We start from the raw sequence: 69963 nt of genomic DNA, 5'->3' as shown, positions 1-69963 counted from the left end.
CCAAGAGCTGAATGGAGAGCAGCTGCACAAGGCTCTTCTCCTGTTGGAAAGGAAGCAAAAGCCCTCACATCAGCTGCTCCAGGCCCCCCTGTGTACACGCCCCAAAGTCCATGGGGCACCACACCTGCGGGCAGCAGCCAGTGCCCGTGGCTGGTGGCACAGAGCCTTACGTGGTCAAAGAGTTGCCACAGCGCCTCAGCCATGTGCAGGGCAATAGGGCCGGATATTTTGAGGTCCTTGTGCGAGAGCAGAAAGCCCAGGACGACAAGGGTCATCTCAACGATGTCTTCCTTCACACGCCACAGCAGGTGCCCAAGGCTTTCTGTCAGGCTCCTCAGTCTTTTGCTCTGTGTGGAACACAAGGCTGGTGTCCAGCTGGGCAAGCCCACGCTGCTGCTGCAGGGCCCCGAGGCCGAAGGCCTGCCCCAGGGCACTCAGGCAGCTGAGCAGCGACGCACGAGAGCTGGCAGCAGCTGCCACAGGTGCCACAGCTGCCAAAGCCCAGGCAAGCCCAAGGGGCTGCTTTCCCCAGCCCCACGCTGCCAGCACAGCTTCAGCTGCTGCCTCCTTCTCACCATCCAGGGGTCTTTGCTGAGTCCCACGAGGCCTCTGAGCACCAGGCGACGCATCTGCGTGGACTTGTTCTGCAGGTGCCTTGGCATGATCTCCAGGATGTTTTCCCGGCATCCTTTCAATTGCAGGCACTCCAGGACCTGAAAGGCAGAGCAGTGGCAGGGGTGCCCGGCTGGCAGGAGCTGAGAAGTGCACAAGGCAGTTGTGCACCGTCCCAGGCAGCTGCAGCTGTGAGAGGGCAGAGAGGTGGGAGGCCGGGGGAGCGCCCGGCCGGGTGGCCCTGAAGCTTGGCCCTGAGCCAGGTGTGAGCCCAGTGCCTCCAGAGGCAGGGAGATGCAGATGGAGGGAGGACAGAGAGCTAGCTGCTTGACAGGTTGCCTGGCTGCAAGCAAAGGTCAGGAGGAGAAACTCACCGGCAGGGCAAAGACTCCTGTGTTGTCCCCATGGGAGGTGTACACAGCCTGCAGTGGCCAGGGGCTCAGCACTGCGCCGAGGATCTGCAGCGCCAGCTCCGCAGTCCCGCTCGAGGTCATGATGGCCCTCCACATGGCGGCGGCAGCTCTGCGGGGTCACAGCTCTGTCTCAGGGGCGTCTCGGCCACAGCACCATGGCCTGGGCAGCTGCAGGGGCCCGCTCTGGCCGTCAGCCCTGCTTGTGCCACTGCCCCTGGCTGGCAGCACCCAGCCAGCCCAGCTTGGTACAGGCCCCGAAAGGGCAGCGAGGGTACGTGGCAGCAGGCTCAGGGGCTGACATGGCAGCACGGGAAAACACAGGAGCCAGAGAGCCCTGCAAGTCTCTGCCTGTGTGGCCGTCAGCAGGGACAGGCTCTCCAGGGTGGCAGGGCCCGTCAACCCTAAGGCCTGAAGGCAGCTGGGGCTGCTCTACCTGTCACACGATGGGGCCCAACGCAAGAGAGTCATCAGCACGCTGCAGGGGTATTCCTTGGTCAGCTTCACAAGGGACTTGTCCAGCCTGTGCTCAGCAGACTCATTGGCCGTGAGCCAGCGGTGGATGAAGCTCACCATGCCTGGCACCTGCAGAAGGCCCAGGGAGACTTGGAGAGCTGCCAGAGCAGCCATTTGCCCAGCTTGCCCCGACAAGGGCTTCCCTTGCCACCACCTTGGGCTGGGCCTCAAAGGCTGAGGGAGCCCAGCAGAGGCAGCCTGAGGTGTCACACGATTTGTGGGGCAATCAAGGCCTGGCCACAGGCTGCTTACTTGTTTTGCATTGGAGACACCCTTGTCCACAAGCAAATCCAGCAGGCCAGCACTGGTGTCGGCACCCAAGAGGTGAAAGTGTGCCGAGAGTCCAGTGCCCACACCAGTGGTGTCTTCCTGGCCAAGGCACACGAGGAATTCACAGATCATCTGCAGGAGAAGGGCAGCAAGAGAGGGAGAGTCCATGGAGTGCTGCAAGCACGGTGCTGGGCTGCGCAGGGACAGCAGGCCCAGCGCAGGTGGGGGTGGCTGCAGGTACCTGCGCTGCCCTGCGGAAGCGGCCACGGGCAGGGTGCTGCTGTTGTGCGCGGTCCCTCCCTGCATCTGGTAAAGAGCGAGCGCAGCCAGAGCTGAGGGGCCACGGGAGAGGCCAGAGAACACAGCCCAGCCCTGCACTCCCCAGGCAGGTACAGCCCCGTGGGATGGCCCGGGGATGGAGCCCAGCTGCCAGGGGGTCCAGCCCCAGCCTCTCTTCTGCCCTATCCATGGGTGGGTGGGATGGGGCGGGATGGGGCAAGGTTGGCTCTAGGCACCAGCCCTTCTGGCCCAGCTCTGCCACTCACCTTCGTGCAGCAGCTGGAAGTGCTCCAGCTCCTGAGGCTGCTGTGCTGAGGTAGCTGCAGCCTCCTCCTCCTTCAGCCCGGCCAGCACAATTGGGGGTTTCTGCTCCATGTCACTCTTTGGAGTTGGGACTGTTGGCAGGAGAGATGCTTCAGCAAAGCTCCATAGCAGCAAGTGCTGCAATTGTGCCTTGAAGGCACCTCCAAGAGAGAAGCCTTGGCAAGGCTACAGGACAGCAAGTCTTGCAGTCTCTCCTGGAGGCCACCGGCCACAGGGATGCCTTTGGAAATGCTCGGGCTCACCAAGTCGTGCAGCCTGGCCTCGAGGTCACCTGCACAGGGAACGCCTTGCAAGAGCTGCGGCTCAGCGAGGAACGAGTTGCCTGTGTGGGGGCTCCTCACAGCGCTGCTCTGTCCCGTGCTGTCCCACTGCGTGCACCAAGCACTGTGGCGTGGCCGTGTCAACGCCAGCACCTATGTGCCGACGCGTCACAAAGGGTCACGGTTCTATGCTCCGTGCCCACGTGTCACAAAGAGCGCTAGGACACACCCTGCCCTGGGGACACGCCCAGCCCACCCAAACTGCCCCAGCTTGCAAAGAAGTTCTTTTCAGGCTAGAACTACATCAACAAAGGACCGTGAACAAAAAGAAGAAAGCTTGTTTATGTTGCAAAGTGTGAGCAAGTGAAAAACTGACCCTTCCTATTGTACAGAAACTAGAGAGCTGACTCCTTCTTATGAACAAGTAGAAGGCTTTCAAAAAAGTCAGAAAAAGCAGGGCAACGCCAAGGGCAACTTTAGGAATGGCTCAAACAACAAAGCACATGCTCCTCTGCTCTGCCTGCTCAGGGCAGCAGAAGGAGCCCCCAGGGCTGCTGGTGCAGCTGCAGCAGGAAGGGCACAAGGACCTTCCAGAGATGCTGCCACGGCCTCTTTGGGCCATGTGCCGGGGGTGGGTGGCCCTCATACACACAGGGCTGTGACACAGACACGAGGGCGTGTGCCCCAGGGCACCAATGCTGCTCTGAGCCCTGGGGCCAGGGAGCACGGACATCAAGAGGCGTGGCAGAGTCCCTGCCAAAGCAGAGCTGCCACCCCCCAAGCCCTGCCAGTGCTGGTGCCCCTGTCCTGCCACACACACCTGTGCCCCTGGGGACTTCTCTGCCACACGGCAGCCAAAGCCAACTTGGTGCACTCGGGCCTGTGCTCCTTTCTGCACGAGCACCTGCAGCAATTGGTGGCAACACTCGGTGTGTGTCACATGTTGCTCCTTCCTGGAAGGATTTTGGCGTGGCACTGCTCATCTGCAGCGCAAACCCACCAGCCACGCTTGGCTTCCACAGGACAAGGAGATTCTTACAGAGATAGTGTTTCCTTCTGTTCCAAGTTTTCCTTCTGATACAAGTTTCCTTCTGTTCTTCTGCCTGTTTTTCTTGCTTTCTGCACAGAAACATCAGCCCGGTGTCTGATGCCCAGTGCTGTGGCTGCTGCCAGGCTGGCTGTGGCCAGCAGCTCATGTCCAAACACAAGCGGGTGCCTGCGGGGCAAGGGAATGGACAGGCACGAGCAGCGATCTTCCCTGGCAAAGGTGGCAGGAAGGTGGGCAGGTGCAGAAGATGGGGAGAACTCTGGCATGAGAGAACCTGCTGTGTGTCTCTGATGATGGTGCCAGCAGCGTGAAGGAACAGCCAAGACAAGTGCTGGAAGCAGACATCTCCTGCCACTTGCTGCTGCACCAAGGGCATGGAACACACTTGTTCGCACGGCTCCACAAGGCTTGATCCAGGAACAAGAGAGGGCCTGCATTGGTAGGGAATGGCCTTCAACAAGACCAGAGCAGAATGGTCGTATGAGCAGAGCCTCAGCTTGTGACCTGGGCCATGTGTTCAGCAGACACCAGAGTGCTTCCTTCCCTCCGTCCCTGAACCTCAGCCACACGAGTGCTGCTTTTCTTCAGCATCTGCTGCTTGTCCCTTTGTTCTCAGCAAGTCTAGGGTTTAGAGGCTCCTAGGGCTTTTGTTTCAGGTGTCTGACTGGAGGAGAGTGTCAGCTGCTGCAGCTCAGGCCTTGTGTGCCACCGCAGTAAGGATGGCAGCAATGCTGCTGCCTTGGGCCACACAAGTGTGGAAGGTGAGTCTGCCTTCAAGCACAGCCATTGAAGACACTCAAGGGGACAGGCTGCAGCCAAAGCTGCCAAACGTTGCTGTGAGGCTGGCAAGTGCCGAGAAAGCCATGGTGACCGCTTTTTCTGACACCTTCTGCCAACCTGTGTAAAATGGTGCCCATAGCATGCCCTCTTTTGGCATCATCTCAGCTGCTGTGGATGCCTTGCTGAGGAGGCACAGCCTTCTGGCTCCTGTTGTTGCCATGCACACTCTGGTGCTTTTTCTCTGGTATCCAGAGCCACGTGGACAGCAGCGACTCGGCAGGCCAGCTCAGTGAGACGTTGCCCTTGCCATGGTGGCAGCAGCTGTGTGGGCCCTGAGCTCTGTGCCAGGGGCCTCTGGGCCACACAGCACCGGGGCCTGGGCAGCTGTGGGGAGCCCGGCTGAGCAGCAGCCCTGCCTCTGCCCACTGGCCCTGGCCAGCAGCAGCCAGTGGCCGTGCCCCAGCAGGGCCTGCTTGCCCTCCTTGTCCCTAGCCAAAGCAGCCTGGGCACCTCGGGGATGTCCCCACCGTCCCGCTGAGGCTCAGCCTCCAAGCCTTCTGCCGCAGGCATGAGAGGTGCGTCGGGGAAGCGCCAGAGCAGCCGTGTGGCAGGAAGAATGTGGCAGTCTGGGGGCTGTTCATGGCTTCTGCCACCCAATTGCTCAGGCCTTCCCACCAGCCCATCCAAGTGCAGTCCTCCTGTCCCGGCATAGCCTCCCGCCACCCAGCACCACGTGCATCCCCCTCGCGCCTTCCCACTGCCTCCTCCTGTCAGCCCTTGGCAGCCCCGCATCCCCTCGTGGCCTCCCTCTGTCCTGTCCCCTCCAGGCCTCCCCCAGGCCTGCCTGGCTGCTGAAGGAGCTCCAGAGGAGCCCGATCAAGAGGCAGCCAAGAGCCCTCAGCAACCCAGCCAGCAACACACGGCCACGACACAGATGGCGCTTCCAGGCTGGCACAGGGCTGGTGGCCATCTGCAGGGACCCCTCTCACGGATCCCTGCTGCAGGGTCGGCCTCTGCCCACCCGCTCTGCCGCAAGCCTTAAGGCTTCAGCACAAGCACCAAAGGCCAAGGGCTTTTTGGACGCTTTCCCTTCCACACCGCATGCTTGGGCACCTTGCTGAGCACAAGCACCCTTTTTCCTCCCTTCCCTGTGCGTCTGAAAACTCTGGGCACCAAAAGAAAACTCCTGCATCTCTGTGTGTGACAACAACAATTTAACAATCCTAACACAGAAGAATTGAACAATCTGAACATTGAACAATTTAACAATCCTAACAATATAACAATTTTGCAATATAAAAATATATCAAAATAACAATATAATAATAGAACAATAAACCAATAAACAAATTAAAAAAACCAGTAGAGCAATAGAAAAAAAGAACAATAGAACAACAATATAACACTATAACAATACAACACTATAACAGTATAACATTATAACACTATAACACAATACTATAACACTATAACAGTATAACAGTATAACACTATACCAGTATAACAGTATAACTGTATAACAATATAACAATATAACACTATAACAGTATAAGAGTATACCTGTATAACAATATAACAATATAACAAGATAACACTATAGCACTATAACACTATAACACTATAACTATATAAAAATATAAGACTATAACAGTATAACAGTATAACAATATAACAGTATAACAATATAACAATGTAAGTGGTGTGAAGGAAGAGCTGTCAGAGGTGTTCCCGGCAGGTGCAGGTGGCTCCAGCAGATGCAGCCTCCCGCATCAGTTGTGCAGTGAGCTGCAGCAGGAGAAGCAGGCACAGAGGGAAGGCCATGACCTCCAGAGGTGCTGGTGTTGATTTTGCATCCTCTGGAGTTAGGAGGAGGGAATGTTGTGCACAGCTAAGAGGATGTGGAATGTTTGAAGTGCCAGGCATGAGATGGCAGGGCTGGGGTCCTGTGCCATGTCCTGAAGGGCTGGAAGAGAGAGAAACAGAGCCACAATGAGAGCCTGCATCTGGGGGCGCCTGGGGAGACCCTCCTGACACGTCCATCCCACCCAGGACCTTCCTGACACATCCATGCCACCCAGCCTTGCCATGGCCTGGAGGAAGCAGGAGACAACAAGGAGCAGCTGCAAGGTGATCACAGCATGCCCTCCAACAAGAATCAGCTGGCCACCAATCTCCCACAGGCCCCTGAACTGTGTCAAGTGCTGTGAACGGGGAGCAGAGCCCTCGGCAGGCGGGGCAGGGGCCGCAGCTGCCAGCGGCAGCCCCTGCTGGTCTCACTCACCCCGCCAGATGATGTGGAGCTCTTGGTGCTGCTGCTGCTGAGTCAGGTACCTGCCGGCCATGCCTGCAAAGACAGAGCGTGTCTGGGCCCCAGCGGCACAGCTGCCCCACCACGGGCGCTGCCAGCGCTGTGGCCACACGGCCTCCTGGCCCGGCAGGGCTCGGCCGGGCCCTGCCGCATGCTGCCGCCCAGGGGCGGGCACGGCTGCGGGAGGGCGGCAGCAGCCCCGAGGGCAGGCGGGGCTCCACGGCGCCGCGCCCGGAGCCTGCTGCAGGGGCAGCGAGCGGGGCTGGGGCCCAGCTGCCCCCGGCGGGCCGGGGAAGGAAGGCTCGTGCCTCACCGATGAACCTGACGGCCGCCTCTCGCAGGGGCTCCTGTGGGCTGCTCACATACGACACGGCCAGGTGCAGGTGGTCCGGCACTCGGCTCCTGTGCTCTGCCAGCTGCAGAGAGCGGCACAAGGGCAGGGTTGGCGCGGGCTGTGGCCCTTGTGTGGGTGCCCACGGAGCCCTGCGCTGCTTGCCCTGCCCGCACGGCCCTGAGGCCCGGGCAGCAGCCGCTGGCGCCGGGCTGTGGAGGGTGCAGAGGGCCCGGGCAGCGGCGCTGCTGCCCCGCAGCAGAGCCCAGCCGGGCCGGGGCTCCATCAGCACCCGGCTTGGGGCCACAGGAGCCTGGCCAAGAGCCTGCACAGCCCAGGCAAAGGAGCGGCGTGTGGGGCACAGGCCAGTGCCGCTGGCTGCAGCACCAGCCAGGGGCCACCGCTGCCAGCCCCGCAGACCGGGCATCGTGGGCTTCTCCAGGCTGGGGCTGGGGCTGGGGCTTGCGGGCTGTCCTTACCAGGCACTCGGCAAACCTCCACATCTGATCTGTCTTCAGCAGGTGCTTGAGATCCCTCCTGTTCAGGAATCTCACAGCAGCAAGCAGCGTTTGCCGAGAGGCCTGCAGGGCAGCAGAGAGGCAGCGATGGCACCGCAGCCCGGGCCACAGGACCTGCATCCCTGTGCCAAGGCCAGCAGGAGGCTGGAGCCCGTCAGGTGCCAGGCTGCTGGGGGAGAGTCGAGCCCCCTCCCACGGGGACACAGCGCCCACGAGTCCTCACCTTTGCCACAGGCCCGTTCTCATCATGGCAATGGAAAAAGAGTGGCAGCAGGCTCTGGCTCACAGGCCTCTTCAGGGCCTTCTTTCCCTTTGCCGCTACCAGCTTCATCACCTCCTCCAAGAGCTGAATGGAGAGCAGCTGCACAAGGCTCTTCTCCTGTTGGAAAGGAAGCAAAAGCCCTCACATCAGCTGCTCCAGGCCCCCCTGTGTACACGCCCCAAAGTCCATGGGGCACCACACCTGCGGGCAGCAGCCAGTGCCCGTGGCTGGTGGCACAGAGCCTTACGTGGTCAAAGAGTTGCCACAGCGCCTCAGCCATGTGCAGGGCAATAGGGCCGGATATTTTGAGGTCCTTGTGCGAGAGCAGAAAGCCCAGGACGACAAGGGTCATCTCAACGATGTCTTCCTTCACACGCCACAGCAGGTGCCCAAGGCTTTCTGTCAGGCTCCTCAGTCTTTTGCTCTGTGTGGAACACAAGGCTGGTGTCCAGCTGGGCAAGCCCACGCTGCTGCTGCAGGGCCCCGAGGCCGAAGGCCTGCCCCAGGGCACTCAGGCAGCTGAGCAGCGACGCACGAGAGCTGGCAGCAGCTGCCACAGGTGCCACAGCTGCCAAAGCCCAGGCAAGCCCAAGGGGCTGCTTTCCCCAGCCCCACGCTGCCAGCACAGCTTCAGCTGCTGCCTCCTTCTCACCATCCAGGGGTCTTTGCTGAGTCCCACGAGGCCTCTGAGCACCAGGCGACGCATCTGCGTGGACTTGTTCTGCAGGTGCCTTGGCATGATCTCCAGGATGTTTTCCCGGCATCCTTTCAATTGCAGGCACTCCAGGACCTGAAAGGCAGAGCAGTGGCAGGGGTGCCCGGCTGGCAGGAGCTGAGAAGTGCACAAGGCAGTTGTGCACCGTCCCAGGCAGCTGCAGCTGTGAGAGGGCAGAGAGGTGGGAGGCCGGGGGAGCGCCCGGCCGGGTGGCCCTGAAGCTTGGCCCTGAGCCAGGTGTGAGCCCAGTGCCTCCAGAGGCAGGGAGATGCAGATGGAGGGAGGACAGAGAGCTAGCTGCTTGACAGGTTGCCTGGCTGCAAGCAAAGGTCAGGAGGAGAAACTCACCGGCAGGGCAAAGACTCCTGTGTTGTCCCCATGGGAGGTGTACACAGCCTGCAGTGGCCAGGGGCTCAGCACTGCGCCGAGGATCTGCAGCGCCAGCTCCGCAGTCCCGCTCGAGGTCATGATGGCCCTCCACATGGCGGCGGCAGCTCTGCGGGGTCACAGCTCTGTCTCAGGGGCGTCTCGGCCACAGCACCATGGCCTGGGCAGCTGCAGGGGCCCGCTCTGGCCGTCAGCCCTGCTTGTGCCACTGCCCCTGGCTGGCAGCACCCAGCCAGCCCAGCTTGGTACAGGCCCCGAAAGGGCAGCGAGGGAGCGTGGCAGCAGGCTCAGGGGCTGACATGGCAGCACGGGAAAACACAGGAGCCAGAGAGCCCTGCAAGTCTCTGCCTGTGTGGCCGTCAGCAGGGACAGGCTCTCCAGGGTGGCAGGGCCCGTCAACCCTAAGGCCTGAAGGCAGCTGGGGCTGCTCTACCTGTCACACGATGGGGCCCAACGCAAGAGAGTCATCAGCACGCTGCAGGGGTATTCCTTGGTCAGCTTCACAAGGGACTTGTCCAGCCTGTGCTCAGCAGACTCATTGGCCGTGAGCCAGCGGTGGATGAAGCTCACCATGCCTGGCACCTGCAGAAGGCCCAGGGAGACTTGGAGAGCTGCCAGAGCAGCCATTTGCCCAGCTTGCCCCGACAAGGGCTTCCCTTGCCACCACCTTGGGCTGGGCCTCAAAGGCTGAGGGAGCCCAGCAGAGGCAGCCTGAGGTGTCACACGATTTGTGGGGCAATCAAGGCCTGGCCACAGGCTGCTTACTTGTTTTGCATTGGAGACACCCTTGTCCACAAGCAAATCCAGCAGGCCAGCACTGGTGTCGGCACCCAAGAGGTGAAAGTGTGCCGAGAGCCCAGTGCCCACACCAGTGGTGTCTTCCTGGCCAAGGCACACGAGGAATTCACAGATCATCTGCAGGAGAAGGGCAGCAAGAGAGGGAGAGTCCATGGAGTGCTGCAAGCACGGTGCTGGGCTGGGCAGGGACAGCAGGCCCAGCGCAGGTGGGGGTGGCTGCAGGTACCTGCGCTGCTCTGCGGAAGCGGCCACGGGCAGGGTGCTGCTGTTGTGCGCGGTCCCTCCCTGCATCTGGTAAAGAGCGAGCACAGCCAGAGCTGAGGGGCCACGGCAGAGGCCAGAGAACACAGCCCAGCCCTGCACTCCCCAGGCAGGGACAGCCCCGTGGGATGGCCCGGGGATGGAGCCCAGCTGCCAGGGGGTCCAGCCCCAGCCTCTCTTCTGCCCTATCCATGGGTGGGTGGGATGGGGCGGGATGGGGCAAGGTTGGCTCTAGGCACCAGCCCTTCTGGCCCAGCTCTGCCACTCACCTTCGTGCAGCAGCTGGAAGTGCTCCAGCTCCTGAGGCTGCTGTGCTGAGGTAGCTGCAGCCTCCTCCTCCTTCAGCCCGGCCAGCACAATGGGGGGTTTCTGCTCCATGTCACTCTTTGGAGTTGGGACTGTTGGCAGGAGAGATGCTTCAGCAAAGCTCCATAGCAGCAAGTGCTGCAATTGTGCCTTGAAGGCACCTCCAAGAGAGAAGCCTTGGCAAGGCTACAGGACAGCAAGTCTTGCAGTCTCTCCTGGAGGCCACCGGCCACAGGGATGCCTTTGGAAATGCTCGGGCTCACCAAGTCGTGCAGCCTGGCCTCGAGGTCACCTGCACAGGGAACGCCTTGCAAGAGCTGCGGCTCAGCGAGGAACGAGTTGCCTGTGTGGGGGCTCCTCGCAGCGCTGCTCTGTCCCGTGCTGTCCCACTGCGTGCACCAAGCACTGTGGCGTGGCCGTGTCAACGCCAGCACCTATGTGCCGACGCGTCACAAAGGGTCACGGTTCTACGCTCCGTGCCCACGTGTCACAAAGAGCGCTAGGACACACCCTGCCCTGGGGACACGCCCAGCCCACCCAAACTGCCCCAGCTTGCAAAGAAGTTCTTTTCAGGCTAGAACTACGTCAACAAAGGACCGTGAACAAAAAGAAGAAAGCTTGTTTATGTTGCAAAGTGTGAGCAAGTGAAAAACTGACCCTTCCTATTGTACAGAAACTAGAGAGCTGACTCCTTCTTATGAACAAGTAGAAGGCTTTCAAAAAAGTCAGAAAAAGCAGGGCAACGCCAAGGGCAACTTTAGGAATGGCTCAAACAACAAAGCACATGCTCCTCTGCTCTGCCTGCTCAGGGCAGCAGAAGGAGCCCCCAGGGCTGCTGGTGCAGCTGCAGCAGGAAGGGCACAAGGACCTTCCAGAGATGCTGCCACGGCCTCTTTGGGCCATGTGCCGGGGGTGGGTGGCCCTCATACACACAGGGCTGTGACACAGACACGAGGGCGTGTGCCCCAGGGCACCAATGCTGCTTTGAGCCCCGAGGCCAGGGAGCACGGACATCAAGAGGCGTGGCAGAGTCCCTGCCAAAGCAGAGCTGCCACCCCCCAAGCCCTGCCAGTGCTGGTGCCCCTGTCCTGCCACACACAGCTGTGCCCCTGGGGACTTCTCTGCCACACGGCAGCCAAAGCCAACTTGGTGCACTCGGGCCTGTGCTCCTTTCTGCACGAGCACCTGCAGCAATTGGTGGCAACACTCGGTGTGTGTCACATGTTGCTCCTTCCTGGAAGGATTTTGGCGTGGCACTGCTCATCTGCAGCGCAAACCCACCAGCCACTCTTGGCTTCCACAGGACAAGGAGATTCTTACAGAGATAGTGTTTCCTTCTGTTCCAAGTTTTCCTTCTGATACAAGTTTCCTTCTGTTCTTCTGCCTGTTTTTCTTGCTTTCTGCACAGAAACATCAGCCCAGTGTCTGATGCCCAGTGCTGTGGCTGCTGCCAGGCTGGCTGTGGCCAGCAGCTCATGTCCAAACACAAGCGGGTGCCTGCGGGGCAAGGGAATGGACAGGCACGAGCAGCGATCTTCCCTGGCAAAGGTGGCAGGAAGGTGGGCAGGTGCAGAAGATGGGGAGAACTCTGGCATGAGGGAACCTTCTGTGTGTCTCTGATGATGGTGCCAGCAGCGTGAAGGAACAGCCAAGACAAGTGCTGGAAGCAGACATCTCCTGCCACTTGCTGCTGCATCAAGGGCATGGAACACACTTGTTCGCACGTCTCCACAAGGCTTGATCCAGGAACAAGAGAGGGCCTGCATTGGTAGGGAATGGCCTTCAACAAGACCAGAGCAGAATGGTCGTATGAGCAGAGCCTCAGCTTGTGACCTGGGCCATGTGTTCAGCAGACACCAGAGTGCTTCCTTCCCTCCGTCCCTGAACCTCAGCCACACGAGTGCTGCTTTTCTTCAGCATCTGCTGCTTGTCCCTTTGTTCTCAGCAAGTCTAGGGTTTAGAGGCTTCTAGGGCTTTTGTTTCAGGTGTCTGACTGGAGGAGAGTGTCAGCTGCTGCAGCTCAGGCCTTGTGTGCCACCGCAGTAAGGATGGCAGCAATGCTGCTGCCTTGGGCCACACAAGTGTGGAAGGTGAGTCTGCCTTCAAGCACAGCCATTGAAGACACTCAGGGGGACAGGCTGCAGCCAAAGCTGCCAAACGTTGCTGTGAGGCTGGCAAGTGCCGAGAAAGCCATGGTGACCGCTTTTTCTGACACCTTCTGCCAACCTGTGTAAAATGGTGCCCATAGCATGCCCTCTTTTGGCATCATCTCAGCTGCTGTGGATGCCTTGCTGAGGAGGCACAGCCTTCTGGCTCCTGTTGTTGCCATGCACACTCTGGTGCTTTTTCTCTGGTATCCAGAGCCACGTGGACAGCAGCGACTCGGCAGGCCAGCTCAGTGAGACGTTGCCCTTGCCATGGTGGCAGCAGCTGTGTGGGCCCTGAGCTCTGTGCCAGGGGCCTCTGGGCCACACAGCACCGGGGCCTGGGCAGCTGTGGGGAGCCCGGCTGAGCAGCAGCCCTGCCTCTGCCCACTGGCCCTGGCCAGCAGCAGCCAGTGGCCATGCCCCAGCAGGGCCTGCTTGCCCTCCTTGTCCCTAGCCAAAGCAGCCTGGGCACCTCGGGGATGTCCCCACCGTCCCGCTGAGGCTCAGCCTCCAGGCCTTCTGCCGCAGGCATGAGAGGTGCATCGGGGAAGCGCCAGAGCAGCCGTGTGGCAGGAAGAATGTGGCAGTCTGGGGGCTGTTCATGGCTTCTGCCACCCAATTGGTCAGGCCTTCCCACCAGCCCATCCAAGTGCAGTCCTCCTGTCCCGGCATAGCCTCCCGCCACCCAGCACCACGTGCATCCCCCTCGCGCCTTCCCACTGCCTCCTCCTGTCAGCCCTTGGCAGCCCTGCATCCCCTCGTGGCCTCCCTCTGTCCTGTCCCCTCCAGGCCTCCCCCAGGCCTGCCTGGCTGCTGAAGGAGCTCCAGAGGAGCCCGATCAAGAGGCAGCCAAGAGCCCTCAGCAACCCAGCCAGCAACACACGGCCACGACACAGATGGCGCTTCCAGGCTGGCACAGGGCTGGTGGCCATCTGCAGGGACCCCTCTCACGGATCCCTGCTGCAGGGTCGGCCTCTGCCCACCCGCTCTGCCGCAAGCCTTAAGGCTTCAGCACAAGCACCAAAGGCCAAGGGCTTTTTGGACGCTTTCCCTTCCACACCGCATGCTTGGGCACCTTGCTGAGCACAAGCACCCTTTTTCCTCCCTTCCCTGTGCGTCTGAAAACTCTGGGCACCAAAAGAAAACTCCTGCATCTCTGTGTGTGACAACAACAATTTAACAATCCTAACACAGAAGAATTGAACAATCTGAACATTGAACAATTTAACAATCCTAACAATATAACAATTTTGCAATATAAAAATATATCAAAATAACAATATAATAATAGAACAATAAACCAATAAACAAATTTAAAAAACCAGTAGAGCAATAGAAAAAAAGAACAATAGAACAATAATATAACACTATAACAATACAACACTATAACACTATAACATTATAACACTATAACACAATACTATAACACTATAACAGTATAACAGTATAACACTATACCAGTATAACAGTGTAACTGTATAACAATATAACAATATAACACTATAACAGTATAACACTATAACACTATAACAGTATAAGAGTATACCTGTATAACAATATAACAATATAACACTATAACACTATAGCACTATAACACTATAACACTATAACTATATAAAAATATATGACTATAACAGTATAACAGTATAACAATATAAGAGTATAACAATATAACAATGTAAGTGGTGTGAAGGAAGAGCTGTCAGAGGAGAGGTGTTCCCTGCAGGTGCAGGTGGCTCCAGCAGATGCAGCCTCCCGCATCAGTTGTGCAGTGCGCTGCAGCAGGAGAAGCAGGCACAGAGGGAAGGCCATGACCTCCAGAGGTGCTGGTGTTGATTTTGCATCCTCTGGAGTTAGGAGGAGGGAATGTTGTGCACAGCTAAGAGGATGTGGAATGTTTGAAGTGCCAGGCATGAGATGGCAGGGCTGGGGTCCTGTGCCATGTCCTGAAGGGCTGGAAGAGAGAGAAACAGAGCCACAATGAGAGCCTGCATCTGGGGGCGCCTGGGGAGACCCTCCTGACACGTCCATCCCACCCAGGACCCTCCTGACACATCCATGCCACCCAGCCTTGCCATGGCCTGGAGGAAGCAGGAGACAACAAGGAGCAGCTGCAAGGTGATCACAGCATGCCCTCCAACAAGAATCAGCTGGCCACCAATCTCCCACAGGCCCCTGAACTGTGTCAAGTGCTGTGAACGGGGAGCAGAGCCCTCGGCAGGCGGGGCAGGGGCCGCAGCTGCCAGCGGCAGCCCCTGCTGGTCTCACTCACCCCGCCAGATGATGTGGAGCTCTTGGTGCTGCTGCTGCTGAGTCAGGTACCTGCCGGCCATGCCTGCAAAGACAGAGCGTGTCTGGGCCCCAGCGGCACAGCTGCCCCACCACGGGCGCTGCCAGCGCTGTGGCCACACGGCCTCCTGGCCCGGCAGGGCTCGGCCGGGCCCTGCCGCATGCTGCCGCCCAGGGGCGGGCACGGCTGCGGGAGGGCGGCAGCAGCCCCGAGGGCAGGCGGGGCTCCACGGCGCCGCGCCCGGAGCCTGCTGCAGGGGCAGCGAGCGGGGCTGGGGCCCAGCTGCCCCCGGCGGGCCGGGGAAGGAAGGCTCGTGCCTCACCGATGAACCTGACGGCCGCCTCTCGCAGGGGCTCCTGTGGGCTGCTCACATACGACACGGCCAGGTGCAGGTGGTCCGGCACTCGGCTCCTGTGCTCTGCCAGCTGCAGAGAGCGGCACAAGGGCAGGGTTGGCGCGGGCTGTGGCCCTTGTGTGGGTGCCCACGGAGCCCTGCGCTGCTTGCCCTGCCCGCACGGCCCTGAGGCCCGGGCAGCAGCCGCTGGCGCCGGGCTGTGGAGGGTGCAGAGGGCCCGGGGAGCGGCGCTGCTGCCCCGCAGCAGAGCCCAGCCGGGCCGGGGCTCCATCAGCACCCGGCTTGGGGCCACAGGAGCCTGGCCAAGAGCCTGCACAGCCCAGGCAAAGGAGTGGCGTGTGGGGCACAGGCCAGTGCCGCTGGCTGCAGCACCAGCCAGGGGCCACCGCTGCCAGCCCCGCAGACCGGGCATCGTGGGCTTCTCCAGGCTGGGGCTGGGGCTGGGGCTTGCGGGCTGTCCTTACCAGGCACTCGGCAAGCCTCCACATCTGATCTGTCTTCAGCAGGTGCTTGAGATCCCTCCTGTTCAGGAATCTCACAGCAGCAAGCAGCGTTTGCCGAGAGGCCTGCAGGGCAGCAGAGAGGCAGCGATGGCACCGCAGCCCGGGCCACAGGACCTGCATCCCTGTGCCAAGGCCAGCAGGAGGCTGGAGCCCGTCAGGTGCCAGGCTGCTGGGGGAGAGTCGAGCCCCCTCCCACGGGGACACAGCGCCCACGAGTCCTCACCTTTGCCACAGGCCCGTTCTCATCATGGCAATGGAAAAAGAGTGGCAGCAGGCTCTGGCTCACAGGCCTCTTCAGGGCCTTCTTTCCCTTTGCCGCTACCAGCTTCATCACCTCCTCCAAGAGCTGAATGGAGAGCAGCTGCACAAGGCTCTTCTCCTGTTGGAAAGGAAGCAAAAGCCCTCCACATCAGCTGCTCCAGGCCCCCCTGTGTACACGCCCCAAAGTCCATGGGGCACCACACCTGCGGGCAGCAGCCAGTGCCCGTGGCTGGTGGCACAGAGCCTTACGTGGTCAAAGAGTTGCCACAGCGCCTCAGCCATGTGCAGGGCAATAGGGCCGGATATTTTGAGGTCCTTGTGCGAGAGCAGAAAGCCCAAGACGACAAGGGTCATCTCAACGATGTCTTCCTTCACACGCCACAGCAGGTGCCCAAGGCTTTCTGTCAGGCTCCTCAGTCTTTTGCTCTGTGTGGAACACAAGGCTGGTGTCCAGCTGGGCAAGCCCACGCTGCTGCTGCAGGGCCCCGAGGCCGAAGGCCTGCCCCAGGGCACTCAGGCAGCTGAGCAGCGACGCACGAGAGCTGGCAGCAGCTGCCACAGCTGCCACAGCTGCCAAAGCCCAGGCAAGCCCAAGGGGCTGCTTTCCCCAGCCCCACGCTGCCAGCACAGCTTCAGCTGCTGCCTCCTTCTCACCATCCAGGGGTCTTTGCTGAGTCCCACGAGGCCTCTGAGCACCAGGCGACGCATCTGCGTGGACTTGTTCTGCAGGTGCCTTGGCATGATCTCCAGGATGTTTTCCCGGCATCCTTTCAATTGCAGGCACTCCAGGACCTGAAAGGCAGAGCAGTGGCAGGGGTGCCCGGCTGGCAGGAGCTGAGAAGTGCACAAGGCAGTTGTGCACCGTCCCAGGCAGCTGCAGCTGTGAGAGGGCAGAGAGGTGGGAGGCCGGGGGAGCGCCCGGCCGGGTGGCCCTGAAGCTTGGCCCTGAGCCAGGTGTGAGCCCAGTGCCTCCAGAGGCAGGGAGATGCAGATGGAGGGAGGACAGAGAGCTAGCTGCTTGACAGGTGGCCTGGCTGCAAGCAAAGGTCAGGAGGAGAAACTCACCGGCAGGGCAAAGACTCCTGTGTTGTCCCCATGGGAGGTGTACACAGCCTGCAGTGGCCAGGGGCTCAGCACTGCGCCGAGGATCTGCAGCGCCAGCTCCGCAGTCCCGCTCGAGGTCATGATGGCCCTCCACATGGCGGCGGCAGCTCTGCGGGGTCACAGCTCTGTCTCAGGGGGGTCTCGGCCACAGCACCATGGCCTGGGCAGCTGCAGGGGCCCGCTCTGGCCATCAGCCCTGCTTGTGCCACTGCCCCTGGCTGGCAGCACCCAGCCAGCCCAGCTTGGTACAGGCCCCGAAAGGGCAGCGAGGGAGCGTGGCAGCAGGCTCAGGGGCTGACATGGCAGCACGGGAAAACACAGGAGCCAGAGAGCCCTGCAAGTCTCTGCCTGTGTGGCCGTCAGCAGGGACAGGCTCTCCAGGGTGGCAGGGCCCGTCAACCCTAAGGCAGCTGGGGCTGCTCTACCTGTCACACGATGGGGCCCAACGCAAGAGAGTCATCAGCACGCTGCAGGGGTATTCCTTGGTCAGCTTCACAAGGGACTTGTCCAGCCTGTGCTCAGCAGACTCATTGGCCGTGAGCCAGCGGTGGATGAAGCTCACCATGCCTGGCACCTGCAGAAGGCCCAGGGAGACTTGGAGAGCTGCCAGAGCAGCCATTTGCCCAGCTTGCCCTGACAAGGGCTTCCCTTGCCACCACCTTGGGCTGGGCCTCAAAGGCTGAGGGAGCCCAGCAGAGGCAGCCTGAGGTGTCACACGATTTGTGGGGCAATCAAGGCCTGGCCACAGGCTGCTTACTTGTTTTGCATTGGAGACACCCTTGTCCACAAGCAAATCCAGCAGGCCAGCACTGGTGTCGGCACCCAAGAGGTGAAAGTGTGCCGAGAGTCCAGTGCCCACACCAGTGGTGTCTTCCTGGCCAAGGCACACGAGGAATTCACAGATCATCTGCAGGAGAAGGGCAGCAAGAGAGGGAGAGTCCATGGAGTGCTGCAAGCACGGTGCTGGGCTGGGCAGGGACAGCAGGCCCAGCGCAGGTGGGGGTGGCTGCAGGTACCTGCGCTGCCCTGCGGAAGCGGCCACGGGCAGGGTGCTGCTGTTGTGCGCGGTCCCTCCCTGCATCTGGTAAAGAGCGAGCGCAGCCAGAGCTGAGGGGCCACGGCAGAGGCCAGAGAACACAGCCCAGCCCTGCACTCCCCAGGCAGGGACAGCCCCGTGGGATGGCCCGGGGATGGAGCCCAGCTGCCAGGGGGTCCAGCCCCAGCCTCTCTTCTGCCCTATCCATGGGTGGGTGGGATGGGGCGGGATGGGGCAAGGTTGGCTCTAGGCACCAGCCCTTCTGGCCCAGCTCTGCCACTCACCTTCGTGCAGCAGCTGGAAGTGCTCCAGCTCCTGAGGCTGCTGTGCTGAGGTAGCTGCAGCCTCCTCCTCCTTCAGCCCGGCCAGCACAATGGGGGGTTTCTGCTCCATGTCACTCTTTGGAGTTGGGACTGTTGGCAGGAGAGATGCTTCAGCAAAGTTCCATAGCAGCAAGTGCTGCAATTGTGCCTTGAAGGCACCTCCAAGAGAGAAGCCTTGGCAAGGCTACAGGACAGCAAGTCTTGCAGTCTCTCCTGGAGGCCACCGGCCACAGGGATGCCTTTGGAAATGCTCGGGCTCACCAAGTCGTGCAGCCTGGCCTCGAGGTCACCTGCACAGGGAACGCCTTGCAAGAGCTGCGGCTCAGCGAGGAACGAGTTGCCTGTGTGGGGGCTCCTCACAGCGCTGCTCTGTCCCGTGCTGTCCCACTGCGTGCACCAAGCACTGTGGCGTGGCCGTGTCAACGCCAGCACCTATGTGCCGACGCGTCACAAAGGGTCACGGTTCTACGCTCCGTGCCCACGTGTCACAAAGAGCGCTAGGACACACCCTGCCCTGGGGACACGCCCAGCCCACCCAAACTGCCCCAGCTTGCAAAGAAGTTCTTTCCAGGCTAGAACTACGTCAACAAAGGACCGTGAACAAAAAGAAGAAAGCTTGTTTATGTTGCAAAGTGTGAGCAAGTGAAAAACTGACCCTTCCTATTGTACAGAAACTAGAGAGCTGACTCCTTCTTATGAACAAGTAGAAGGCTTTCAAAAAAGTCAGAAAAAGCAGGGCAACGCCAAGGGCAACTTTAGGAATGGCTCAAACAACAAAGCACATGCTCCTCTGCTCTGCCTGCTCAGGGCAGCAGAAGGAGCCCCCAGGGCTGCTGGTGCAGCTGCAGCAGGAAGGGCACAAGGACCTTCCAGAGATGCTGCCACGGCCTCTTTGGGCCATGTGCCGGGGGTGGGTGGCCCTCATACACACAGGGCTGTGACACAGACACGAGGGCGTGTGCCCCAGGGCACCAATGCTGCTCTGAGCCCCGGGGCCAGGGAGCACGGACATCAAGAGGCGTGGCAGAGTCCCTGCCAAAGCAGAGCTGCCACCCCCCAAGCCCTGCCAGTGCTAGTGCCCCTGTCCTGCCACACACAGCTGTGCCCCTGGGGACTTCTCTGCCACACGGCAGCCAAAGCCAACTTGGTGCACTCGGGCCTGTGCTCCTTTCTGCACGAGCACCTGCAGCAATTGGTGGCAACACTCGGTGTGTGTCACATGTTGCTCCTTCCTGGAAGGATTTTGGCGTGGCACTGCTCATCTGCAGCGCAAACCCACCAGCCACGCTTGGCTTCCACAGGACAAGGAGATTCTTACAGAGATAGTGTTTCCTTCTGTTCCAAGTTTTCCTTCTGATACAAGTTTCCTTCTGTTCTTCTGCCTGTTTTTCTTGCTTTCTGCACAGAAACATCAGCCCGGTGTCTGATGCCCAGTGCTGTGGCTGCTGCCAGGCTGGCTGTAGCCAGCAGCTCATGTCCAAACACAAGCGGGTGCCTGCAGGGCAAGGGAATGGACAGGCACGAGCAGCGATCTTCCCTGGCAAAGGTGGCAGGAAGGTGGGCAGGTGCAGAAGATGGGGAGAACTCTGGCATGAGAGAACCTGCTGTGTGTCTCTGATGATGGTGCCAGCAGCGTGAAGGAACAGCCAAGACAAGTGCTGGAAGCAGACATCTCCTGCCACTTGCTGCTGCACCAAGGGCATGGAACACACTCGTTCGCACGGCTCCACAAGGCTTGATCCAGGAACAAGAGAGGGCCTGCATTGGTAGGGAATGGCCTTCAACAAGACCAGAGCAGAATGGTCGTATGAGCAGAGCCTCAGCTTGTGACCTGGGCCATGTGTTCAGCAGACACCAGAGTGCTTCCTTCCCTCCGTCCCTGAACCTCAGCCACACGAGTGCTGCTTTTCTTCAGCATCTGCTGCTTGTCCCTTTGTTCTCAGCAAGTCTAGGGTTTAGAGGCTCCTAGGGCTTTTGTTTCAGGTGTCTGACTGGAGGAGAGTGTCAGCTGCTGCAGCTCAGGCCTTGTGTGCCACCGCAGTAAGGATGGCAGCAATGCTGCTGCCTTGGGCCACACAAGTGTGGAAGGTGAGTCTGCCTTCAAGCACAGCCATTGAAGACACTCAGGGGGACAGGCTGCAGCCAAAGCTGCCAAACGTTGCTGTGAGGCTGGCAAGTGCCGAGAAAGCCATGGTGACCGCTTTTTCTGACACCTTCTGCCAACCTGTGTAAAATGGTGCCCATAGCATGCCCTCTTTTGGCATCATCTCAGCTGCTGTGGATGCCTTGCTGAGGAGGCACAGCCTTCTGGCTCCTGTTGTTGCCATGCACACTCTGGTGCTTTTTCTCTGGTATCCAGAGCCACGTGGACAGCAGCGACTCGGCAGGCCAGCTCAGTGAGACGTTGCCCTTGCCATGGTGGCAGCAGCTGTGTGGGCCCTGAGCTCTGTGCCAGGGGCCTCTGGGCCACACAGCACCGGGGCCTGGGCAGCTGTGGGGAGCCCGGCTGAGCAGCAGCCCTGCCTCTGCCCACTGGCCCTGGCCAGCAGCAGCCAGTGGCCGTGCCCCAGCAGGGCCTGCTTGCCCTCCTTGTCCCTAGCCAAAGCAGCCTGGGCACCTCGGGGATGTCCCCACCGTCCCGCTGAGGCTCAGCCTCCAAGCCTTCTGCCGCAGGCATGAGAGGTGCGTCGGGGAAGCGCCAGAGCAGCCGTGTGGCAGGAAGAATGTGGCAGTCTGGGGGCTGTTCATGGCTTCTGCCACCCAATTGCTCAGGCCTTCCCACCAGCCCATCCAAGTGCAGTCCTCCTGTCCCGGCATAGCCTCCCGCCACCCAGCACCACGTGCATCCCCCTCGCGCCTTCCCACTGCCTCCTCCTGTCAGCCCTTGGCAGCCCCGCATCCCCTCGTGGCCTCCCTCTGTCCTGTCCCCTCCAGGCCTCCCCCAGGCCTGCCTGGCTGCTGAAGGAGCTCCAGAGGAGCCCGATCAAGAGGCAGCCAAGAGCCCTCAGCAACCCAGCCAGCAACACACGGCCACGACACAGATGGCGCTTCCAGGCTGGCACAGGGCTGGTGGCCATCTGCAGGGACCCCTCTCACGGATCCCTGCTGCAGGGTCGGCCTCTGCCCACCCGCTCTGCCGCAAGCCTTAAGGCTTCAGCACAAGCACCAAAGGCCAAGGGCTTTTTGGACGCTTTCCCTTCCACACCGCATGCTTGGGCACCTTGCTGAGCACAAGCACCCTTTTTCCTCCCTTCCCTGTGCGTCTGAAAACTCTGGGCACCAAAAGAAAACTCCTGCATCTCTGTGTGTGACAACAACAATTTAACAATCCTAACACAGAAGAATTGAACAATCTGAACATTGAACAATTTAACAATCCTAACAATATAACAATTTTGCAATATAAAAATATATCAAAATAACAATATAATAATAGAACAATAAACCAATAAACAAATTAAAAAAAACAGTAGAGCAATAGAAAAAAAGAACAATAGAACAACAATATAACACTATAACAATACAACACTATAACACTATAACAGTATAACACTATAACAGTATAACAGTATAACTGTATAACAATATAACAATATAACACTATAACAGTATAAGAGTATACCTGTATAACAATATAACAATATAACAAGATAACACTATAGCACTATAACACTATAACACTATAACTATATAAAAATATAAGACTATAACAGTATAACAGTATAACAATATAACAGTATAACAATATAACAATGTAAGTGGTGTGAAGGAAGAGCTGTCAGAGGTGTTCCCGGCAGGTGCAGGTGGCTCCAGCAGATGCAGCCTCCCGCATCAGTTGTGCAGTGCGCTGCAGCAGGAGAAGCAGGCACAGAGGGAAGGCCATGACCTCCAGAGGTGCTGGTGTTGATTTTGCATCCTCTGGAGTTAGGAGGAGGGAATGTTGTGCACAGCTAAGAGGATGTGGAATGTTTGAAGTGCCAGGCATGAGATGGCAGGGCTGGGGTCCTGTGCCATGTCCTGAAGGGCTGGAAGAGAGAGAAACAGAGCCACAATGAGAGCCTGCATCTGGGGGCGCCTGGGGAGACCCTCCTGACACGTCCATCCCACCCAGGACCCTCCTGACACATCCATGCCACCCAGCCTTGCCATGGCCTGGAGGAAGCAGGAGACAACAAGGAGCAGCTGCAAGGTGATCACAGCATGCCCTCCAACAAGAATCAGCTGGCCACCAATCTCCCACAGGCCCCTGAACTGTGTCAAGTGCTGTGAACGGGGAGCAGAGCCCTCGGCAGGCGGGGCAGGGGCCGCAGCTGCCAGCGGCAGCCCCTGCTGGTCTCACTCACCCCGCCAGATGATGTGGAGCTCTTGGTGCTGCTGCTGCTGAGTCAGGTACCTGCCGGCCATGCCTGCAAAGACAGAGCGTGTCTGGGCCCCAGCGGCACAGCTGCCCCACCACGGGCGCTGCCAGCGCTGTGGCCACACGGCCTCCTGGCCCGGCAGGGCTCGGCCGGGCCCTGCCGCATGCTGCCGCCCAGGGGCGGGCACGGCTGCGGGAGGGCGGCAGCAGCCCCGAGGGCAGGCGGGGCTCCACGGCGCCGCGCCCGGAGCCTGCTGCAGGGGCAGCGAGCGGGGCTGGGGCCCAGCTGCCCCCGGCGGGCCGGGGCAGGAAGGCTCGTGCCTCACCGATGAACCTGACGGCCGCCTCTCGCAGGGGCTCCTGTGGGCTGCTCACATACGACACGGCCAGGTGCAGGTGGTCCGGCACTCGGCTCCTGTGCTCTGCCAGCTGCAGAGAGCGGCACAAGGGCAGGGTTGGCGCGGGCTGTGGCCCTTGTGTGGGTGCCCACGGAGCCCTGCGCTGCTTGCCCTGCCCGCACGGCCCTGAGGCCCGGGCAGCAGCCGCTGGCGCCGGGCTGTGGAGGGCGCAGAGGGCCCGGGGAGCGGCGCTGCTGCCCCGCAGCAGAGCCCAGCCGGGCCGGGGCTCCATCAGCACCCGGCTTGGGGCCACAGGAGCCTGGCCAAGAGCCTGCACAGCCCAGGCAAAGGAGTGGCGTGTGGGGCACAGGCCAGTGCCGCTGGCTGCAGCACCAGCCAGGGGCCACCGCTGCCAGCCCCGCAGACCGGGCATCGTGGGCTTCTCCAGGCTGGGGCTGGGGCTGGGGCTTGCGGGCTGTCCTTACCAGGCACTCGGCAAGCCTCCACATCTGATCTGTCTTCAGCAGGTGCTTGAGATCCCTCCTGTTCAGGAATCTCACAGCAGCAAGCAGCGTTTGCCGAGAGGCCTGCAGGGCAGCAGAGAGGCAGCGATGGCACCGCAGCCCGGGCCACAGGACGTGCATCCCTGTGCCAAGGCCAGCAGGAGGCTGGAGCCCGTCAGGTGCCAGGCTGCTGGGGGAGAGTCGAGCCCCCTCCCACGGGGACACAGCGCCCACGAGTCCTCACCTTTGCCACAGGCCCGTTCTCATCATGGCAATGGAAAAAGAGTGGCAGCAGGCTCTGGCTCACAGGCCTCTTCAGGGCCTTCTTTCCCTTTGCCGCTACCAGCTTCATCACCTCCTCCAAGAGCTGAATGGAGAGCAGCTGCACAAGGCTCTTCTCCTGTTGGAAAGGAAGCAAAAGCCCTCCACATCAGCTGCTCCAGGCCCCCCTGTGTACACGCCCCAAAGTCCATGGGGCACCACACCTGCGGGCAGCAGCCAGTGCCCGTGGCTGGTGGCACAGAGCCTTACGTGGTCAAAGAGTTGCCACAGCGCCTCAGCCATGTGCAGGGCAATAGGGCCGGATATTTTGAGGTCCTTGTGCGAGAGCAGAAAGCCCAGGACGACAAGGGTCATCTCAACGATGTCTTCCTTCACATGCCACAGCAGGTGCCCAAGGCTTTCTGTCAGGCTCCTCAGTCTTTTGCTCTGTGTGGAACACAAGGCTGGTGTCCAGCTGGGCAAGCCCACGCTGCTGCTGCAGGGCCCCGAGGCCGAAGGCCTGCCCCAGGGCACTCAGGCAGCTGAGCAGCGACGCACGAGAGCTGGCAGCAGCTGCCGCAGCTGCCACAGCTGCCAAAGCCCAGGCAAGCCCAAGGGGCTGCTTTCCCCAGCCCCACGCTGCCAGCACAGCTTCAGCTGCTGCCTCCTTCTCACCATCCAGGGGTCTTTGCTGAGTCCCACGAGGCCTCTGAGCACCAGGCGACGCATCTGCGTGGACTTGTTCTGCAGGTGCCTTGGCATGATCTCCAGGATGTTTTCCCGGCATCCTTTCAATTGCAGGCACTCCAGGACCTGAAAGGCAGAGCAGTGGCAGGGGTGCCCGGCTGGCAGGAGCTGAGAAGTGCACAAGGCAGTTGTGCACCGTCCCAGGCAGCTGCAGCTGTGAGAGGGCAGAGAGGTGGGAGGCCGGGGGAGCGCCCGGCCGGGTGGCCCTGAAGCTTGGCCCTGAGCCAGGTGTAAACCCAGTGCCTCCAGAGGCAGGGAGATGCAGATGGAGGGAGGACAGAGAGCTAGCTGCTTGACAGGTGGCCTGGCTGCAAGCAAAGGTCAGGAGGAGAAACTCACCGGCAGGGCAAAGACTCCTGTGTTGTCCCCATGGGAGGTGTACACAGCCTGCAGTGGCCAGGGGCTCAGCACTGCGCCGAGGATCTGCAGCGCCAGCTCCGCAGTCCCGCTCGAGGTCATGATGGCCCTCCACATGGCGGTGGCAGCTCTGCGGGGTCACAGCTCTGTCTCAGGGGCGTCTCGGCCACAGCACCATGGCCTGGGCAGCTGCAGGGGCCCGCTCTGGCCGTCAGCCCTGCTTGTGCCACTGCCCCTGGCTGGCAGCACCCAGCCAGCCCAGCTTGGTACAGGCCCCGAAAGGGCAGCGAGGGAGCGTGGCAGCAGGCTCAGGGGCTGACATGGCAGCACGGGAAAACACAGGAGCCAGAGAGCCCTGCAAGTCTCTGCCTGTGTGGCCGTCAGCAGGGACAGGCTCTCCAGGGTGGCAGGGCCCGTCAACCCTAAGGCCTGAAGGCAGCTGGGGCTGCTCTACCTGTCACACGATGGGGCCCAACGCAAGAGAGTCATCAGCACGCTGCAGGGGTATTCCTTGGTCAGCTTCACAAGGGACTTGTCCAGCCTGTGCTCAGCAGACTCATTGGCCGTGAGCCAGCGGTGGATGAAGCTCACCATGCCTGGCACCTGCAGAAGGCCCAGGGAGACTTGGAGAGCTGCCAGAGCAGCCATTTGCCCAGCTTGCCCCGACAAGGGCTTCCCTTGCCACCACCTTGGGCTGGGCCTCAAAGGCTGAGGGAGCCCAGCAGAGGCAGCCTGAGGTGTCACACGATTTGTGGGGCAATCAAGGCCTGGCCACAGGCTGCTTACTTGTTTTGCATTGGAGACACCCTTGTCCACAAGCAAATCCAGCAGGCCAGCACTGGTGTCGGCACCCAAGAGGTGAAAGTGTGCCGAGAGCCCAGTGCCCACACCAGTGGTGTCTTCCTGGCCAAGGCACACGAGGAATTCACAGATCATCTGCAGGAGAAGGGCAGCAAGAGAGGGAGAGTCCATGGAGTGCTGCAAGCACGGTGCTGGGCTGGGCAGGGACAGCAGGCCCAGCGCAGGTGGGGGTGGCTGCAGGTACCTGCGCTGCTCTGCGGAAGCGGCCACGGGCAGGGTGCTGCTGTTGTGCGCGGTCCCTCCCTGCATCTGGTAAAGAGCGAGCACAGCCAGAGCTGAGGGGCCACGGCAGAGGCCAGAGAACACAGCCCAGCCCTGCACTCCCCAGGCAGGGACAGCCCCGTGGGATGGCCCGGGGATGGAGCCCAGCTGCCAGGGGGTCCAGCCCCAGCCTCTCTTCTGCCCTATCCATGGGTGGGTGGGATGGGGCGGGATGGGGCAAGGTTGGCTCTAGGCACCAGCCCTTCTGGCCCAGCTCTGCCACTCACCTTCGTGCAGCAGCTGGAAGTGCTCCAGCTCCTGAGGCTGCTGTGCTGAGGTAGCTGCAGCCTCCTCCTCCTTCAGCCCGGCCAGCACAATGGGGGGTTTCTGCTCCATGTCACTCTTTGGAGTTGGGACTGTTGGCAGGAGAGATGCTTCAGCAAAGCTCCATAGCAGCAAGTGCTGCAATTGTGCCTTGAAGGCACCTCCAAGAGAGAAGCCTTGGCAAGGCTACAGGACAGCAAGTCTTGCAGTCTCTCCTGGAGGCCACCGGCCACAGGGATGCCTTTGGAAATGCTCGGGCTCACCAAGTCGTGCAGCCTGGCCTCGAGGTCACCTGCACAGGGAACGCCTTGCAAGAGCTGCGGCTCAGCGAGGAACGAGTTGCCTGTGTGGGGGCTCCTCGCAGCGCTGCTCTGTCCCGTGCTGTCCCACTGCGTGCACCAAGCACTGTGGCGTGGCCGTGTCAACGCCAGCACCTATGTGCCGACGCGTCACAAAGGGTCACGGTTCTACGCTCCGTGCCCACGTGTCACAAAGAGCGCTAGGACACACCCTGCCCTGGGGACACGCCCAGCCCACCCAAACTGCCCCAGCTTGCAAAGAAGTTCTTTTCAGGCTAGAACTACGTCAACAAAGGACCGTGAACAAAAAGAAGAAAGCTTGTTTATGTTGCAAAGTGTGAGCAAGTGAAAAACTGACCCTTCCTATTGTACAGAAACTAGAGAGCTGACTCCTTCTTATGAACAAGTAGAAGGCTTTCAAAAAAGTCAGAAAAAGCAGGGCAACGCCAAGGGCAACTTTAGGAATGGCTCAAACAACAAAGCACATGCTCCTCTGCTCTGCCTGCTCAGGGCAGCAGAAGGAGCCCCCAGGGCTGCTGGTGCAGCTGCAGCAGGAAGGGCACAAGGACCTTCCAGAGATGCTGCCACGGCCTCTTTGGGCCATGTGCCGGGGGTGGGTGGCCCTCATACACACAGGGCTGTGACACAGACACGAGGGCGTGTGCCCCAGGGCACCAATGCTGCTTTGAGCCCCGAGGCCAGGGAGCACGGACATCAAGAGGCGTGGCAGAGTCCCTGCCAAAGCAGAGCTGCCACCCCCCAAGCCCTGCCAGTGCTGGTGCCCCTGTCCTGCCACACACAGCTGTGCCCCTGGGGACTTCTCTGCCACACGGCAGCCAAAGCCAACTTGGTGCACTCGGGCCTGTGCTCCTTTCTGCACGAGCACCTGCAGCAATTGGTGGCAACACTCGGTGTGTGTCACATGTTGCTCCTTCCTGGAAGGATTTTGGCGTGGCACTGCTCATCTGCAGCGCAAACCCACCAGCCACTCTTGGCTTCCACAGGACAAGGAGATTCTTACAGAGATAGTGTTTCCTTCTGTTCCAAGTTTTCCTTCTGATACAAGTTTCCTTCTGTTCTTCTGCCTGTTTTTCTTGCTTTCTGCACAGAAACATCAGCCCAGTGTCTGATGCCCAGTGCTGTGGCTGCTGCCAGGCTGGCTGTGGCCAGCAGCTCATGTCCAAACACAAGCGGGTGCCTGCGGGGCAAGGGAATGGACAGGCACGAGCAGCGATCTTCCCTGGCAAAGGTGGCAGGAAGGTGGGCAGGTGCAGAAGATGGGGAGAACTCTGGCATGAGGGAACCTTCTGTGTGTCTCTGATGATGGTGCCAGCAGCGTGAAGGAACAGCCAAGACAAGTGCTGGAAGCAGACATCTCCTGCCACTTGCTGCTGCATCAAGGGCATGGAACACACTTGTTCGCACGGCTCCACAAGGCTTGATCCAGGAACAAGAGAGGGCCTGCATTGGTAGGGAATGGCCTTCAACAAGACCAGAGCAGAATGGTCGTATGAGCAGAGCCTCAGCTTGTGACCTGGGCCATGTGTTCAGCAGACACCAGAGTGCTTCCTTCCCTCCGTCCCTGAACCTCAGCCACACGAGTGCTGCTTTTCTTCAGCATCTGCTGCTTGTCCCTTTGTTCTCAGCAAGTCTAGGGTTTAGAGGCTTCTAGGGCTTTTGTTTCAGGTGTCTGACTGGAGGAGAGTGTCAGCTGCTGCAGCTCAGGCCTTGTGTGCCACCGCAGTAAGGATGGCAGCAATGCTGCTGCCTTGGGCCACACAAGTGTGGAAGGTGAGTCTGCCTTCAAGCACAGCCATTGAAGACACTCAGGGGGACAGGCTGCAGCCAAAGCTGCCAAACGTTGCTGTGAGGCTGGCAAGTGCCGAGAAAGCCATGGTGACCGCTTTTTCTGACACCTTCTGCCAACCTGTGTAAAATGGTGCCCATAGCATGCCCTCTTTTGGCATCATCTCAGCTGCTGTGGATGCCTTGCTGAGGAGGCACAGCCTTCTGGCTCCTGTTGTTGCCATGCACACTCTGGTGCTTTTTCTCTGGTATCCAGAGCCACGTGGACAGCAGCGACTCGGCAGGCCAGCTCAGTGAGACGTTGCCCTTGCCATGGTGGCAGCAGCTGTGTGGGCCCTGAGCTCTGTGCCAGGGGCCTCTGGGCCACACAGCACCGGGGCCTGGGCAGCTGTGGGGAGCCCGGCTGAGCAGCAGCCCTGCCTCTGCCCACTGGCCCTGGCCAGCAGCAGCCAGTGGCCATGCCCCAGCAGGGCCTGCTTGCCCTCCTTGTCCCTAGCCAAAGCAGCCTGGGCACCTCGGGGATGTCCCCACCGTCCCGCTGAGGCTCAGCCTCCAGGCCTTCTGCCGCAGGCATGAGAGGTGCATCGGGGAAGCGCCAGAGCAGCCGTGTGGCAGGAAGAATGTGGCAGTCTGGGGGCTGTTCATGGCTTCTGCCACCCAATTGGTCAGGCCTTCCCACCAGCCCATCCAAGTGCAGTCCTCCTGTCCCGGCATAGCCTCCCGCCACCCAGCACCACGTGCATCCCCCTCGCGCCTTCCCACTGCCTCCTCCTGTCAGCCCTTGGCAGCCCTGCATCCCCTCGTGGCCTCCCTCTGTCCTGTCCCCTCCAGGCCTCCCCCAGGCCTGCCTGGCTGCTGAAGGAGCTCCAGAGGAGCCCGATCAAGAGGCAGCCAAGAGCCCTCAGCAACCCAGCCAGCAACACACGGCCACGACACAGATGGCGCTTCCAGGCTGGCACAGGGCTGGTGGCCATCTGCAGGGACCCCTCTCACGGATCCCTGCTGCAGGGTCGGCCTCTGCCCACCCGCTCTGCCGCAAGCCTTAAGGCTTCAGCACAAGCACCAAAGGCCAAGGGCTTTTTGGACGCTTTCCCTTCCACACCGCATGCTTGGGCACCTTGCTGAGCACAAGCACCCTTTTTCCTCCCTTCCCTGTGCGTCTGAAAACTCTGGGCACCAAAAGAAAACTCCTGCATCTCTGTGTGTGACAACAACAATTTAACAATCCTAACACAGAAGAATTGAACAATCTGAACATTGAACAATTTAACAATCCTAACAATATAACAATTTTGCAATATAAAAATATATCAAAATAACAATATAATAATAGAACAATAAACCAATAAACAAATTTAAAAAACCAGTAGAGCAATAGAAAAAAAGAACAATAGAACAATAATATAACACTATAACAATACAACACTATAACACTATAACATTATAACACTATAACACAATACTATAACACTATAACAGTATAACAGTATAACACTATACCAGTATAACAGTGTAACTGTATAACAATATAACAATATAACACTATAACAGTATAACACTATAACACTATAACAGTATAAGAGTATACCTGTATAACAATATAACAATATAACACTATAACACTATAGCACTATAACACTATAACACTATAACTATATAAAAATATATGACTATAACAGTATAACAGTATAACAATATAAGAGTATAACAATATAACAATGTAAGTGGTGTGAAGGAAGAGCTGTCAGAGGAGAGGTGTTCCCTGCAGGTGCAGGTGGCTCCAGCAGATGCAGCCTCCCGCATCAGTTGTGCAGTGCGCTGCAGCAGGAGAAGCAGGCACAGAGGGAAGGCCATGACCTCCAGAGGTGCTGGTGTTGATTTTGCATCCTCTGGAGTTAGGAGGAGGGAATGTTGTGCACAGCTAAGAGGATGTGGAATGTTTGAAGTGCCAGGCATGAGATGGCAGGGCTGGGGTCCTGTGCCATGTCCTGAAGGGCTGGAAGAGAGAGAAACAGAGCCACAATGAGAGCCTGCATCTGGGGGCGCCTGGGGAGACCCTCCTGACACGTCCATCCCACCCAGGACCCTCCTGACACATCCATGCCACCCAGCCTTGCCATGGCCTGGAGGAAGCAGGAGACAACAAGGAGCAGCTGCAAGGTGATCACAGCATGCCCTCCAACAAGAATCAGCTGGCCACCAATCTCCCACAGGCCCCTGAACTGTGTCAAGTGCTGTGAACGGGGAGCAGAGCCCTCGGCAGGCGGGGCAGGGGCCGCAGCTGCCAGCGGCAGCCCCTGCTGGTCTCACTCACCCCGCCAGATGATGTGGAGCTCTTGGTGCTGCTGCTGCTGAGTCAGGTACCTGCCGGCCATGCCTGCAAAGACAGAGCGTGTCTGGGCCCCAGCGGCACAGCTGCCCCACCACGGGCGCTGCCAGCGCTGTGGCCACACGGCCTCCTGGCCCGGCAGGGCTCGGCCGGGCCCTGCCGCATGCTGCCGCCCAGGGGCGGGCACGGCTGCGGGAGGGCGGCAGCAGCCCCGAGGGCAGGCGGGGCTCCACGGCGCCGCGCCCGGAGCCTGCTGCAGGGGCAGCGAGCGGGGCTGGGGTCCAGCTGCCCCCGGCGGGCCGGGGAAGGAAGGCTCGTGCCTCACCGATGAACCTGACGGCCGCCTCTCGCAGGGGCTCCTGTGGGCTGCTCACATACGACACGGCCAGGTGCAGGTGGTCCGGCACTCGGCTCCTGTGCTCTGCCAGCTGCAGAGAGCGGCACAAGGGCAGGGTTGGCGCGGGCTGTGGCCCTTGTGTGGGTGCCCACGGAGCCCTGCGCTGCTTGCCCTGCCCGCACGGCCCTGAGGCCCGGGCAGCAGCCGCTGGCGCCGGGCTGTGGAGGGTGCAGAGGGCCCGGGGAGCGGCGCTGCTGCCCCGCAGCAGAGCCCAGCCGGGCCGGGGCTCCATCAGCACCCGGCTTGGGGCCACAGGAGCCTGGCCAAGAGCCTGCACAGCCCAGGCAAAGGAGTGGCGTGTGGGGCACAGGCCAGTGCCGCTGGCTGCAGCACCAGCCAGGGGCCACCGCTGCCAGCCCCGCAGACCGGGCATCGTGGGCTTCTCCAGGCTGGGGCTGGGGCTGGGGCTTGCGGGCTGTCCTTACCAGGCACTCGGCAAGCCTCCACATCTGATCTGTCTTCAGCAGGTGCTTGAGATCCCTCCTGTTCAGGAATCTCACAGCAGCAAGCAGCGTTTGCCGAGAGGCCTGCAGGGCAGCAGAGAGGCAGCGATGGCACCGCAGCCCGGGCCACAGGACCTGCATCCCTGTGCCAAGGCCAGCAGGAGGCTGGAGCCCGTCAGGTGCCAGGCTGCTGGGGGAGAGTCGAGCCCCCTCCCACGGGGACACAGCGCCCACGAGTCCTCACCTTTGCCACAGGCCCGTTCTCATCATGGCAATGGAAAAAGAGTGGCAGCAGGCTCTGGCTCACAGGCCTCTTCAGGGCCTTCTTTCCCTTTGCCGCTACCAGCTTCATCACCTCCTCCAAGAGCTGAATGGAGAGCAGCTGCACAAGGCTCTTCTCCTGTTGGAAAGGAAGCAAAAGCCCTCCACATCAGCTGCTCCAGGCCCCCCTGTGTACACGCCCCAAAGTCCATGGGGCACCACACCTGCGGGCAGCAGCCAGTGCCCGTGGCTGGTGGCACAGAGCCTTACGTGGTCAAAGAGTTGCCACAGCGCCTCAGCCATGTGCAGGGCAATAGGGCCGGATATTTTGAGGTCCTTGTGCGAGAGCAGAAAGCCCAAGACGACAAGGGTCATCTCAACGATGTCTTCCTTCACACGCCACAGCAGGTGCCCAAGGCTTTCTGTCAGGCTCCTCAGTCTTTTGCTCTGTGTGGAACACAAGGCTGGTGTCCAGCTGGGCAAGCCCACGCTGCTGCTGCAGGGCCCCGAGGCCGAAGGCCTGCCCCAGGGCACTCAGGCAGCTGAGCAGCGACGCACGAGAGCTGGCAGCAGCTGCCACAGCTGCCACAGCTGCCAAAGCCCAGGCAAGCCCAAGGGGCTGCTTTCCCCAGCCCCACGCTGCCAGCACAGCTTCAGCTGCTGCCTCCTTCTCACCATCCAGGGGTCTTTGCTGAGTCCCACGAGGCCTCTGAGCACCAGGCGACGCATCTGCGTGGACTTGTTCTGCAGGTGCCTTGGCATGATCTCCAGGATGTTTTCCCGGCATCCTTTCAATTGCAGGCACTCCAGGACCTGAAAGGCAGAGCAGTGGCAGGGGTGCCCGGCTGGCAGGAGCTGAGAAGTGCACAAGGCAGTTGTGCACCGTCCCAGGCAGCTGCAGCTGTGAGAGGGCAGAGAGGTGGGAGGCCGGGGGAGCGCCCGGCCGGGTGGCCCTGAAGCTTGGCCCTGAGCCAGGTGTGAGCCCAGTGCCTCCAGAGGCAGGGAGATGCAGATGGAGGGAGGACAGAGAGCTAGCTGCTTGACAGGTGGCCTGGCTGCAAGCAAAGGTCAGGAGGAGAAACTCACCGGCAGGGCAAAGACTCCTGTGTTGTCCCCATGGGAGGTGTACACAGCCTGCAGTGGCCAGGGGCTCAGCACTGCGCCGAGGATCTGCAGCGCCAGCTCCGCAGTCCCGCTCGAGGTCATGATGGCCCTCCACATGGCGGCGGCAGCTCTGCGGGGTCACAGCTCTGTCTCAGGGGGGTCTCGGCCACAGCACCATGGCCTGGGCAGCTGCAGGGGCCCGCTCTGGCCATCAGCCCTGCTTGTGCCACTGCCCCTGGCTGGCAGCACCCAGCCAGCCCAGCTTGGTACAGGCCCCGAAAGGGCAGCGAGGGAGCGTGGCAGCAGGCTCAGGGGCTGACATGGCAGCACGGGAAAACACAGGAGCCAGAGAGCCCTGCAAGTCTCTGCCTGTGTGGCCGTCAGCAGGGACAGGCTCTCCAGGGTGGCAGGGCCCGTCAACCCTAAGGCAGCTGGGGCTGCTCTACCTGTCACACGATGGGGCCCAACGCAAGAGAGTCATCAGCACGCTGCAGGGGTATTCCTTGGTCAGCTTCACAAGGGACTTGTCCAGCCTGTGCTCAGCAGACTCATTGGCCGTGAGCCAGCGGTGGATGAAGCTCACCATGCCTGGCACCTGCAGAAGGCCCAGGGAGACTTGGAGAGCTGCCAGAGCAGCCATTTGCCCAGCTTGCCCTGACAAGGGCTTCCCTTGCCACCACCTTGGGCTGGGCCTCAAAGGCTGAGGGAGCCCAGCAGAGGCAGCCTGAGGTGTCACACGATTTGTGGGGCAATCAAGGCCTGGCCACAGGCTGCTTACTTGTTTTGCATTGGAGACACCCTTGTCCACAAGCAAATCCAGCAGGCCAGCACTGGTGTCGGCACCCAAGAGGTGAAAGTGTGCCGAGAGTCCAGTGCCCACACCAGTGGTGTCTTCCTGGCCAAGGCACACGAGGAATTCACAGATCATCTGCAGGAGAAGGGCAGCAAGAGAGGGAGAGTCCATGGAGTGCTGCAAGCACGGTGCTGGGCTGGGCAGGGACAGCAGGCCCAGCGCAGGTGGGGGTGGCTGCAGGTACCTGCGCTGCCCTGCGGAAGCGGCCACGGGCAGGGTGCTGCTGTTGTGCGCGGTCCCTCCCTGCATCTGGTAAAGAGCGAGCGCAGCCAGAGCTGAGGGGCCACGGGAGAGGCCAGAGAACACAGCCCAGCCCTGCACTCCCCAGGCAGGTACAGCCCCGTGGGATGGCCCGGGGATGGAGCCCAGCTGCCAGGGGGTCCAGCCCCAGCCTCTCTTCTGCCCTATCCATGGGTGGGTGGGATGGGGCGGGATGGGGCAAGGTTGGCTCTAGGCACCAGCCCTTCTGGCCCAGCTCTGCCACTCACCTTCGTGCAGCAGCTGGAAGTGCTCCAGCTCCTGAGGCTGCTGTGCTGAGGTAGCTGCAGCCTCCTCCTCCTTCAGCCCGGCCAGCACAATGGGGGGTTTCTGCTCCATGTCACTCTTTGGAGTTGGGACTGTTGGCAGGAGAGATGCTTCAGCAAAGCTCCATAGCAGCAAGTGCTGCAATTGTGCCTTGAAGGCACCTCCAAGAGAGAAGCCTTGGCAAGGCTACAGGACAGCAAGTCTTGCAGTCTCTCCTGGAGGCCACCGGCCACAGGGATGCCTTTGGAAATGCTCGGGCTCACCAAGTCGTGCAGCCTGGCCTCGAGGTCACCTGCACAGGGAACGCCTTGCAAGAGCTGCGGCTCAGCGAGGAACGAGTTGCCTGTGTGGGGGCTCCTCACAGCGCTGCTCTGTCCCGTGCTGTCCCACTGCGTGCACCAAGCACTGTGGCGTGGCCGTGTCAACGCCAGCACCTATGTGCCGACGCGTCACAAAGGGTCACGGTTCTACGCTCCGTGCCCACGTGTCACAAAGAGCGCTAGGACACACCCTGCCCTGGGGACACGCCCAGCCCACCCAAACTGCCCCAGCTTGCAAAGAAGTTCTTTCCAGGCTAGAACTACGTCAACAAAGGACCGTGAACAAAAAGAAGAAAGCTTGTTTATGTTGCAAAGTGTGAGCAAGTGAAAAACTGACCCTTCCTATTGTACAGAAACTAGAGAGCTGACTCCTTCTTATGAACAAGTAGAAGGCTTTCAAAAAAGTCAGAAAAAGCAGGGCAACGCCAAGGGCAACTTTAGGAATGGCTCAAACAACAAAGCACATGCTCCTCTGCTCTGCCTGCTCAGGGCAGCAGAAGGAGCCCCCAGGGCTGCTGGTGCAGCTGCAGCAGGAAGGGCACAAGGACCTTCCAGAGATGCTGCCACGGCCTCTTTGGGCCATGTGCCGGGGGTGGGTGGCCCTCATACACACAGGGCTGTGACACAGACACGAGGGCGTGTGCCCCAGGGCACCAATGCTGCTCTGAGCCCCGGGGCCAGGGAGCACGGACATCAAGAGGCGTGGCAGAGTCCCTGCCAAAGCAGAGCTGCCACCCCCCAAGCCCTGCCAGTGCTAGTGCCCCTGTCCTGCCACACACAGCTGTGCCCCTGGGGACTTCTCTGCCACACGGCAGCCAAAGCCAACTTGGTGCACTCGGGCCTGTGCTCCTTTCTGCACGAGCACCTGCAGCAATTGGTGGCAACACTCGGTGTGTGTCACATGTTGCTCCTTCCTGGAAGGATTTTGGCGTGGCACTGCTCATCTGCAGCGCAAACCCACCAGCCACGCTTGGCTTCCACAGGACAAGGAGATTCTTACAGAGATAGTGTTTCCTTCTGTTCCAAGTTTTCCTTCTGATACAAGTTTCCTTCTGTTCTTCTGCCTGTTTTTCTTGCTTTCTGCACAGAAACATCAGCCCGGTGTCTGATGCCCAGTGCTGTGGCTGCTGCCAGGCTGGCTGTAGCCAGCAGCTCATGTCCAAACACAAGCGGGTGCCTGCAGGGCAAGGGAATGGACAGGCACGAGCAGCGATCTTCCCTGGCAAAGGTGGCAGGAAGGTGGGCAGGTGCAGAAGATGGGGAGAACTCTGGCATGAGAGAACCTGCTGTGTGTCTCTGATGATGGTGCCAGCAGCGTGAAGGAACAGCCAAGACAAGTGCTGGAAGCAGACATCTCCTGCCACTTGCTGCTGCACCAAGGGCATGGAACACACTCGTTCGCACGGCTCCACAAGGCTTGATCCAGGAACAAGAGAGGGCCTGCATTGGTAGGGAATGGCCTTCAACAAGACCAGAGCAGAATGGTCGTATGAGCAGAGCCTCAGCTTGTGACCTGGGCCATGTGTTCAGCAGACACCAGAGTGCTTCCTTCCCTCCGTCCCTGAACCTCAGCCACACGAGTGCTGCTTTTCTTCAGCATCTGCTGCTTGTCCCTTTGTTCTCAGCAAGTCTAGGGTTTAGAGGCTCCTAGGGCTTTTGTTTCAGGTGTCTGACTGGAGGAGAGTGTCAGCTGCTGCAGCTCAGGCCTTGTGTGCCACCGCAGTAAGGATGGCAGCAATGCTGCTGCCTTGGGCCACACAAGTGTGGAAGGTGAGTCTGCCTTCAAGCACAGCCATTGAAGACACTCAGGGGGACAGGCTGCAGCCAAAGCTGCCAAACGTTGCTGTGAGGCTGGCAAGTGCCGAGAAAGCCATGGTGACCGCTTTTTCTGACACCTTCTGCCAACCTGTGTAAAATGGTGCCCATAGCATGCCCTCTTTTGGCATCATCTCAGCTGCTGTGGATGCCTTGCTGAGGAGGCACAGCCTTCTGGCTCCTGTTGTTGCCATGCACACTCTGGTGCTTTTTCTCTGGTATCCAGAGCCACGTGGACAGCAGCGACTCGGCAGGCCAGCTCAGTGAGACGTTGCCCTTGCCATGGTGGCAGCAGCTGTGTGGGCCCTGAGCTCTGTGCCAGGGGCCTCTGGGCCACACAGCACCGGGGCCTGGGCAGCTGTGGGGAGCCCGGCTGAGCAGCAGCCCTGCCTCTGCCCACTGGCCCTGGCCAGCAGCAGCCAGTGGCCGTGCCCCAGCAGGGCCTGCTTGCCCTCCTTGTCCCTAGCCAAAGCAGCCTGGGCACCTCGGGGATGTCCCCACCGTCCCGCTGAGGCTCAGCCTCCAAGCCTTCTGCCGCAGGCATGAGAGGTGCGTCGGGGAAGCGCCAGAGCAGCCGTGTGGCAGGAAGAATGTGGCAGTCTGGGGGCTGTTCATGGCTTCTGCCACCCAATTGCTCAGGCCTTCCCACCAGCCCATCCAAGTGCAGTCCTCCTGTCCCGGCATAGCCTCCCGCCACCCAGCACCACGTGCATCCCCCTCGCGCCTTCCCACTGCCTCCTCCTGTCAGCCCTTGGCAGCCCCGCATCCCCTCGTGGCCTCCCTCTGTCCTGTCCCCTCCAGGCCTCCCCCAGGCCTGCCTGGCTGCTGAAGGAGCTCCAGAGGAGCCCGATCAAGAGGCAGCCAAGAGCCCTCAGCAACCCAGCCAGCAACACACGGCCACGACACAGATGGCGCTTCCAGGCTGGCACAGGGCTGGTGGCCATCTGCAGGGACCCCTCTCACGGATCCCTGCTGCAGGGTCGGCCTCTGCCCACCCGCTCTGCCGCAAGCCTTAAGGCTTCAGCACAAGCACCAAAGGCCAAGGGCTTTTTGGACGCTTTCCCTTCCACACCGCATGCTTGGGCACCTTGCTGAGCACAAGCACCCTTTTTCCTCCCTTCCCTGTGCGTCTGAAAACTCTGGGCACCAAAAGAAAACTCCTGCATCTCTGTGTGTGACAACAACAATTTAACAATCCTAACACAGAAGAATTGAACAATCTGAACATTGAACAATTTAACAATCCTAACAATATAACAATTTTGCAATATAAAAATATATCAAAATAACAATATAATAATAGAACAATAAACCAATAAACAAATTAAAAAAAACAGTAGAGCAATAGAAAAAAAGAACAATAGAACAACAATATAACACTATAACAATACAACACTATAACACTATAACAGTATAACACTATAACAGTATAACAGTATAACTGTATAACAATATAACAATATAACACTATAACAGTATAAGAGTATACCTGTATAACAATATAACAATATAACAAGATAACACTATAGCACTATAACACTATAACACTATAACTATATAAAAATATAAGACTATAACAGTATAACAGTATAACAATATAACAGTATAACAATATAACAATGTAAGTGGTGTGAAGGAAGAGCTGTCAGAGGTGTTCCCGGCAGGTGCAGGTGGCTCCAGCAGATGCAGCCTCCCGCATCAGTTGTGCAGTGCGCTGCAGCAGGAGAAGCAGGCACAGAGGGAAGGCCATGACCTCCAGAGGTGCTGGTGTTGATTTTGCATCCTCTGGAGTTAGGAGGAGGGAATGTTGTGCACAGCTAAGAGGATGTGGAATGTTTGAAGTGCCAGGCATGAGATGGCAGGGCTGGGGTCCTGTGCCATGTCCTGAAGGGCTGGAAGAGAGAGAAACAGAGCCACAATGAGAGCCTGCATCTGGGGGCGCCTGGGGAGACCCTCCTGACACGTCCATCCCACCCAGGACCCTCCTGACACATCCATGCCACCCAGCCTTGCCATGGCCTGGAGGAAGCAGGAGACAACAAGGAGCAGCTGCAAGGTGATCACAGCATGCCCTCCAACAAGAATCAGCTGGCCACCAATCTCCCACAGGCCCCTGAACTGTGTCAAGTGCTGTGAACGGGGAGCAGAGCCCTCGGCAGGCGGGGCAGGGGCCGCAGCTGCCAGCGGCAGCCCCTGCTGGTCTCACTCACCCCGCCAGATGATGTGGAGCTCTTGGTGCTGCTGCTGCTGAGTCAGGTACCTGCCGGCCATGCCTGCAAAGACAGAGCGTGTCTGGGCCCCAGCGGCACAGCTGCCCCACCACGGGCGCTGCCAGCGCTGTGGCCACACGGCCTCCTGGCCCGGCAGGGCTCGGCCGGGCCCTGCCGCATGCTGCCGCCCAGGGGCGGGCACGGCTGCGGGAGGGCGGCAGCAGCCCCGAGGGCAGGCGGGGCTCCACGGCGCCGCGCCCGGAGCCTGCTGCAGGGGCAGCGAGCGGGGCTGGGGCCCAGCTGCCCCCGGCGGGCCGGGGCAGGAAGGCTCGTGCCTCACCGATGAACCTGACGGCCGCCTCTCGCAGGGGCTCCTGTGGGCTGCTCACATACGACACGGCCAGGTGCAGGTGGTCCGGCACTCGGCTCCTGTGCTCTGCCAGCTGCAGAGAGCGGCACAAGGGCAGGGTTGGCGCGGGCTGTGGCCCTTGTGTGGGTGCCCACGGAGCCCTGCGCTGCTTGCCCTGCCCGCACGGCCCTGAGGCCCGGGCAGCAGCCGCTGGCGCCGGGCTGTGGAGGGCGCAGAGGGCCCGGGGAGCGGCGCTGCTGCCCCGCAGCAGAGCCCAGCCGGGCCGGGGCTCCATCAGCACCCGGCTTGGGGCCACAGGAGCCTGGCCAAGAGCCTGCACAGCCCAGGCAAAGGAGTGGCGTGTGGGGCACAGGCCAGTGCCGCTGGCTGCAGCACCAGCCAGGGGCCACCGCTGCCAGCCCCGCAGACCGGGCATCGTGGGCTTCTCCAGGCTGGGGCTGGGGCTGGGGCTTGCGGGCTGTCCTTACCAGGCACTCGGCAAGCCTCCACATCTGATCTGTCTTCAGCAGGTGCTTGAGATCCCTCCTGTTCAGGAATCTCACAGCAGCAAGCAGCGTTTGCCGAGAGGCCTGCAGGGCAGCAGAGAGGCAGCGATGGCACCGCAGCCCGGGCCACAGGACGTGCATCCCTGTGCCAAGGCCAGCAGGAGGCTGGAGCCCGTCAGGTGCCAGGCTGCTGGGGGAGAGTCGAGCCCCCTCCCACGGGGACACAGCGCCCACGAGTCCTCACCTTTGCCACAGGCCCGTTCTCATCATGGCAATGGAAAAAGAGTGGCAGCAGGCTCTGGCTCACAGGCCTCTTCAGGGCCTTCTTTCCCTTTGCCGCTACCAGCTTCATCACCTCCTCCAAGAGCTGAATGGAGAGCAGCTGCACAAGGCTCTTCTCCTGTTGGAAAGGAAGCAAAAGCCCTCCACATCAGCTGCTCCAGGCCCCCCTGTGTACACGCCCCAAAGTCCATGGGGCACCACACCTGCGGGCAGCAGCCAGTGCCCGTGGCTGGTGGCACAGAGCCTTACGTGGTCAAAGAGTTGCCACAGCGCCTCAGCCATGTGCAGGGCAATAGGGCCGGATATTTTGAGGTCCTTGTGCGAGAGCAGAAAGCCCAGGACGACAAGGGTCATCTCAACGATGTCTTCCTTCACATGCCACAGCAGGTGCCCAAGGCTTTCTGTCAGGCTCCTCAGTCTTTTGCTCTGTGTGGAACACAAGGCTGGTGTCCAGCTGGGCAAGCCCACGCTGCTGCTGCAGGGCCCCGAGGCCGAAGGCCTGCCCCAGGGCACTCAGGCAGCTGAGCAGCGACGCACGAGAGCTGGCAGCAGCTGCCGCAGCTGCCACAGCTGCCAAAGCCCAGGCAAGCCCAAGGGGCTGCTTTCCCCAGCCCCACGCTGCCAGCACAGCTTCAGCTGCTGCCTCCTTCTCACCATCCAGGGGTCTTTGCTGAGTCCCACGAGGCCTCTGAGCACCAGGCGACGCATCTGCGTGGACTTGTTCTGCAGGTGCCTTGGCATGATCTCCAGGATGTTTTCCCGGCATCCTTTCAATTGCAGGCACTCCAGGACCTGAAAGGCAGAGCAGTGGCAGGGGTGCCCGGCTGGCAGGAGCTGAGAAGTGCACAAGGCAGTTGTGCACCGTCCCAGGCAGCTGCAGCTGTGAGAGGGCAGAGAGGTGGGAGGCCGGGGGAGCGCCCGGCCGGGTGGCCCTGAAGCTTGGCCCTGAGCCAGGTGTGAGCCCAGTGCCTCCAGAGGCAGGGAGATGCAGATGGAGGGAGGACAGAGAGCTAGCTGCTTGACAGGTGGCCTGGCTGCAAGCAAAGGTCAGGAGGAGAAACTCACCGGCAGGGCAAAGACTCCTGTGTTGTCCCCATGGGAGGTGTACACAGCCTGCAGTGGCCAGGGGCTCAGCACTGCGCCGAGGATCTGCAGCGCCAGCTCCGCAGTCCCGCTCGAGGTCATGATGGCCCTCCACATGGCGGTGGCAGCTCTGCGGGGTCACAGCTCTGTCTCAGGGGCGTCTCGGCCACAGCACCATGGCCTGGGCAGCTGCAGGGGCCCGCTCTGGCCGTCAGCCCTGCTTGTGCCACTGCCCCTGGCTGGCAGCACCCAGCCAGCCCAGCTTGGTACAGGCCCCGAAAGGGCAGCGAGGGAGCGTGGCAGCAGGCTCAGGGGCTGACATGGCAGCACGGGAAAACACAGGAGCCAGAGAGCCCTGCAAGTCTCTGCCTGTGTGGCCGTCAGCAGGGACAGGCTCTCCAGGGTGGCAGGGCCCGTCAACCCTAAGGCCTGAAGGCAGCTGGGGCTGCTCTACCTGTCACACGATGGGGCCCAACGCAAGAGAGTCATCAGCACGCTGCAGGGGTATTCCTTGGTCAGCTTCACAAGGGACTTGTCCAGCCTGTGCTCAGCAGACTCATTGGCCGTGAGCCAGCGGTGGATGAAGCTCACCATGCCTGGCACCTGCAGAAGGCCCAGGGAGACTTGGAGAGCTGCCAGAGCAGCCATTTGCCCAGCTTGCCCCGACAAGGGCTTCCCTTGCCACCACCTTGGGCTGGGCCTCAAAGGCTGAGGGAGCCCAGCAGAGGCAGCCTGAGGTGTCACACGATTTGTGGGGCAATCAAGGCCTGGCCACAGGCTGCTTACTTGTTTTGCATTGGAGACACCCTTGTCCACAAGCAAATCCAGCAGGCCAGCACTGGTGTCGGCACCCAAGAGGTGAAAGTGTGCCGAGAGTCCAGTGCCCACACCAGTGGTGTCTTCCTGGCCAAGGCACACGAGGAATTCACAGATCATCTGCAGGAGAAGGGCAGCAAGAGAGGGAGAGTCCATGGAGTGCTGCAAGCACGGTGCTGGGCTGGGCAGGGACAGCAGGCCCAGCGCAGGTGGGGGTGGCTGCAGGTACCTGCGCTGCCCTGCGGAAGCGGCCACGGGCAGGGTGCTGCTGTTGTGCGCGGTCCCTCCCTGCATCTGGTAAAGAGCGAGCGCAGCCAGAGCTGAGGGGCCACGGGAGAGGCCAGAGAACACAGCCCAGCCCTGCACTCCCCAGGCAGGTACAGCCCCGTGGGATGGCCCGGGGATGGAGCCCAGCTGCCAGGGGGTCCAGCCCCAGCCTCTCTTCTGCCCTATCCATGGGTGGGTGGGATGGGGCGGGATGGGGCAAGGTTGGCTCTAGGCACCAGCCCTTCTGGCCCAGCTCTGCCACTCACCTTCGTGCAGCAGCTGGAAGTGCTCCAGCTCCTGAGGCTGCTGTGCTGAGGTAGCTGCAGCCTCCTCCTCCTTCAGCCCGGCCAGCACAATGGGGGGTTTCTGCTCCATGTCACTCTTTGGAGTTGGGACTGTTGGCAGGAGAGATGCTTCAGCAAAGCTCCATAGCAGCAAGTGCTGCAATTGTGCCTTGAAGGCACCTCCAAGAGAGAAGCCTTGGCAAGGCTACAGGACAGCAAGTCTTGCAGTCTCTCCTGGAGGCCACCGGCCACAGGGATGCCTTTGGAAATGCTCGGGCTCACCAAGTCGTGCAGCCTGGCCTCGAGGTCACCTGCACAGGGAACGCCTTGCAAGAGCTGCGGCTCAGCGAGGAACGAGTTGCCTGTGTGGGGGCTCCTCACAGCGCTGCTCTGTCCCGTGCTGTCCCACTGCGTGCACCAAGCACTGTGGCGTGGCCGTGTCAACGCCAGCACCTATGTGCCGACGCGTCACAAAGGGTCACGGTTCTATGCTCCGTGCCCACGTGTCACAAAGAGCGCTAGGACACACCCTGCCCTGGGGACACGCCCAGCCCACCCAAACTGCCCCAGCTTGCAAAGAAGTTCTTTTCAGGCTAGAACTACATCAACAAAGGACCGTGAACAAAAAGAAGAAAGCTTGTTTATGTTGCAAAGTGTGAGCAAGTGAAAAACTGACCCTTCCTATTGTACAGAAACTAGAGAGCTGACTCCTTCTTATGAACAAGTAGAAGGCTTTCAAAAAAGTCAGAAAAAGCAGGGCAACGCCAAGGGCAACTTTAGGAATGGCTCAAACAACAAAGCACATGCTCCTCTGCTCTGCCTGCTCAGGGCAGCAGAAGGAGCCCCCAGGGCTGCTGGTGCAGCTGCAGCAGGAAGGGCACAAGGACCTTCCAGAGATGCTGCCACGGCCTCTTTGGGCCATGTGCCGGGGGTGGGTGGCCCTCATACACACAGGGCTGTGACACAGACACGAGGGCGTGTGCCCCAGGGCACCAATGCTGCTCTGAGCCCTGGGGCCAGGGAGCACGGACATCAAGAGGCGTGGCAGAGTCCCTGCCAAAGCAGAGCTGCCACCCCCCAAGCCCTGCCAGTGCTGGTGCCCCTGTCCTGCCACACACACCTGTGCCCCTGGGGACTTCTCTGCCACACGGCAGCCAAAGCCAACTTGGTGCACTCGGGCCTGTGCTCCTTTCTGCACGAGCACCTGCAGCAATTGGTGGCAACACTCGGTGTGTGTCACATGTTGCTCCTTCCTGGAAGGATTTTGGCGTGGCACTGCTCATCTGCAGCGCAAACCCACCAGCCACGCTTGGCTTCCACAGGACAAGGAGATTCTTACAGAGATAGTGTTTCCTTCTGTTCCAAGTTTTCCTTCTGATACAAGTTTCCTTCTGTTCTTCTGCCTGTTTTTCTTGCTTTCTGCACAGAAACATCAGCCCGGTGTCTGATGCCCAGTGCTGTGGCTGCTGCCAGGCTGGCTGTGGCCAGCAGCTCATGTCCAAACACAAGCGGGTGCCTGCGGGGCAAGGGAATGGACAGGCACGAGCAGCGATCTTCCCTGGCAAAGGTGGCAGGAAGGTGGGCAGGTGCAGAAGATGGGGAGAACTCTGGCATGAGAGAACCTGCTGTGTGTCTCTGATGATGGTGCCAGCAGCGTGAAGGAACAGCCAAGACAAGTGCTGGAAGCAGACATCTCCTGCCACTTGCTGCTGCACCAAGGGCATGGAACACACTTGTTCGCACGGCTCCACAAGGCTTGATCCAGGAACAAGAGAGGGCCTGCATTGGTAGGGAATGGCCTTCAACAAGACCAGAGCAGAATGGTCGTATGAGCAGAGCCTCAGCTTGTGACCTGGGCCATGTGTTCAGCAGACACCAGAGTGCTTCCTTCCCTCCGTCCCTGAACCTCAGCCACACGAGTGCTGCTTTTCTTCAGCATCTGCTGCTTGTCCCTTTGTTCTCAGCAAGTCTAGGGTTTAGAGGCTCCTAGGGCTTTTGTTTCAGGTGTCTGACTGGAGGAGAGTGTCAGCTGCTGCAGCTCAGGCCTTGTGTGCCACCGCAGTAAGGATGGCAGCAATGCTGCTGCCTTGGGCCACACAAGTGTGGAAGGTGAGTCTGCCTTCAAGCACAGCCATTGAAGACACTCAGGGGGACAGGCTGCAGCCAAAGCTGCCAAACGTTGCTGTGAGGTTGGCAAGTGCCGAGAAAGCCATGGTGACCGCTTTTTCTGACACCTTCTGCCAACCTGTGTAAAATGGTGCCCATAGCATGCCCTCTTTTGGCATCATCTCAGCTGCTGTGGATGCCTTGCTGAGGAGGCACAGCCTTCTGGCTCCTGTTGTTGCCATGCACACTCTGGTGCTTTTTCTCTGGTATCCAGAGCCACGTGGACAGCAGCGACTCGGCAGGCCAGCTCAGTGAGACGTTGCCCTTGCCATGGTGGCAGCAGCTGTGTGGGCCCTGAGCTCTGTGCCAGGGGCCTCTGGGCCACACAGCACCGGGGCCTGGGCAGCTGTGGGGAGCCCGGCTGAGCAGCAGCCCTGCCTCTGCCCACTGGCCCTGGCCAGCAGCAGCCAGTGGCCGTGCCCCAGCAGGGCCTGCTTGCCCTCCTTGTCCCTAGCCAAAGCAGCCTGGGCACCTCGGGGATGTCCCCACCGTCCCGCTGAGGCTCAGCCTCCAAGCCTTCTGCCGCAGGCATGAGAGGTGCGTCGGGGAAGCGCCAGAGCAGCCGTGTGGCAGGAAGAATGTGGCAGTCTGGGGGCTGTTCATGGCTTCTGCCACCCAATTGGTCAGGCCTTCCCACCAGCCCATCCAAGTGCAGTCCTCCTGTCCCGGCATAGCCTCCCGCCACCCAGCACCACGTGCATCCCCCTCGCGCCTTCCCACTGCCTCCTCCTGTCAGCCCTTGGCAGCCCCGCATCCCCTCGTGGCCTCCCTCTGTCCTGTCCCCTCCAGGCCTCCCCCAGGCCTGCCTGGCTGCTGAAGGAGCTCCAGAGGAGCCCGATCAAGAGGCAGCCAAGAGCCCTCAGCAACCCAGCCAGCAACACACGGCCACGACACAGATGGCGCTTCCAGGCTGGCACAGGGCTGGTGGCCATCTGCAGGGACCCCTCTCACGGATCCCTGCTGCAGGGTCGGCCTCTGCCCACCCGCTCTGCCGCAAGCCTTAAGGCTTCAGCACAAGCACCAAAGGCCAAGGGCTTTTTGGACGCTTTCCCTTCCACACCGCATGCTTGGGCACCTTGCTGAGCACAAGCACCCTTTTTCCTCCCTTCCCTGTGCGTCTGAAAACTCTGGGCACCAAAAGAAAACTCCTGCATCTCTGTGTGTGACAACAACAATTTAACAATCCTAACACAGAAGAATTGAACAATCTGAACATTGAACAATTTAACAATCCTAACAATATAACAATTTTGCAATATAAAAATATATCAAAATAACAATATAATAATAGAACAATAAACCAATAAACAAATTAAAAAAAACAGTAGAGCAATAGAAAAAAAGAACAATAGAACAACAATATAACACTATAACAATACAACACTATAACACTATAACAGTATAACACTATAACAGTATAACAGTATAACTGTATAACAATATAACAATATAACACTATAACAGTATAAGAGTATACCTGTATAACAATATAACAATATAACAAGATAACACTATAGCTCTATAACACTATAACACTATAACTATATAAAAATATAAGACTATAACAGTATAACAGTATAACAATATAACAGTATAACAATATAACAATGTAAGTGGTGTGAAGGAAGAGCTGTCAGAGGTGTTCCCGGCAGGTGCAGGTGGCTCCAGCAGATGCAGCCTCCCGCATCAGTTGTGCAGTGCGCTGCAGCAGGAGAAGCAGGCACAGAGGGAAGGCCATGACCTCCAGAGGTGCTGGTGTTGATTTTGCATCCTCTGGAGTTAGGAGGAGGGAATGTTGTGCACAGCTAAGAGGATGTGGAATGTTTGAAGTGCCAGGCATGAGATGGCAGGGCTGGGGTCCTGTGCCATGTCCTGAAGGGCTGGAAGAGAGAGAAACAGAGCCACAATGAGAGCCTGCATCTGGGGGCGCCTGGGGAGACCCTCCTGACACGTCCATCCCACCCAGGACCCTCCTGACACATCCATGCCACCCAGCCTTGCCATGGCCTGGAGGAAGCAGGAGACAACAAGGAGCAGCTGCAAGGTGATCACAGCATGCCCTCCAACAAGAATCAGCTGGCCACCAATCTCCCACAGGCCCCTGAACTGTGTCAAGTGCTGTGAACGGGGAGCAGAGCCCTCGGCAGGCGGGGCAGGGGCCGCAGCTGCCAGCGGCAGCCCCTGCTGGTCTCACTCACCCCACCAGATGATGTGGAGCTCTTGGTGCTGCTGCTGCTGAGTCAGGTACCTGCCGGCCATGCCTGCAAAGACAGAGCGTGTCTGGGCCCCAGCGGCACAGCTGCCCCACCACGGGCGCTGCCAGCGCTGTGGCCACACGGCCTCCTGGCCCGGCAGGGCTCGGCCGGGCCCTGCCGCATGCTGCCGCCCAGGGGCGGGCACGGCTGCGGGAGGGCGGCAGCAGCCCCGAGGGCAGGCGGGGCTCCACGGCGCCGCGCCCGGAGCCTGCTGCAGGGGCAGCGAGCGGGGCTGGGGCCCAGCTGCCCCCGGCGGGCCGGGGAAGGAAGGCTCGTGCCTCACCGATGAACCTGACGGCCGCCTCTCGCAGGGGCTCCTGTGGGCTGCTCACATACGACACGGCCAGGTGCAGGTGGTCCGGCACTCGGCTCCTGTGCTCTGCCAGCTGCAGAGAGTGGCACAAGGGCAGGGTTGGCGCGGGCTGTGGCCCTTGTGTGGGTGCCCACGGAGCCCTGCGCTGCTTGCCCTGCCCGCACGGCCCTGAGGCCCGGGCAGCAGCCGCTGGCGCCGGGCTGTGGAGGGCGCAGAGGGCCCGGGGAGCGGCGCTGCTGCCCCGCAGCAGAGCCCAGCCGGGCCGGGGCTCCATCAGCACCCGGCTTGGGGCCACAGGAGCCTGGCCAAGAGCCTGCACAGCCCAGGCAAAGGAGTGGCGTGTGGGGCACAGGCCAGTGCCGCTGGCTGCAGCACCAGCCAGGGGCCACCGCTGCCAGCCCCGCAGACCGGGCATCGTGGGCTTCTCCAGGCTGGGGCTGGGGCTGGGGCTTGCGGGCTGTCCTTACCAGGCACTCGGCAAGCCTCCACATCTGATCTGTCTTCAGCAGGTGCTTGAGATCCCTCCTGTTCAGGAATCTCACAGCAGCAAGCAGCGTTTGCCGAGAGGCCTGCAGGGCAGCAGAGAGGCAGCGATGGCACCGCAGCCCGGGCCACAGGACCTGCATCCCTGTGCCAAGGCCAGCAGGAGGCTGGAGCCCGTCAGGTGCCAGGCTGCTGGGGGAGAGTCGAGCCCCCTCCCACGGGGACACAGCGCCCACGAGTCCTCACCTTTGCCACAGGCCCGTTCTCATCATGGCAATGGAAAAAGAGTGGCAGCAGGCTCTGGCTCACAGGCCTCTTCAGGGCCTTCTTTCCCTTTGCCGCTACCAGCTTCATCACCTCCTCCAAGAGCTGAATGGAGAGCAGCTGCACAAGGCTCTTCTCCTGTTGGAAAGGAAGCAAAAGCCCTCCACATCAGCTGCTCCAGGCCCCCCTGTGTACACGCCCCAAAGTCCATGGGGCACCACACCTGCGGGCAGCAGCCAGTGCCCGTGGCTGGTGGCACAGAGCCTTACGTGGTCAAAGAGTTGCCACAGCGCCTCAGCCATGTGCAGGGCAATAGGGCCGGATATTTTGAGGTCCTTGTGCGAGAGCAGAAAGCCCAGGACGACAAGGGTCATCTCAACGATGTCTTCCTTCACATGCCACAGCAGGTGCCCAAGGCTTTCTGTCAGGCTCCTCAGTCTTTTGCTCTGTGTGGAACACAAGGCTGGTGTCCAGCTGGGCAAGCCCACGCTGCTGCTGCAGGGCCCCGAGGCCGAAGGCCTGCCCCAGGGCACTCAGGCAGCTGAGCAGCGACGCACGAGAGCTGGCAGCAGCTGCCGCAGCTGCCACAGCTGCCAAAGCCCAGGCAAGCCCAAGGGGCTGCTTTCCCCAGCCCCACGCTGCCAGCACAGCTTCAGCTGCTGCCTCCTTCTCACCATCCAGGGGTCTTTGCTGAGTCCCACGAGGCCTCTGAGCACCAGGCGACGCATCTGCGTGGACTTGTTCTGCAGGTGCCTTGGCATGATCTCCAGGATGTTTTCCCGGCATCCTTTCAATTGCAGGCACTCCAGGACCTGAAAGGCAGAGCAGTGGCAGGGGTGCCCGGCTGGCAGGAGCTGAGAAGTGCACAAGGCAGTTGTGCACCGTCCCAGGCAGCTGCAGCTGTGAGAGGGCAGAGAGGTGGGAGGCCGGGGGAGCGCCCGGCCGGGTGGCCCTGAAGCTTGGCCCTGAGCCAGGTGTGAGCCCAGTGCCTCCAGAGGCAGGGAGATGCAGATGGAGGGAGGACAGAGAGCTAGCTGCTTGACAGGTGGCCTGGCTGCAAGCAAAGGTCAGGAGGAGAAACTCACCGGCAGGGCAAAGACTCCTGTGTTGTCCCCATGGGAGGTGTACACAGCCTGCAGTGGCCAGGGGCTCAGCACTGCGCCGAGGATCTGCAGCGCCAGCTCCGCAGTCCCGCTCGAGGTCATGATGGCCCTCCACATGGCGGCGGCAGCTCTGCGGGGTCACAGCTCTGTCTCAGGGGCGTCTCGGCCACAGCACCATGGCCTGGGCAGCTGCAGGGGCCCGCTCTGGCCGTCAGCCCTGCTTGTGCCACTGCCCCTGGCTGGCAGCACCCAGCCAGCCCAGCTTGGTACAGGCCCCGAAAGGGCAGCGAGGGAGCGTGGCAGCAGGCTCAGGGGCTGACATGGCAGCACGGGAAAACACAGGAGCCAGAGAGCCCTGCAAGTCTCTGCCTGTGTGGCCGTCAGCAGGGACAGGCTCTCCAGGGTGGCAGGGCCCGTCAACCCTAAGGCCTGAAGGCAGCTGGGGCTGCTCTACCTGTCACACGATGGGGCCCAACGCAAGAGAGTCATCAGCACGCTGCAGGGGTATTCCTTGGTCAGCTTCACAAGGGACTTGTCCAGCCTGTGCTCAGCAGACTCATTGGCCGTGAGCCAGCGGTGGATGAAGCTCACCATGCCTGGCACCTGCAGAAGGCCCAGGGAGACTTGGAGAGCTGCCAGAGCAGCCATTTGCCCAGCTTGCCCCGACAAGGGCTTCCCTTGCCACCACCTTGGGCTGGGCCTCAAAGGCTGAGGGAGCCCAGCAGAGGCAGCCTGAGGTGTCACACGATTTGTGGGGCAATCAAGGCCTGGCCACAGGCTGCTTACTTGTTTTGCATTGGAGACACCCTTGTCCACAAGCAAATCCAGCAGGCCAGCACTGGTGTCGGCACCCAAGAGGTGAAAGTGTGCCGAGAGTCCAGTGCCCACACCAGTGGTGTCTTCCTGGCCAAGGCACACGAGGAATTCACAGATCATCTGCAGGAGAAGGGCAGCAAGAGAGGGAGAGTCCATGGAGTGCTGCAAGCACGGTGCTGGGCTGGGCAGGGACAGCAGGCCCAGCGCAGGTGGGGGTGGCTGCAGGTACCTGCGCTGCCCTGCGGAAGCGGCCACGGGCAGGGTGCTGCTGTTGTGCGCGGTCCCTCCCTGCATCTGGTAAAGAGCGAGCGCAGCCAGAGCTGAGGGGCCACGGGAGAGGCCAGAGAACACAGCCCAGCCCTGCACTCCCCAGGCAGGTACAGCCCCGGGGGATGGCCCGGGGATGGAGCCCAGCTGCCAGGGGGTCCAGCCCCAGCCTCTCTTCTGCCCTATCCATGGGTGGGTGGGATGGGGCGGGATGGGGCAAGGTTGGCTCTAGGCACCAGCCCTTCTGGCCCAGCTCTGCCACTCACCTTCGTGCAGCAGCTGGAAGTGCTCCAGCTCCTGAGGCTGCTGTGCTGAGGTAGCTGCAGCCTCCTCCTCCTTCAGCCCGGCCAGCACAATGGGGGGTTTCTGCTCCATGTCACTCTTTGGAGTTGGGACTGTTGGCAGGAGAGATGCTTCAGCAAAGCTCCATAGCAGCAAGTGCTGCAATTGTGCCTTGAAGGCACCTCCAAGAGAGAAGCCTTGGCAAGGCTACAGGACAGCAAGTCTTGCAGTCTCTCCTGGAGGCCACCGGCCACAGGGATGCCTTTGGAAATGCTCGGGCTCACCAAGTCGTGCAGCCTGGCCTCGAGGTCACCTGCACAGGGAACGCCTTGCAAGAGCTGCGGCTCAGCGAGGAACGAGTTGCCTGTGTGGGGGCTCCTCACAGCGCTGCTCTGTCCCGTGCTGTCCCACTGCGTGCACCAAGCACTGTGGCGTGGCCGTGTCAACGCCAGCACCTATGTGCCGACGCGTCACAAAGGGTCACGGTTCTATGCTCCGTGCCCACGTGTCACAAAGAGCGCTAGGACACACCCTGCCCTGGGGACACGCCCAGCCCACCCAAACTGCCCCAGCTTGCAAAGAAGTTCTTTTCAGGCTAGAACTACATCAACAAAGGACCGTGAACAAAAAGAAGAAAGCTTGTTTATGTTGCAAAGTGTGAGCAAGTGAAAAACTGACCCTTCCTATTGTACAGAAACTAGAGAGCTGACTCCTTCTTATGAACAAGTAGAAGGCTTTCAAAAAAGTCAGAAAAAGCAGGGCAACGCCAAGGGCAACTTTAGGAATGGCTCAAACAACAAAGCACATGCTCCTCTGCTCTGCCTGCTCAGGGCAGCAGAAGGAGCCCCCAGGGCTGCTGGTGCAGCTGCAGCAGGAAGGGCACAAGGACCTTCCAGAGATGCTGCCACGGCCTCTTTGGGCCATGTGCCGGGGGTGGGTGGCCCTCATACACACAGGGCTGTGACACAGACACGAGGGCGTGTGCCCCAGGGCACCAATGCTGCTCTGAGCCCTGGGGCCAGGGAGCACGGACATCAAGAGGCGTGGCAGAGTCCCTGCCAAAGCAGAGCTGCCACCCCCCAAGCCCTGCCAGTGCTGGTGCCCCTGTCCTGCCACACACACCTGTGCCCCTGGGGACTTCTCTGCCACACGGCAGCCAAAGCCAACTTGGTGCACTCGGGCCTGTGCTCCTTTCTGCACGAGCACCTGCAGCAATTGGTGGCAACACTCGGTGTGTGTCACATGTTGCTCCTTCCTGGAAGGATTTTGGCGTGGCACTGCTCATCTGCAGCGCAAACCCACCAGCCACGCTTGGCTTCCACAGGACAAGGAGATTCTTACAGAGATAGTGTTTCCTTCTGTTCCAAGTTTTCCTTCTGATACAAGTTTCCTTCTGTTCTTCTGCCTGTTTTTCTTGCTTTCTGCACAGAAACATCAGCCCGGTGTCTGATGCCCAGTGCTGTGGCTGCTGCCAGGCTGGCTGTGGCCAGCAGCTCATGTCCAAACACAAGCGGGTGCCTGCGGGGCAAGGGAATGGACAGGCACGAGCAGCGATCTTCCCTGGCAAAGGTGGCAGGAAGGTGGGCAGGTGCAGAAGATGGGGAGAACTCTGGCATGAGAGAACCTGCTGTGTGTCTCTGATGATGGTGCCAGCAGCGTGAAGGAACAGCCAAGACAAGTGCTGGAAGCAGACATCTCCTGCCACTTGCTGCTGCACCAAGGGCATGGAACACACTTGTTCGCACGGCTCCACAAGGCTTGATCCAGGAACAAGAGAGGGCCTGCATTGGTAGGGAATGGCCTTCAACAAGACCAGAGCAGAATGGTCGTATGAGCAGAGCCTCAGCTTGTGACCTGGGCCATGTGTTCAGCAGACACCAGAGTGCTTCCTTCCCTCCGTCCCTGAACCTCAGCCACACGAGTGCTGCTTTTCTTCAGCATCTGCTGCTTGTCCCTTTGTTCTCAGCAAGTCTAGGGTTTAGAGGCTCCTAGGGCTTTTGTTTCAGGTGTCTGACTGGAGGAGAGTGTCAGCTGCTGCAGCTCAGGCCTTGTGTGCCACCGCAGTAAGGATGGCAGCAATGCTGCTGCCTTGGGCCACACAAGTGTGGAAGGTGAGTCTGCCTTCAAGCACAGCCATTGAAGACACTCAGGGGGACAGGCTGCAGCCAAAGCTGCCAAACGTTGCTGTGAGGCTGGCAAGTGCCGAGAAAGCCATGGTGACCGCTTTTTCTGACACCTTCTGCCAACCTGTGTAAAATGGTGCCCATAGCATGCCCTCTTTTGGCATCATCTCAGCTGCTGTGGATGCCTTGCTGAGGAGGCACAGCCTTCTGGCTCCTGTTGTTGCCATGCACACTCTGGTGCTTTTTCTCTGGTATCCAGAGCCACGTGGACAGCAGCGACTCGGCAGGCCAGCTCAGTGAGACGTTGCCCTTGCCATGGTGGCAGCAGCTGTGTGGGCCCTGAGCTCTGTGCCAGGGGCCTCTGGGCCACACAGCACCGGGGCCTGGGCAGCTGTGGGGAGCCCGGCTGAGCAGCAGCCCTGCCTCTGCCCACTGGCCCTGGCCAGCAGCAGCCAGTGGCCGTGCCCCAGCAGGGCCTGCTTGCCCTCCTTGTCCCTAGCCAAAGCAGCCTGGGCACCTCGGGGATGTCCCCACCGTCCCGCTGAGGCTCAGCCTCCAAGCCTTCTGCCGCAGGCATGAGAGGTGCGTCGGGGAAGCGCCAGAGCAGCCGTGTGGCAGGAAGAATGTGGCAGTCTGGGGGCTGTTCATGGCTTCTGCCACCCAATTGGTCAGGCCTTCCCACCAGCCCATCCAAGTGCAGTCCTCCTGTCCCGGCATAGCCTCCCGCCACCCAGCACCACGTGCATCCCCCTCGCGCCTTCCCACTGCCTCCTCCTGTCAGCCCTTGGCAGCCCCGCATCCCCTCGTGGCCTCCCTCTGTCCTGTCCCCTCCAGGCCTCCCCCAGGCCTGCCTGGCTGCTGAAGGAGCTCCAGAGGAGCCCGATCAAGAGGCAGCCAAGAGCCCTCAGCAACCCAGCCAGCAACACACGGCCACGACACAGATGGCGCTTCCAGGCTGGCACAGGGCTGGTGGCCATCTGCAGGGACCCCTCTCACGGATCCCTGCTGCAGGGTCGGCCTCTGCCCACCCGCTCTGCCGCAAGCCTTAAGGCTTCAGCACAAGCACCAAAGGCCAAGGGCTTTTTGGACGCTTTCCCTTCCACACCGCATGCTTGGGCACCTTGCTGAGCACAAGCACCCTTTTTCCTCCCTTCCCTGTGCGTCTGAAAACTCTGGGCACCAAAAGAAAACTCCTGCATCTCTGTGTGTGACAACAACAATTTAACAATCCTAACACAGAAGAATTGAACAATCTGAACATTGAACAATTTAACAATCCTAACAATATAACAATTTTGCAATATAAAAATATATCAAAATAACAATATAATAATAGAACAATAAACCAATAAACAAATTTAAAAAACCAGTAGAGCAATAGAAAAAAAGAACAATAGAACAACAATATAACACTATAACAATACAACACTATAACAGTATAACATTATAACACTATAACACAATACTATAACACTATAACAGTATAACAGTATAACACTATAACAGTATAACAGTATAACTGTATAACAATATAACAATATAACACTATAACAGTATAAGAGTATACCTGTATAACAATATAACAATATAACAAGATAACACTATAGCACTATAACACTATAACACTATAACTATATAAAAATATAAGACTATAACAGTATAACAGTATAACAATATAACAGTATAACAATATAACGATGTAAGTGGTGTGAAGGAAGAGCTGTCAGAGGTGTTCCCGGCAGGTGCAGGTGGCTCCAGCAGATGCAGCCTCCCGCATCAGTTGTGCAGTGCGCTGCAGCAGGAGAAGCAGGCACAGAGGGAAGGCCATGACCTCCAGAGGTGCTGGTGTTGATTTTGCATCCTCTGGAGTTAGGAGGAGGGAATGTTGTGCACAGCTAAGAGGATGTGGAATGTTTGAAGTGCCAGGCATGAGATGGCAGGGCTGGGGTCCTGTGCCATGTCCTGAAGGGCTGGAAGAGAGAGAAACAGAGCCACAATGAGAGCCTGCATCTGGGGGCGCCTGGGGAGACCCTCCTGACACGTCCATCCCACCCAGGACCCTCCTGACACATCCATGCCACCCAGCCTTGCCATGGCCTGGAGGAAGCAGGAGACAACAAGGAGCAGCTGCAAGGTGATCACAGCATGCCCTCCAACAAGAATCAGCTGGCCACCAATCTCCCACAGGCCCCTGAACTGTGTCAAGTGCTGTGAACGGGGAGCAGAGCCCTCGGCAGGCGGGGCAGGGGCCGCAGCTGCCAGCGGCAGCCCCTGCTGGTCTCACTCACCCCGCCAGATGATGTGGAGCTCTTGGTGCTGCTGCTGCTGAGTCAGGTACCTGCCGGCCATGCCTGCAAAGACAGAGCGTGTCTGGGCCCCAGCGGCACAGCTGCCCCACCACGGGCGCTGCCAGCGCTGTGGCCACACGGCCTCCTGGCCCGGCAGGGCTCGGCCGGGCCCTGCCGCATGCTGCCGCCCAGGGGCGGGCACGGCTGCGGGAGGGCGGCAGCAGCCCCGAGGGCAGGCGGGGCTCCACGGCGCCGCGCCCGGAGCCTGCTGCAGGGGCAGCGAGCGGGGCTGGGGCCCAGCTGCCCCCGGCGGGCCGGGGAAGGAAGGCTCGTGCCTCACCGATGAACCTGACGGCCGCCTCTCGCAGGGGCTCCTGTGGGCTGCTCACATACGACACGGCCAGGTGCAGGTGGTCCGGCACTCGGCTCCTGTGCTCTGCCAGCTGCAGAGAGCGGCACAAGGGCAGGGTTGGCGCGGGCTGTGGCCCTTGTGTGGGTGCCCACGGAGCCCTGCGCTGCTTGCCCTGCCCGCACGGCCCTGAGGCCCGGGCAGCAGCCGCTGGCGCCGGGCTGTGGAGGGCGCAGAGGGCCCGGGGAGCGGCGCTGCTGCCCCGCAGCAGAGCCCAGCCGGGCCGGGGCTCCATCAGCACCCGGCTTGGGGCCACAGGAGCCTGGCCAAGAGCCTGCACAGCCCAGGCAAAGGAGTGGCGTGTGGGGCACAGGCCAGTGCCGCTGGCTGCAGCACCAGCCAGGGGCCACCGCTGCCAGCCCCGCAGACCGGGCATCGTGGGCTTCTCCAGGCTGGGGCTGGGGCTGGGGCTTGCGGGCTGTCCTTACCAGGCACTCGGCAAGCCTCCACATCTGATCTGTCTTCAGCAGGTGCTTGAGATCCCTCCTGTTCAGGAATCTCACAGCAGCAAGCAGCGTTTGCCGAGAGGCCTGCAGGGCAGCAGAGAGGCAGCGATGGCACCGCAGCCCGGGCCACAGGACCTGCATCCCTGTGCCAAGGCCAGCAGGAGGCTGGAGCCCGTCAGGTGCCAGGCTGCTGGGGGAGAGTCGAGCCCCCTCCCACGGGGACACAGCGCCCACGAGTCCTCACCTTTGCCACAGGCCCGTTCTCATCATGGCAATGGAAAAAGAGTGGCAGCAGGCTCTGGCTCACAGGCCTCTTCAGGGCCTTCTTTCCCTTTGCCGCTACCAGCTTCATCACCTCCTCCAAGAGCTGAATGGAGAGCAGCTGCACAAGGCTCTTCTCCTGTTGGAAAGGAAGCAAAAGCCCTCCACATCAGCTGCTCCAGGCCCCCCTGTGTACACGCCCCAAAGTCCATGGGGCACCACACCTGCGGGCAGCAGCCAGTGCCCGTGGCTGGTGGCACAGAGCCTTACGTGGTCAAAGAGTTGCCACAGCGCCTCAGCCATGTGCAGGGCAATAGGGCCGGATATTTTGAGGTCCTTGTGCGAGAGCAGAAAGCCCAGGACGACAAGGGTCATCTCAACGATGTCTTCCTTCACATGCCACAGCAGGTGCCCAAGGCTTTCTGTCAGGCTCCTCAGTCTTTTGCTCTGTGTGGAACACAAGGCTGGTGTCCAGCTGGGCAAGCCCACGCTGCTGCTGCAGGGCCCCGAGGCCGAAGGCCTGCCCCAGGGCACTCAGGCAGCTGAGCAGCGACGCACGAGAGCTGGCAGCAGCTGCCGCAGCTGCCACAGCTGCCAAAGCCCAGGCAAGCCCAAGGGGCTGCTTTCCCCAGCCCCACACTGCCAGCACAGCTTCAGCTGCTGCCTCCTTCTCACCATCCAGGGGTCTTTGCTGAGTCCCACGAGGCCTCTGAGCACCAGGCGACGCATCTGCGTGGACTTGTTCTGCAGGTGCCTTGGCATGATCTCCAGGATGTTTTCCCGGCATCCTTTCAATTGCAGGCACTCCAGGACCTGAAAGGCAGAGCAGTGGCAGGGGTGCCCGGCTGGCAGGAGCTGAGAAGTGCACAAGGCAGTTGTGCACCGTCCCAGGCAGCTGCAGCTGTGAGAGGGCAGAGAGGTGGGAGGCCGGGGGAGCGCCCGGCCGGGTGGCCCTGAAGCTTGGCCCTGAGCCAGGTGTGAGCCCAGTGCCTCCAGAGGCAGGGAGATGCAGATGGAGGGAGGACAGAGAGCTAGCTGCTTGACAGGTGGCCTGGCTGCAAGCAAAGGTCAGGAGGAGAAACTCACCGGCAGGGCAAAGACTCCTGTGTTGTCCCCATGGGAGGTGTACACAGCCTGCAGTGGCCAGGGGCTCAGCACTGCGCCGAGGATCTGCAGCGCCAGCTCCGCAGTCCCGCTCGAGGTCATGATGGCCCTCCACATGGCGGCGGCAGCTCTGCGGGGTCACAGCTCTGTCTCAGGGGCGTCTCGGCCACAGCACCATGGCCTGGGCAGCTGCAGGGGCCCGCTCTGGCCGTCAGCCCTGCTTGTGCCACTGCCCCTGGCTGGCAGCACCCAGCCAGCCCAGCTTGGTACAGGCCCCGAAAGGGCAGCGAGGGAGCGTGGCAGCAGGCTCAGGGGCTGACATGGCAGCATGGGAAAACACAGGAGCCAGAGAGCCCTGCAAGTCTCTGCCTGTGTGGCCGTCAGCAGGGACAGGCTCTCCAGGGTGGCAGGGCCCGTCAACCCTAAGGCCTGAAGGCAGCTGGGGCTGCTCTACCTGTCACACGATGGGGCCCAACGCAAGAGAGTCATCAGCACGCTGCAGGGGTATTCCTTGGTCAGCTTCACAAGGGACTTGTCCAGCCTGTGCTCAGCAGACTCATTGGCCGTGAGCCAGCGGTGGATGAAGCTCACCATGCCTGGCACCTGCAGAAGGCCCAGGGAGACTTGGAGAGCTGCCAGAGCAGCCATTTGCCCAGCTTGCCCCGACAAGGGCTTCCCTTGCCACCACCTTGGGCTGGGCCTCAAAGGCTGAGGGAGCCCAGCAGAGGCAGCCTGAGGTGTCACACGATTTGTGGGGCAATCAAGGCCTGGCCACAGGCTGCTTACTTGTTTTGCATTGGAGACACCCTTGTCCACAAGCAAATCCAGCAGGCCAGCACTGGTGTCGGCACCCAAGAGGTGAAAGTGTGCCGAGAGTCCAGTGCCCACACCAGTGGTGTCTTCCTGGCCAAGGCACACGAGGAATTCACAGATCATCTGCAGGAGAAGGGCAGCAAGAGAGGGAGAGTCCATGGAGTGCTGCAAGCACGGTGCTGGGCTGGGCAGGGACAGCAGGCCCAGCGCAGGTGGGGGTGGCTGCAGGTACCTGCGCTGCCCTGCGGAAGCGGCCACGGGCAGGGTGCTGCTGTTGTGCGCGGTCCCTCCCTGCATCTGGTAAAGAGCGAGCGCAGCCAGAGCTGAGGGGCCACAGGAGAGGCCAGAGAACACAGCCCAGCCCTGCACTCCCCAGGCAGGGACAGCCCCGGGGGATGGCCCGGGGATGGAGCCCAGCTGCCAGGGGGTCCAGCCCCAGCCTCTCTTCTGCCCTATCCATGGGTGGGTGGGATGGGGCGGGATGGGGCAAGGTTGGCTCTAGGCACCAGCCCTTCTGGCCCAGCTCTGCCACTCACCTTCGTGCAGCAGCTGGAAGTGCTCCAGCTCCTGAGGCTGCTGTGCTGAGGTAGCTGCAGCCTCCTCCTCCTTCAGCCCGGCCAGCACAATGGGGGGTTTCTGCTCCATGTCACTCTTTGGAGTTGGGACTGTTGGCAGGAGAGATGCTTCAGCAAAGCTCCATAGCAGCAAGTGCTGCAATTGTGCCTTGAAGGCACCTCCAAGAGAGAAGCCTTGGCAAGGCTACAGGACAGCAAGTCTTGCAGTCTCTCCTGGAGGCCACCGGCCACAGGAATGCCTTTGGAAATGCTCGGGCTCACCAAGTCGTGCAGCCTGGCCTCGAGGTCACCTGCACAGGGAACGCCTTGCAAGAGCTGCGGCTCAGCGAGGAACGAGTTGCCTGTGTGGGGGCTCCTCACAGCGCTGCTCTGTCCCGTGCTGTCCCACTGCGTGCACCAAGCACTGTGGCGTGGCCGTGTCAACGCCAGCACCTATGTGCCGACGCGTCACAAAGGGTCACGGTTCTATGCTCCGTGCCCACGTGTCACAAAGAGCGCTAGGACACACCCTGCCCTGGGGACACGCCCAGCCCACCCAAACTGCCCCAGCTTGCAAAGAAGTTCTTTTCAGGCTAGAACTACATCAACAAAGGACCGTGAACAAAAAGAAGAAAGCTTGTTTATGTTGCAAAGTGTGAGCAAGTGAAAAACTGACCCTTCCTATTGTACAGAAACTAGAGAGCTGACTCCTTCTTATGAACAAGTAGAAGGCTTTCAAAAAAGTCAGAAAAAGCAGGGCAACGCCAAGGGCAACTTTAGGAATGGCTCAAACAACAAAGCACATGCTCCTCTGCTCTGCCTGCTCAGGGCAGCAGAAGGAGCCCCCAGGGCTGCTGGTGCAGCTGCAGCAGGAAGGGCACAAGGACCTTCCAGAGATGCTGCCACGGCCTCTTTGGGCCATGTGCCGGGGGTGGGTGGCCCTCATACACACAGGGCTGTGACACAGACACGAGGGCGTGTGCCCCAGGGCACCAATGCTGCTCTGAGCCCTGGGGCCAGGGAGCACGGACATCAAGAGGCGTGGCAGAGTCCCTGCCAAAGCAGAGCTGCCACCCCCCAAGCCCTGCCAGTGCTGGTGCCCCTGTCCTGCCACACACACCTGTGCCCCTGGGGACTTCTCTGCCACACGGCAGCCAAAGCCAACTTGGTGCACTCGGGCCTGTGCTCCTTTCTGCACGAGCACCTGCAGCAATTGGTGGCAACACTCGGTGTGTGTCACATGTTGCTCCTTCCTGGAAGGATTTTGGCGTGGCACTGCTCATCTGCAGCGCAAACCCACCAGCCACGCTTGGCTTCCACAGGACAAGGAGATTCTTACAGAGATAGTGTTTCCTTCTGTTCCAAGTTTTCCTTCTGATACAAGTTTCCTTCTGTTCTTCTGCCTGTTTTTCTTGCTTTCTGCACAGAAACATCAGCCCGGTGTCTGATGCCCAGTGCTGTGGCTGCTGCCAGGCTGGCTGTGGCCAGCAGCTCATGTCCAAACACAAGCGGGTGCCTGCGGGGCAAGGGAATGGACAGGCACGAGCAGCGATCTTCCCTGGCAAAGGTGGCAGGAAGGTGGGCAGGTGCAGAAGATGGGGAGAACTCTGGCATGAGAGAACCTGCTGTGTGTCTCTGATGATGGTGCCAGCAGCGTGAAGGAACAGCCAAGACAAGTGCTGGAAGCAGACATCTCCTGCCACTTGCTGCTGCACCAAGGGCATGGAACACACTCGTTCGCACGGCTCCACAAGGCTTGATCCAGGAACAAGAGAGGGCCTGCATTGGTAGGGAATGGCCTTCAACAAGACCAGAGCAGAATGGTCGTATGAGCAGAGCCTCAGCTTGTGACCTGGGCCATGTGTTCAGCAGACACCAGAGTGCTTCCTTCCCTCCGTCCCTGAACCTCAGCCACACGAGTGCTGCTTTTCTTCAGCATCTGCTGCTTGTCCCTTTGTTCTCAGCAAGTCTAGGGTTTAGAGGCTCCTAGGGCTTTTGTTTCAGGTGTCTGACTGGAGGAGAGTGTCAGCTGCTGCAGCTCAGGCCTTGTGTGCCACCGCAGTAAGGATGGCAGCAATGCTGCTGCCTTGGGCCACACAAGTGTGGAAGGTGAGTCTGCCTTCAAGCACAGCCATTGAAGACACTCAGGGGGACAGGCTGCAGCCAAAGCTGCCAAACGTTGCTGTGAGGTTGGCAAGTGCCGAGAAAGCCATGGTGACCGCTTTTTCTGACACCTTCTGCCAACCTGTGTAAAATGGTGCCCATAGCATGCCCTCTTTTGGCATCATCTCAGCTGCTGTGGATGCCTTGCTGAGGAGGCACAGCCTTCTGGCTCCTGTTGTTGCCATGCACACTCTGGTGCTTTTTCTCTGGTATCCAGAGCCACGTGGACAGCAGCGACTCGGCAGGCCAGCTCAGTGAGACGTTGCCCTTGCCATGGTGGCAGCAGCTGTGTGGGCCCTGAGCTCTGTGCCAGGGGCCTCTGGGCCACACAGCACCGGGGCCTGGGCAGCTGTGGGGAGCCCGGCTGAGCAGCAGCCCTGCCTCTGCCCACTGGCCCTGGCCAGCAGCAGCCAGTGGCCGTGCCCCAGCAGGGCCTGCTTGCCCTCCTTGTCCCTAGCCAAAGCAGCCTGGGCACCTCGGGGATGTCCCCACCGTCCCGCTGAGGCTCAGCCTCCAAGCCTTCTGCCGCAGGCATGAGAGGTGCGTCGGGGAAGCGCCAGAGCAGCCGTGTGGCAGGAAGAATGTGGCAGTCTGGGGGCTGTTCATGGCTTCTGCCACCCAATTGGTCAGGCCTTCCCACCAGCCCATCCAAGTGCAGTCCTCCTGTCCCGGCATAGCCTCCCGCCACCCAGCACCACGTGCATCCCCCTCGCGCCTTCCCACTGCCTCCTCCTGTCAGCCCTTGGCAGCCCCGCATCCCCTCGTGGCCTCCCTCTGTCCTGTCCCCTCCAGGCCTCCCCCAGGCCTGCCTGGCTGCTGAAGGAGCTCCAGAGGAGCCCGATCAAGAGGCAGCCAAGAGCCCTCAGCAACCCAGCCAGCAACACACGGCCACGACACAGATGGCGCTTCCAGGCTGGCACAGGGCTGGTGGCCATCTGCAGGGACCCCTCTCACGGATCCCTGCTGCAGGGTCGGCCTCTGCCCACCCGCTCTGCCGCAAGCCTTAAGGCTTCAGCACAAGCACCAAAGGCCAAGGGCTTTTTGGACGCTTTCCCTTCCACACCGCATGCTTGGGCACCTTGCTGAGCACAAGCACCCTTTTTCCTCCCTTCCCTGTGCGTCTGAAAACTCTGGGCACCAAAAGAAAACTCCTGCATCTCTGTGTGTGACAACAACAATTTAACAATCCTAACACAGAAGAATTGAACAATCTGAACATTGAACAATTTAACAATCCTAACAATATAACAATTTTGCAATATAAAAATATATCAAAATAACAATATAATAATAGAACAATAAACCAATAAACAAATTAAAAAAAACAGTAGAGCAATAGAAAAAAAGAACAATAGAACAACAATATAACACTATAACAATACAACACTATAACACTATAACAGTATAACAGTATAACAGTATAACAGTATAACTGTATAACAATATAACAATATAACACTATAACAGTATAAGAGTATACCTGTATAACAATATAACAATATAACAAGATAACACTATAGCACTATAACACTATAACACTATAACTATATAAAAATATAAGACTATAACAGTATAACAGTATAACAATATAACAGTATAACAATATAACAATGTAAGTGGTGTGAAGGAAGAGCTGTCAGAGGTGTTCCCGGCAGGTGCAGGTGGCTCCAGCAGATGCAGCCTCCCGCATCAGTTGTGCAGTGCGCTGCAGCAGGAGAAGCAGGCACAGAGGGAAGGCCATGACCTCCAGAGGTGCTGGTGTTGATTTTGCATCCTCTGGAGTTAGGAGGAGGGAATGTTGTGCACAGCTAAGAGGATGTGGAATGTTTGAAGTGCCAGGCATGAGATGGCAGGGCTGGGGTCCTGTGCCATGTCCTGAAGGGCTGGAAGAGAGAGAAACAGAGCCACAATGAGAGCCTGCATCTGGGGGCGCCTGGGGAGACCCTCCTGACACGTCCATCCCACCCAGGACCCTCCTGACACATCCATGCCACCCAGCCTTGCCATGGCCTGGAGGAAGCAGGAGACAACAAGGAGCAGCTGCAAGGTGATCACAGCATGCCCTCCAACAAGAATCAGCTGGCCACCAATCTCCCACAGGCCCCTGAACTGTGTCAAGTGCTGTGAACGGGGAGCAGAGCCCTCGGCAGGCGGGGCAGGGGCCGCAGCTGCCAGCGGCAGCCCCTGCTGGTCTCACTCACCCCGCCAGATGATGTGGAGCTCTTGGTGCTGCTGCTGCTGAGTCAGGTACCTGCCGGCCATGCCTGCAAAGACAGAGCGTGTCTGGGCCCCAGCGGCACAGCTGCCCCACCACGGGCGCTGCCAGCGCTGTGGCCACACGGCCTCCTGGCCCGGCAGGGCTCGGCCGGGCCCTGCCGCATGCTGCCGCCCAGGGGCGGGCACGGCTGCGGGAGGGCGGCAGCAGCCCCGAGGGCAGGCGGGGCTCCACGGCGCCGCGCCCGGAGCCTGCTGCAGGGGCAGCGAGCGGGGCTGGGGCCCAGCTGCCCCCGGCGGGCCGGGGAAGGAAGGCTCGTGCCTCACCGATGAACCTGACGGCCGCCTCTCGCAGGGGCTCCTGTGGGCTGCTCACATACGACACGGCCAGGTGCAGGTGGTCCGGCACTCGGCTCCTGTGCTCTGCCAGCTGCAGAGAGCGGCACAAGGGCAGGGTTGGCGCGGGCTGTGGCCCTTGTGTGGGTGCCCACAGAGCCCTGCGCTGCTTGCACTGCCCGCACGGCCCTGAGGCCCGGGCAGCAGCCGCTGGCGCCGGGCTGTGGAGGGCGCAGAGGGCCCGGGGAGCGGCGCTGCTGCCCCGCAGCAGAGCCCAGCCGGGCCGGGGCTCCATCAGCACCCGGCTTGGGGCCACAGGAGCCTGGCCAAGAGCCTGCACAGCCCAGGCAAAGGAGTGGCGTGTGGGGCACAGGCCAGTGCCGCTGGCTGCAGCACCAGCCAGGGGCCACCGCTGCCAGCCCCGCAGACCGGGCATCGTGGGCTTCTCCAGGCTGGGGCTGGGGCTGGGGCTTGCGGGCTGTCCTTACCAGGCACTCGGCAAGCCTCCACATCTGATCTGTCTTCAGCAGGTGCTTGAGATCCCTCCTGTTCAGGAATCTCACAGCAGCAAGCAGCGTTTGCCGAGAGGCCTGCAGGGCAGCAGAGAGGCAGCGATGGCACCGCAGCCCGGGCCACAGGACCTGCATCCCTGTGCCAAGGCCAGCAGGAGGCTGGAGCCCGTCAGGTGCCAGGCTGCTGGGGGAGAGTCGAGCCCCCTCCCACGGGGACACAGCGCCCACGAGTCCTCACCTTTGCCACAGGCCCGTTCTCATCATGGCAATGGAAAAAGAGTGGCAGCAGGCTCTGGCTCACAGGCCTCTTCAGGGCCTTCTTTCCCTTTGCCGCTACCAGCTTCATCACCTCCTCCAAGAGCTGAATGGAGAGCAGCTGCACAAGGCTCTTCTCCTGTTGGAAAGGAAGCAAAAGCCCTCCACATCAGCTGCTCCAGGCCCCCCTGTGTACACGCCCCAAAGTCCATGGGGCACCACACCTGCGGGCAGCAGCCAGTGCCCGTGGCTGGTGGCACAGAGCCTTACGTGGTCAAAGAGTTGCCACAGCGCCTCAGCCATGTGCAGGGCAATAGGGCCGGATATTTTGAGGTCCTTGTGCGAGAGCAGAAAGCCCAGGACGACAAGGGTCATCTCAACGATGTCTTCCTTCACATGCCACAGCAGGTGCCCAAGGCTTTCTGTCAGGCTCCTCAGTCTTTTGCTCTGTGTGGAACACAAGGCTGGTGTCCAGCTGGGCAAGCCCACGCTGCTGCTGCAGGGCCCCGAGGCCGAAGGCCTGCCCCAGGGCACTCAGGCAGCTGAGCAGCGACGCACGAGAGCTGGCAGCAGCTGCCGCAGCTGCCACAGCTGCCAAAGCCCAGGCAAGCCCAAGGGGCTGCTTTCCCCAGCCCCACGCTGCCAGCACAGCTTCAGCTGCTGCCTCCTTCTCACCATCCAGGGGTCTTTGCTGAGTCCCACGAGGCCTCTGAGCACCAGGCGACGCATCTGCGTGGACTTGTTCTGCAGGTGCCTTGGCATGATCTCCAGGATGTTTTCCCGGCATCCTTTCAATTGCAGGCACTCCAGGACCTGAAAGGCAGAGCAGTGGCAGGGGTGCCCGGCTGGCAGGAGCTGAGAAGTGCACAAGGCAGTTGTGCACCGTCCCAGGCAGCTGCAGCTGTGAGAGGGCAGAGAGGTGGGAGGCCGGGGGAGCGCCCGGCCGGGTGGCCCTGAAGCTTGGCCCTGAGCCAGGTGTGAGCCCAGTGCCTCCAGAGGCAGGGAGATGCAGATGGAGGGAGGACAGAGAGCTAGCTGCTTGACAGGTGGCCTGGCTGCAAGCAAAGGTCAGGAGGAGAAACTCACCGGCAGGGCAAAGACTCCTGTGTTGTCCCCATGGGAGGTGTACACAGCCTGCAGTGGCCAGGGGCTCAGCACTGCGCCGAGGATCTGCAGCGCCAGCTCCGCAGTCCCGCTCGAGGTCATGATGGCCCTCCACATGGCGGCGGCAGCTCTGCGGGGTCACAGCTCTGTCTCAGGGGCGTCTCGGCCACAGCACCATGGCCTGGGCAGCTGCAGGGGCCCGCTCTGGCCGTCAGCCCTGCTTGTGCCACTGCCCCTGGCTGGCAGCACCCAGCCAGCCCAGCTTGGTACAGGCCCCGAAAGGGCAGCGAGGGAGCGTGGCAGCAGGCTCAGGGGCTGACATGGCAGCACGGGAAAACACAGGAGCCAGAGAGCCCTGCAAGTCTCTGCCTGTGTGGCCGTCAGCAGGGACAGGCTCTCCAGGGTGGCAGGGCCCGTCAACCCTAAGGCCTGAAGGCAGCTGGGGCTGCTCTACCTGTCACACGATGGGGCCCAACGCAAGAGAGTCATCAGCACGCTGCAGGGGTATTCCTTGGTCAGCTTCACAAGGGACTTGTCCAGCCTGTGCTCAGCAGACTCATTGGCCGTGAGCCAGCGGTGGATGAAGCTCACCATGCCTGGCACCTGCAGAAGGCCCAGGGAGACTTGGAGAGCTGCCAGAGCAGCCATTTGCCCAGCTTGCCCCGACAAGGGCTTCCCTTGCCACCACCTTGGGCTGGGCCTCAAAGGCTGAGGGAGCCCAGCAGAGGCAGCCTGAGGTGTCACACGATTTGTGGGGCAATCAAGGCCTGGCCACAGGCTGCTTACTTGTTTTGCATTGGAGACACCCTTGTCCACAAGCAAATCCAGCAGGCCAGCACTGGTGTCGGCACCCAAGAGGTGAAAGTGTGCCGAGAGTCCAGTGCCCACACCAGTGGTGTCTTCCTGGCCAAGGCACACGAGGAATTCACAGATCATCTGCAGGAGAAGGGCAGCAAGAGAGGGAGAGTCCATGGAGTGCTGCAAGCACGGTGCTGGGCTGGGCAGGGACAGCAGGCCCAGCGCAGGTGGGGGTGGCTGCAGGTACCTGCGCTGCCCTGCGGAAGCGGCCACGGGCAGGGTGCTGCTGTTGTGCGCGGTCCCTCCCTGCATCTGGTAAAGAGCGAGCGCAGCCAGAGCTGAGGGGCCACGGGAGAGGCCAGAGAACACAGCCCAGCCCTGCACTCCCCAGGCAGGGACAGCCCCGGGGGATGGCCCGGGGATGGAGCCCAGCTGCCAGGGGGTCCAGCCCCAGCCTCTCTTCTGCCCTATCCATGGGTGGGTGGGATGGGGCGGGATGGGGCAAGGTTGGCTCTAGGCACCAGCCCTTCTGGCCCAGCTCTGCCACTCACCTTCGTGCAGCAGCTGGAAGTGCTCCAGCTCCTGAGGCTGCTGTGCTGAGGTAGCTGCAGCCTCCTCCTCCTTCAGCCCGGCCAGCACAATGGGGGGTTTCTGCTCCATGTCACTCTTTGGAGTTGGGACTGTTGGCAGGAGAGATGCTTCAGCAAAGCTCCATAGCAGCAAGTGCTGCAATTGTGCCTTGAAGGCACCTCCAAGAGAGAAGCCTTGGCAAGGCTACAGGACAGCAAGTCTTGCAGTCTCTCCTGGAGGCCACCGGCCACAGGGATGCCTTTGGAAATGCTCGGGCTCACCAAGTCGTGCAGCCTGGCCTCGAGGTCACCTGCACAGGGAACGCCTTGCAAGAGCTGCGGCTCAGCGAGGAACGAGTTGCCTGTGTGGGGGCTCCTCACAGCGCTGCTCTGTCCCGTGCTGTCCCACTGCGTGCACCAAGCACTGTGGCGTGGCCGTGTCAACGCCAGCACCTATGTGCCGACGCGTCACAAAGGGTCACGGTTCTATGCTCCGTGCCCACGTGTCACAAAGAGCGCTAGGACACACCCTGCCCTGGGGACACGCCCAGCCCACCCAAACTGCCCCAGCTTGCAAAGAAGTCCTTTCAGGCTAGAACTACATCAACAAAGGACCGTGAACAAAAAGAAGAAAGCTTGTTTATGTTGCAAAGTGTGAGCAAGTGAAAAACTGACCCTTCCTATTGTACAGAAACTAGAGAGCTGACTCCTTCTTATGAACAAGTAGAAGGCTTTCAAAAAAGTCAGAAAAAGCAGGGCAACGCCAAGGGCAACTTTAGGAATGGCTCAAACAACAAAGCACATGCTCCTCTGCTCTGCCTGCTCAGGGCAGCAGAAGGAGCCCCCAGGGCTGCTGGTGCAGCTGCAGCAGGAAGGGCACAAGGACCTTCCAGAGATGCTGCCACGGCCTCTTTGGGCCATGTGCCGGGGGTGGGTGGCCCTCATACACACAGGGCTGTGACACAGACACGAGGGCGTGTGCCCCAGGGCACCAATGCTGCTCTGAGCCCTGGGGCCAGGGAGCACGGACATCAAGAGGCGTGGCAGAGTCCCTGCCAAAGCAGAGCTGCCACCCCCCAAGCCCTGCCAGTGCTGGTGCCCCTGTCCTGCCACACACACCTGTGCCCCTGGGGACTTCTCTGCCACACGGCAGCCAAAGCCAACTTGGTGCACTCGGGCCTGTGCTCCTTTCTGCACGAGCACCTGCAGCAATTGGTGGCAACACTCGGTGTGTGTCACATGTTGCTCCTTCCTGGAAGGATTTTGGCGTGGCACTGCTCATCTGCAGCGCAAACCCACCAGCCACGCTTGGCTTCCACAGGACAAGGAGATTCTTACAGAGATAGTGTTTCCTTCTGTTCCAAGTTTTCCTTCTGATACAAGTTTCCTTCTGTTCTTCTGCCTGTTTTTCTTGCTTTCTGCACAGAAACATCAGCCCGGTGTCTGATGCCCAGTGCTGTGGCTGCTGCCAGGCTGGCTGTGGCCAGCAGCTCATGTCCAAACACAAGCGGGTGCCTGCGGGGCAAGGGAATGGACAGGCACGAGCAGCGATCTTCCCTGGCAAAGGTGGCAGGAAGGTGGGCAGGTGCAGAAGATGGGGAGAACTCTGGCATGAGAGAACCTGCTGTGTGTCTCTGATGATGGTGCCAGCAGCGTGAAGGAACAGCCAAGACAAGTGCTGGAAGCAGACATCTCCTGCCACTTGCTGCTGCACCAAGGGCATGGAACACACTTGTTCGCACGGCTCCACAAGGCTTGATCCAGGAACAAGAGAGGGCCTGCATTGGTAGGGAATGGCCTTCAACAAGACCAGAGCAGAATGGTCGTATGAGCAGAGCCTCAGCTTGTGACCTGGGCCATGTGTTCAGCAGACACCAGAGTGCTTCCTTCCCTCCGTCCCTGAACCTCAGCCACACGAGTGCTGCTTTTCTTCAGCATCTGCTGCTTGTCCCTTTGTTCTCAGCAAGTCTAGGGTTTAGAGGCTCCTAGGGCTTTTGTTTCAGGTGTCTGACTGGAGGAGAGTGTCAGCTGCTGCAGCTCAGGCCTTGTGTGCCACCGCAGTAAGGATGGCAGCAATGCTGCTGCCTTGGGCCACACAAGTGTGGAAGGTGAGTCTGCCTTCAAGCACAGCCATTGAAGACACTCAGGGGGACAGGCTGCAGCCAAAGCTGCCAAACGTTGCTGTGAGGCTGGCAAGTGCCGAGAAAGCCATGGTGACCGCTTTTTCTGACACCTTCTGCCAACCTGTGTAAAATGGTGCCCATAGCATGCCCTCTTTTGGCATCATCTCAGCTGCTGTGGATGCCTTGCTGAGGAGGCACAGCCTTCTGGCTCCTGTTGTTGCCATGCACACTCTGGTGCTTTTTCTCTGGTATCCAGAGCCACGTGGACAGCAGCGACTCGGCAGGCCAGCTCAGTGAGACGTTGCCCTTGCCATGGTGGCAGCAGCTGTGTGGGCCCTGAGCTCTGTGCCAGGGGCCTCTGGGCCACACAGCACCGGGGCCTGGGCAGCTGTGGGGAGCCCGGCTGAGCAGCAGCCCTGCCTCTGCCCACTGGCCCTGGCCAGCAGCAGCCAGTGGCCGTGCCCCAGCAGGGCCTGCTTGCCCTCCTTGTCCCTAGCCAAAGCAGCCTGGGCACCTCGGGGATGTCCCCACCGTCCCGCTGAGGCTCAGCCTCCAAGCCTTCTGCCGCAGGCATGAGAGGTGCGTCGGGGAAGCGCCAGAGCAGCCGTGTGGCAGGAAGAATGTGGCAGTCTGGGGGCTGTTCATGGCTTCTGCCACCCAATTGGTCAGGCCTTCCCACCAGCCCATCCAAGTGCAGTCCTCCTGTCCCGGCATAGCCTCCCGCCACCCAGCACCACGTGCATCCCCCTCGCGCCTTCCCACTGCCTCCTCCTGTCAGCCCTTGGCAGCCCCGCATCCCCTCGTGGCCTCCCTCTGTCCTGTCCCCTCCAGGCCTCCCCCAGGCCTGCCTGGCTGCTGAAGGAGCTCCAGAGGAGCCCGATCAAGAGGCAGCCAAGAGCCCTCAGCAACCCAGCCAGCAACACACGGCCACGACACAGATGGCGCTTCCAGGCTGGCACAGGGCTGGTGGCCATCTGCAGGGACCCCTCTCACGGATCCCTGCTGCAGGGTCGGCCTCTGCCCACCCGCTCTGCCGCAAGCCTTAAGGCTTCAGCACAAGCACCAAAGGCCAAGGGCTTTTTGGACGCTTTCCCTTCCACACCGCATGCTTGGGCACCTTGCTGAGCACAAGCACCCTTTTTCCTCCCTTCCCTGTGCGTCTGAAAACTCTGGGCACCAAAAGAAAACTCCTGCATCTCTGTGTGTGACAACAACAATTTAACAATCCTAACACAGAAGAATTGAACAATCTGAACATTGAACAATTTAACAATCCTAACAATATAACAATTTTGCAATATAAAAATATATCAAAATAACAATATAATAATAGAACAATAAACCAATAAACAAATTAAAAAAACCAGTAGAGCAATAGAAAAAAAGAACAATAGAACAACAATATAACACTATAACAATACAACACTATAACAGTATAACATTATAACACTATAACACAATACTATAACACTATAACAGTATAACAGTATAACACTATAACAGTATAACAGTATAACTGTATAACACTATAACAATATAACACTATAACAGTATAAGAGTATACCTGTATAACAATATAACAATATAACAAGATAACACTATAGCACTATAACACTATAACACTATAACTATATAAAAAT

This window comes from Prinia subflava, chromosome 27, assembly GCF_021018805.1.
Source record: "Prinia subflava isolate CZ2003 ecotype Zambia chromosome 27, Cam_Psub_1.2, whole genome shotgun sequence".
NCBI classification, from domain to species: Eukaryota; Metazoa; Chordata; class Aves; order Passeriformes; family Cisticolidae; genus Prinia; species Prinia subflava.
This window is presented reverse-complemented; position numbering follows the sequence as displayed.